Below are 72,089 nucleotides of genomic sequence, written 5' to 3' on the forward strand. Positions count from 1 at the left end.
GTCCTATCCTCACGCATCCCCATCCGCCAAACTGGTGATCTCGGACGATGAACCTTTAACCTTCGTGTAGCTGTTTGTTGCGCCATCTACCCGGAACCAAAGTCGTCAGATTCACTTGACGCAGCAGCACACACAAAAAAAAGGTTGCAGCAACCAAAAGTCGTCAGACTCACTTGACGCAGCAACAGCATCAGCAACCACTCACCCACACACGCTTGGCTCTACTCAATTGGGTACATGCGCATTAGAATCAACAGCTTAGATATCACACTCAACAGCCATATCGTTCGTCTCACCTCCGACTCACTGGAGGGAGAGTCTGTAGTGAAAGCTTATAAGCCAGTTAACAGCTACGTTACCCGGTCAATTGCTTTTATATCGTGTTCATGTTACTGGGCTGCGAACCACAAGGTCCCAGGTTCTATCCTCGCGCATCCAACTAGCCACAACTCTGTCATTGCGGAAAATTTTTAAATTGAAATGTAAGAGAAGAATAACTGGTAACCTGTTGTTGGTGTTGCTCATGGCACTTTATAAGCCCGCTGACAGATCTGTCAGCGATTTAGGTGAAGTGAGTGTCTCTTGTCTTTTCAGTAGCGCCAACTAGTAGTTCCAAGAGTACGTCTTAGCTACTTCATGCGTCACATTCGCTTGCATAACCGAAATTAAAAATTTCGGAACACTCAGTTAGCTATATTTCAATGAATAAATAGCAAGATGAATTTTTCTTAGATGAATTTAATTATGATTCGGTTCATAATTTGTTAGGACCATCCCTATTTGACCTTTGCTAAAATGATATTTAAGCTGAATTTTTATTCCATTCTCAAAAGCCATTGTAATATCGAATAGATAAATGTATTAATGTTACATCGGTATAGGCGTGTAAAGTGTTATATCGGTTAACCAGTTTGTCTATTGTATAATCGAGGCATTTCAATAGACAATTTTGCTAAGATTCTATTATAAATACTGGAATTATAGAAATGTCCTATTTTCAAAATACCATTATGTACAACAACAAATTTCAAAGTAACACTCTGTGCGACAATAAATTTCAAAGTAACACTTTGTACAACAAGTTTTAAGGTATCACTATGCGCGAAAAGTTTCAGAGTAACACAAACAAAATAATAACCATAATTAAATTCACGTTTCAATAGTATTTGAATAATTAATAACATATGAAAAGAATATACAGATTTACATAGAAATAGGTTTGAAAAAATTAATAAGAAAAAAAAATGGATACTTTAATACTGATTAAGAAAAAAAATTCTATTCTCTTAGCTTCCGATAAAAGCAAAAGCTTACTCCTTTTTAATCATCCAATTAAAAGTTTTTTGAGCTACTCTTTTTTTTTTTTTGAACTTGTAATATTTTCTTTAATCAAACATAAAATATATCATCCGAAAATATAAGAGATTGTAACGAGTGCTTCTTTAACAACCAAGAGCATAAAAAAAACTATGTGACAAATTGTAGAAAAATTGTGTTATCATCATTGAGTGATATTTTGAGTAATTACCTTAAATCACGTTCTTGAGCATAATTTTCCAAAAGGCTCATTACTCAGACAGTTTTCCATCACCTATACTATTTTATTCATCTTTCCAATAATTCCTTCTCATTTTCTTTTTATGCTTTCCTCTCTTAATGTCAGCAGATTCGTCTGCAACCCGGCTCATTTCTTCTTCTTACCAATCTCATCCGAGAGGTTAAATCACAAATTGCTTCGAAAAATGAATCTTTAATGCCGCACTACGGGTGTTTTTATTATGCATTAAAAATGAAGTTGTCTGGGACAGGCTCAGTGAAAATTAATTAGAAATCGAAGTTACCTAAGAAGAAGCGATTATATTAGTCATTTAATAATTTTTACTTCATTTATTGTTTCTTTATTTTTAAATAATATATTAAATACGCAATTTCCCAGATTGTGAAATCGAAATGTAATTTAAAAAATCTAAGGGAATGTATTCTATTAGGGTTTATTCTTAGCCAATGTAATTAAATTGTACAAACATCACTTTGGTGTAAAACAGAGCGCGAAAGGCTTGTAAATAATTGTATTAGACATGAAAGCTGATATACAAAAAAAGTGCAAATGGAATATAATTTTTATAATAAAATAATAGTAATAATAATAATAAAAGAAAGAAATGGAGACTTTATGATTCAAATGGTACAAGCAGTTCTACCAAACACAATTACATTCGGGGCTCTGAGTAGTAAACATAAAGATCAACTGTTAAGAATCTATAGTGTTGGCCCATCTGAATTCAGTTAATTTTGTCTGGGTTAGAGAATTTATTCATTTTCAATATAAGAATTATAAATCTTCTAATTAATATAAATAAAGTTTTGTTTTATATAATTGGTTTTCTATCAGTGAAATATGTAATAAGGACATTTGTTTATTTTTACGGCTTCCGGATTTACTTGGATATTTTATTACGCCAAAGACACTAACATCTATTATACAAGGGGTGTTCAAATGAAAAGGTACGAAACGACATCGTGGGTATAAACGATAACTTTAATGAAAATATACACCATAGACCTGAGCACAACGATCCCATCGATTAACGAGCTGAAGGATTCCTTGTTCCCAGAATTCTTGCGGCCATGACGAGACCCAGTTCTTCACAGCATCCTTGAGTTCGCCGTCCGAGTTGAAGCGCTTCCGTTTCAAATGTTTTTTCAGAACCATTAACTCCGACAGGTACTGTGAAACACTCCATAGACTACGCAGGTCCAACAAGAACAAAAGACGGGGCTACTTGTGGAAGGTGTGGTTCTGCTCCTTGATAACATGCGTCCACACATTTCCAGGGTCACACACGAGCGGAACTGGCCAAGTTCAAGTGGGAGCAGCTCGATCATCTGCCCTACAGCCCGGACATGTCACCCTGCGATTTTCATGTGTTTGATCCAATGAAAAAACATCTGAAAGGGAAGCTCGCGTGGTGAACTCAAGGACGCTGTGAAGGACTGGGTCTCGTCACGGCCACAGGAATTCTGGGAACAAAGAATCCTTCGGTTCGTTAATCATGGGATCGTTGTGCTCAGGTTTATGGTGTATACTTTAAATAATGTCTTCATTTATACCCACAGTGACGTTTCGGACCTTTTCATTTTAACACCCTTTGTACTTAAGATTTTAAGATTTCTCGAAGTTCCATAATACGTAAAATGCTAAACACAGCCATGTTTTGCATTCTTGCGTTACTTGCCGAATTTGAGATTACGTCAAGATCTTTATGCTCCATTATACCAAAAATGCCAAGCTGTTTGCATTCCTTAGTTTATTTGGCGATTTCCAGAATTACGCCAAGATTGTTAACTTACAGATGTCAAGATTTAGAAAATACCATAATATGCCAAAGATTTCCAAATTCAATTGATGACGGTATACATTTTTTCTGGTGATTTATAGCGGATTTTGCAAAAATAAACATTCACCGTCTGATTCGCTCTTCAGATTGCAAATAGTTGAAATTTCTGTTTGCTTTTTTTTTCTTTTTGTTATTGATTTGTTTTTTATTTCTTGATATGACGACCAAGGAAAAGCATGTCTTATTTAAATTATTCTTCTTAGCAATGAACATTTGATGATAAGCACATGGTGAAGAAAATTCAACCAACTGACTTTCCGACCCGCCACGAAGGCACACGGATTTAAACCATAAGGCTGAATGACCGGACCGCCTCAAAAGCAACACTGGCGGGAACTGTGGTTGAGTCCTAAGGGCCATCACCGGCCACGGCACAACCCTCCCCGAAGGAAGTACGTCCCGTCATCGATGGGAGGAGTCAGATCCCCCACCTATTTGTGTACCCTCCAGGGTGGCGATATCCAACCATCATGCCGGAAGCATCTCATCCTCATTTCGAGGTGCCCCTCCAGGGGTTACATGGTGAAGAAAAACAAGAGATGAAATGAAAGATATTGTGGTGAGTTATTTAATCTGCAGGCTAACGGAATTTCAGAATTCCTGCACGACAGCTACATACAACTGAAATGAAATTGTGATTGATGATTACTAATATAAATTAATTAATTTATCCTCGTAACATTAAACATGAAAGTTAGGCCTGAAATTTCATTTTAAAGTAGGTGGAGCATGTTATGAAATGTTCTTCAAAAAGTTGTGTTCTTGGCTACATTGCAGAACTAGACTGGCTGTTACTATGTGACGCCATATAATAAGAGTTGATGAGGAGGTATTCTGTAGCATAATGGAGATGATTTCATATTCCTCCACAAATACCAGTGTTACAGAAGTAAACCATTTTCTGAGTATTGTTCATTCAAATTATTGAATTGTTTATACGGTGTCCCATTTTCAAAGTAAGGCTCATTCAAATTGTTGAATTGGTTAATTGATGGCTCATTTTTACTCATTCAAATTGTTAAATTGATTGTATGGTGCCCCATTTTCAAAGTAACACTCATTCAAATTGTTGAATTGGTGGTATGGAGGCCCATTTTCAAAGTAACACTTATTCAAATTGTTGAATTGGTGGTATGGAGGCCCATTTTCAACGTAATACTCATTCAAAGTGTTGAATTTATTGTATTGTTGTTGAATTTATCGTTGATTGTATTCAAATTATTCAATATATTGTATGAAATGGTTGTATGGTGACCCATTTTGAAAGTAACACTCATTCAAATTGTTGAACTGGTTGTATGATATCACATTCTAAACGTAATACTCATTCAAATTGTTAAATTTATTGTATGGTGTCACATTGCCAAAGCAATATTTATTCAAATTTTTGAATTTATTATATAGTGACCCGTTTTCAAAGTGAAGAAATTTCAAGAAAAATTGTAGAAATCTTTTCTTTATAATGATTTAGAAAATTCAATAAATTTGCTAGAAAGACTTTTAGTTTACATCTATTAGAGATACAGAAAAGCAATAGCCAAATTTTCAAAGTGACAATATTCCGGTGAAACAATAAAAAAGTTTGAAAAACTTAACATCTTAGTTATTCTGAAAAAGTACAAAAACAAGAAAAGTATATGAAGAGATTCAGAACTAAACAATTTACAAAGCTATAATGCAGAAGGAATTAACACATTAATATTAATTGGGGGGAAATTTTAACGTCAGTTAAATTTTTTAATCATGAGTATAAACAAAAAATACTTGTTAAAAATTTTTAATCAGGTTTTATTTTTAATTCATAATTTTTACTATGATCAAACATAAAAGGATTCATAAAAAAGTGTACCAAGTTCAGCCAATTTTCAAAAAAATTAGCTTAGAATGTTACACGATAAAGAGTAGAAAATTGTGTTATCTCTAAACGGCATTTTCAAATGATTTAGTGGAGTATGCATAATTGCATTAATGCCGACTCATAAGAATCATCTTTCAAAAAGCCCATTACTTAGGGTATTTTTCATCATTTTTTCTATTTTATTCATTACTGAAATATTTCCTTTTGCTTTTCTTTTTTATTGTTTTCTTTTCTAACATCAGTTGATTCGGCTTCAAGCGATTCATTTCATTATATTGCATTTATATGCCTGAAAGATAAATTATAAATAGCTTTAAAAAATGAATGATTAACTCCATTTTGTGAGTGTTTTAATAATGCGCTAGAAAATGAAGTGGTTTTGTATTGACTCTAGCAAAATTAATTACATATCTTTTGGCAATTACACCTTGGGGAAAAGAAAAAAAATGTGCATATGAAAGAAATTAAATATTACTCTTAAAAATTAAATAGTAAATTAATTTAAAAAAAAATACTTAAACTATCTAGACTTTTTTAAAGCGTTGGAAAAAAATGAAGTTAATTTTTTAGTAATATAATTTTTCATGAGTGATTCAAAATCAAATTTTATACTTTCCGTTTAGTGAAAAATTTAAATGTCATGCAAGTTTTTTTTTTCCTTTTTACTTGTTTAAAAATTATAATTAGGAATATAAATTGTATTTGGATTATTTAAGAAACGATTCATCTGGAAAAGAAGATATGTTCAATGTAAAGAAAAAAATATTAATTATGTTGAAAATTAGAAAACATATTTCTGTGATTTCGTGATATGTGTGTATATAAATAACTATATAAGATATTTATATATAATATAATTTAAGATATATTAAAAATATATATAAATAATAATTATAATATAGGATCCTTCCTTTCAACTTATTTGTCGCCAACATGACAGCTCCGAAAAGATCTATTCTTTTAATTCGCTAATTGAAAACTTATTCTTCCTTTCAACTTATTTGTCGTCAACAGGGCAGCTTCGGAAATCACTTTTTTTTAAATCAGTAAATGAAAACTGGTCCTTCCTTTCAGTTTACTTATTACCATCAGGATAGCTTTGGAAAGTTCTGTTCATTTAGATCACTAAATGAAAACTGATCCTTCCTTTCAAATTATTAGTAGCCAGCATGACAGTTTCGCACAACTCTATTTTATTACATCACTTAATGGAAATTTGTCCTTATTTTTAATTTATTTTTCACCATCAGGACAGCTTCGGATTTAAAAGGATCTGTTCTTTTAGATTACTAAACCGAAACTGATCCTTCCTTTCAACTTATTTGTCGCCAACATAGCAGATTTGAAAGCTCTGTTCTTTTAGATCACTAAATGGAAATTGACCGTTCCTTTCAACTTAAATGTCCTCAACATGGCCACTCCGTAAAGTTCTTCTTTATTAGATCATTAAATGGAAACCAATCCTTCCTTTCAACTTGTTTGCCGCCAACAGAACAACTTCGGAAAGTTCTGTTCTTTTGTTGTGACTTATGGAACTTTACAAGCCCGCTGAATCTGTCAGGAATTTAAGCCGAGTGAGCGGTGCCTGCTGTTTTTTTAGTAGCGCCAACAAGAGCCAAGAGTACGACTTAGCCACTTCATGTGTCACATTCGCTTGCAAACCCCTTTTTACGGGGGGCCCATTCATACACCTCACAGATAGAACACAAAAGAAGAACAATCATGCCTGACCGGGACTCGAAACCCGCACGCCCATACCACGGGGAAGACGCGCTACCCCTATGCCAAGAGGCCGGTTCTGTTCTTTCAGATCACTAAATGGAAATTGTTCCTTCTTTTTAAGTTTAATTGTCACCACCATGGCATCTTTCACATCTTTCATCATCAGGACGTTTGGAAAGCTCTTTCTTTTAGATCACTAAACGGAAACTGATCTGTCCTTTCAACTTATTTGTGACCATCAGAGCAGCTTCGGGAAGTTCTGCTCTTTTAGATGCCTAAATGGAAATCGGCCCTTTCTTTAGAGTTTATTTGTTGTCGACATTGCAGCTTCGATAAGGTCTATTCTTTTAGATAACCAAATAGAAACTGGTCCTTCCTTTCAATTTATTTGTCACCATTAGAGCAGCTTCGGAAAGCTCTATGTTTTAGATCACTTGGTTAGCATACCATATGTCAGTAAAAATTCACGAATTTCATTCTAATTTAAATGGTAGTATTTATAACTCCCTTTTGAGAGTTAATTTAAATAAGGATTTGGAGATTACTATTCACTACTGGAATAATAATAAATGTTATACAGCGTTCAGGGTTAATTTCTAGCCGTCTAATCGCATTTAAGCCCAAATATAAAAATGTTAACAATAAAATTTTGTTTTTGTTTGTGTTGCATTCCAAGACTGGCTAAAAAAAACGAATTATATCCTTTTTTCCGCCATTACGAATTTGCGATTAATTTTCGAGCTAATTCGCAGAAGAAGAGAAAGCAAAGGGTTCTGGAAAAAATTAATAAGGATTGTTAATAAATTTGCAATTAGCTTGCTTTTATTTGATTATAATAAATATCAGAAGTATTATTTAAAATTCAGAAAATTCGATTTGATGGGAAAAAAATCGGCAATAAAGCTGTATGTCTAAAAACTACATTTATATTTCAATTTTATGATGAAAATACCTCTTTCCTTAACAGTCATATAAATGCATACATCCATTATTATATTCCTAGCAAACAACAGTTTTAACTTACCTTTTTAGTTCTATTCAGAATTAATAAACCGAAGCAACAATAAAAATGCATGATGCAATCATTTAAAAAAGATTAATTTGAAAAATATACGCGAGAAAAAAAAAACATCAGCTTTAAACGACATTTAGAAAATGTTTAATGAGCGTATGCGTAATTGCATTAAATCAAATTCTTAAGCATCATTGTCAAAAAGTACCATTAATCAGAACATTTTACTTCGCTTTCATTGTTTAATTCATTGCTCTTGCATTTTTCCATCTCTTTTTCAATTTTATATTTATCCCTCTTGGCGTCAGCATATTCGTCGGCAGCATGGCTCATTTCTTCGTGTTACATTGCCTCACCAGAAAGTTTAACCACAAATCACTGGAAAAAATTAATTTGTGAGCGCCGTGCTGTGGGTGTTTTAATTTTGAATTAAAAAGAAGAAGTGATTTTTCAGAGTCACTCGAGCACAATGAATTAAGAACCTAAGTTCCTTCAGAAGACATATTTATAAAGTTCATTTTTTTAATTTTTTTTTCTATTTTCACATTCTTATTAGTTATAAGGTAATTACAGCGGATTTCGGGAGCAATTTTTGAAATTGATAGGGAACTTTTTTTAATCATATTTTTATCGCAATGGAAAAAAATGATTGAATTGATATCCTGGTATATCATTCTTAAACTCCAGTTGTTAAACACACTTTTTTTAGTAATTACAATTGTAACTGATAGTTGTTATGCATTTTTTAAAACAATTTTTTAAGGCTAATGAATTTAGAATATCTTTTGCATATTGATATTAACCCTTAACTGGGGACGTGCGGTCTGTGAGGCCGCTAGCGATGGATTTTCTGTCACCCATATTCTATTTTTAGCTCAATTGAATGGATTGACCCTGGAGCTTCCTGTTTTATGACCTTGAATACACGTGCACTTTTTCAACGGATTTCAGCAGATGATTTAAAAAATAATTCAGTTATTTTTTCGAGCGCGGTCTCTAAGACCACATCTCCCTGTTAGTGTCCCAGTGATAAACAAGGCTTAGCGGATGGCGCTAAAACTTGGGCCCCGAAATATCATCCAATTTACTGATCCTATTATGAAACAGTGCTCCAGACACTTTTAAATGAAGAATAAAGTGATTTTAGTGATAATGAAAATTGTACAGAAGAGTTTTTCGATGAAAGTTCGCATTCAACTGATTTTGATATGTATGTTCAAACATAATTAATTTTTCTAGTGATAATGTATTTTAAATTTATAAAATATATTAATATACCTATAAATTCTGTATATATAAGAGATATATATACAGAATTTATTGGTTGATTTTTATATAGTTCTTAACCTGTATATTTAAAATTTCCTAGAAAACCGTGCTATGAAAGTCACACAAGCCTATAAAAAAGGGCCAATTTTACCCATTGTCATTTTTTTTAATTTTTCATATAACTGTTGAATTTTACATTATATTGTCTTCTATGTACCTTCATATACTGTAAAAATAAATACGATTTAAAAAGTAAAAAGTAATATGCTTTTTCAAGAATATTATTTATTGTAACATGTAATTTGAGAAGAAAATGTATGTTCCAACGCATTTGCTTTTTTCAATGATAACATATTTCGGAAAATTTCTAAAACATGTCTATATATTAAGAAAAATATCTGCAAAATATATTTTCAGTTTTTCATACTAATACATTCATTAGAAAATTTAATTTGAGTGAAATGAAATGCGGTCTCGTAGACCGCACCTCCCCAGTTAAGTCCTAAAATTTCACCTCCCCAGTTAAGGGTTAAAAAATATTCTATTATCCAAAGAAGAAGTATTGAAATCAATTCGAAATTTAGGAAACGTGGCCCTAAATGAATTTTCTTAAATAATACTTGATAATTTGTATTTAATATTTTACCTTTAGTAATTAGGTGGTTCTCATGGAATATCTGTTATGTTTTATTTAAATAAAATTTCTATGCGTAAATTGATGTTCATGATTCACTCAATCAAGCAGCATTGATAAACATCAAACTATGATAAATATTAAAAGTGTGTTAAGTTGATAGCCTTACATAGGTTTTGCTTGTTGCATAAATGAACCTTCCTAGTGAGGTTAAATATCATGAGATCATACTGCCAAGAAAAGCATAACTGTCCGGGTAATCTAGTATATTCTAATTCTGGGTAATTTAGTATATTACAAGTTGTCTTTCAAGTTACTGTACCTTCACATTCAAGCTGCACAGATAATAACAGAAATCTTAGCTTTCAGCAACAGAAGAAAGTCACATGATTAAATATTGGAGTAAAAATAGCAATTTCATTTCATGGCAACATTAAAATATACTGTTAAATACTGTATTACAAATTATCACATTTCAGTAAAAATTGAATTTTAATTAAATTTGCATGATTGAAAGTATATTTCTTTAAATTTTGAAATGATATAAGAATATAATTTTATTATTTAATAGTTTTGGTCGCTACTACGGAAAAGCCTCATAATCCTACTTTTAATTAACTACATTTCTAATTAAAATTTTTTTTAAAAAATCGCTCTGCTCTGTATATTTTTTACGATAAAAATTTTGTCTTTTATGTTGCATTTCATGACTGGCTCAAAGATATGAATTCGGCCCCTTTTTCAGCTATCCAGCTACTATAATTAATTTTAAAGCTAATTCGCAAAGAGGAAAAACAAATGTTTTCCTGAAGAATTAATCGTGGTTTTTGAAGACTATGCAGTTAGCTTGTTGAATAAAGGAACAATTAGCAATAATTAGAATAATTATCAGAAGTATCATTTAAAAGGTATAAATGCGGAAAAATCGTTTTGTTGGGAAAAAAATCAGCAATAAAACTGTATGTCTCAAAACTACTTTTATATTCTATTTTCATTATGAAAATTCCACTTTTCTTAACGGTTATAAAACCACATCCATTCATTATTATATTCCTAGCAAACAATTGTTTTAACTTACCTTTTTCGTTCTATTCAGAATTAACAAACCGAAGCGACAATAAAAATGCATGATGCAATCATTTAAAAAAAGATTAATTTGAAAAATATGTGAGGGAAAAAAAAAAGATTCATCAGCTTTAAACGACATTTAGAAAATGCTTAATGGGCGTATGCGTAATAGCATTAAATCAAATTCTTAAGCATCATTGTCAAAAACTACCATTAATCAGAACATTTTTCTTCATTTTCATTGTTTAATTCATTAGTCCTGCATTTTTCCATCTCTTTTCAATTTTATATTTATCCCTCTTGAGTCAGCATATTCGTCGGCTGCATGGCTCATTTCTTCGTGTTACATTGCCTCACCAGAAGGTTTAACCACAAATCACTGGAAAAAACTAATGTATGAGCGTCGTGCTGTGCGTGTTTTAATTTTGAATTAAAAAAGATGAAGTGATTTTTCCGAGTCACTCGAGCAAAATGAATTAAGAACCTAAGTTCTTTTAGAAGACATTTTTATATAATTCGTCTTCTTTTTTTAATTTTTTTTTCTATTGTCGCATTTTTTTTTAATTATAAGATAATTACAGCCGTTATTGTTTGACCACCCGGAACAATTTTTGAAGTAACTAGAGAACTTCATTTTTAATTGATTTTTTAATTCATTTTTAATTTTTATCATAACGAAGAAATAATTAAAACTGATATCTAAGTCCCGGTAGATTATTCTTAAAAATCAAGATGTTAAACTCACTTTCTTTAGTAATTACAATTGTAATTCATATTTGTCCCCCAAATTTTTTAAATTTTTTAAAATACAAATGTTTTTAGAATTCATTTTTTTTTTTGCGTATTGATGTAAAAACATGCAGTTAGCCAAAGAAAAAGTATTGAAATCAATTAAAAATTTAGGATACGTGGCTCCAAATGATTTTCATAAATTATTGTTGATAATTTGTTAATGCTATTTTTATTTCCCCTTTGGCAACTAGTTGGTCCTCATGGAATATTGGTTGTGCTTATTTCAATAACATTTTGTATGATATTAAACTTGATATTCATGATTCCCTCAATCAAGCACTTATAAACATCAAACTATGGCAAACAATAAAGTTGTGTTGTTTTAACAGCTTTACACAGGTTCTATTTATTGCATAAATAAACCTTCGTAATGAGGTCAAATTTCTTGACATCATGCTGCCGTCAGAAACATAACTGCTTGGGTAACCTAGTATATTCCAATTGCAATTCGTCTTTCGCGTTACTATGCCTGTTCATTCTCATTGCTCATGTAAGATGCGCAGATACTAAAAAGACTCGTCTTTTAGCTTTCAACAATAGAAAAAAGTAGCACGATGAAATATTTCGTGAAAAAAAGCTATTTGATTTTAGTGCAACAATGGAATAAATATACTGTTAAATGTTAAGCAAAAAAAAAAAAACACTTTTTTTTTCTCAAATTCTATTATTCCAAAAAAAGGAATATTAATTAAATCGGCATTATTGAAAAAATATTTTTTTTAAATTTTAAGATGATATAAAAATTAATTTTACACTTTTATACTTTTGGATGCTATATCGAAAAAAGCCATTATCCTACTTTTAATTAAATGTATTTCTATAAATCTCAAAATATAATCGACACCTCCATTCAAACTCCTCCAAATACATATATTCTATTTTTTTTTTAGCTATAGACCAAATTATATAACTGATAGAGCAACAACAAACATAGACATTCGCCTTTATTATTACTAGAGAATGAGAGAATTTTCTATTCCAATTTCAAAAGTTATTATAATGTTATCTATATTGGAAAAAGCAATACGTAAGTAAAATTTTCCTTTCTCATTCTTTAATGGATTGATTTTTAATCTGGAATGGATCTAAATATTTCTCAACTTTTCAGCATGCTACGAATCAAATTATGTCGAATGATTTTGTGTATTATCTTAATACTGATTGGTTGAAATTTCAGAAAATACAGAAAAAAAATTCAAATTTAGAAAATCTTGCCCTATCCAAAATAAAGTTTCATGAAAGAAGAATTGATCTAGAATGTCTTGCTTTTAAATGCATTCTCGCTGTGGCTAACTATCCGAAATAAATTTAGTGTTTGAATTAACTATCTAATGGTGAAATTTCTCGCGAATAAGATAAAAACAAATATTAAATTTAAATGGTTGCACAAACAAGACTTTGCCTTCCTTGTTGGCTTAATTACAGGTGTTTTATGTAGTTGTATATTATACCTAAATAACTATTGAAAAATTGTTTCTAACAAATTATTTGGAGGAATACATTTCATTCGAATAAAAATATGAAAATTTTCTTCCTTAAAATACAATCTCCATGTAGTTTGAGGGGCTTTGTAGCATGGTGGCAAAATCTTGATTTCGAGGGTTCCAAGCTCTAAACCAGATTCCAATGAAGAGCGGATGTTTAAGAGAGACTGACGGCCAAATTCGCCAGAACTAAATTTCTTGGTATGGTGTGAATTTTGAAGAAAAGGAGGCAAATCGTCCTCATTCAGGTTCAAAATTACAAGGTTCTTTCTAAAATAAACCTAAACATCTAAAAGGGATGTTATTGTAACTAAATTAAATTTTTCCTGACAATTAGAGGAAGTTGAACATCATACATTAAATAAATGTATTTAATGCATAAATAATTTATAAATTTGACTTACAGCTAGTTTTAGGCTAGTGTTTGTGTGTACATTATCAATGACATGAATTTAAGGCTAATTTTAAAAATAAAATATAGAAAGATGGATGAAGCTTGGAACATTATTATAATAGAATGTTTCGAATTTATTTGAATATTCTTACTTTTTAAAGAAATTATATCTTTTTTTACGATGCTAATAAGTAAAATGTATAGAAAAAATTAAAACTAGCATGGATTTCCCTTGTTTTTCCGAAGTTTCAGAATTTAATTGCACAACCCAAATAGTTTGAAAACAATTTCGGCTGTTTAATTTAATCAAAATGTGTAATTTAAACTTCCTGTCTAACATCAGCCTAAATATTCCTTTTACTTGCAGTTCCACGGTTTAATATGTTTTCGAATATAACTCTTGAAGATCAGTTTTTTAAAATGATAATCCAGCATTTTCCTAATATTAACTGAAAAGCTAATTCACACTTTATGATTGTTCTGAAAAGAAAAAAAGGTTAACAATAAATGCTTTAAACAGTATAAATGTAAAGCAGTAATAAAACTTTCATATCCAAAAAGAGAAAATATTTTTTAAATTATTGCTTCAAGTCAAATTTTCCAATCATCATAATGGACATTTAAAAATAAATATTAACGAATTAAGTATATTTTCCCCAGAACATGGATTCTGTAGCAAAAATTAAAATATTTAATCTAATTATAAAATTTGCTTATTAATCAAGTATTTTCTTATCATTCTTGTTCAATATGTAAATATGTCTTGTTCAATACTACAACAATTAATACACCAGCAATACTACACAAACTACATATAATTAATACACAAATACTTTTTTCATAAGAATTCTCGATATAAAGTGTCAAAAATTCCACTCAAGTATTGTACTTTTTTTCGTCTGCAAATTTAACCATATTGAAAATACTGGACTTTATCACATCATACCTTACTGATAATTATATTTATTTTAATATTATGACTAAAATCCTCCATTCGATAATTACCAGAGCCTCATGTAACTGTACCCGACACCTAATTAAACGTGTTTATTCAGTGCTTGGAATTCGCATTCGAAGACAATATGCTGATTGCTGCTGCTACAATTCCGCATATGGGAAGGAAGCTCATCAGTAGAGATCTTGCTCAACAGAAATTGGAACATGAATCCAGCGATCCAATCTTCAGATTTCGGAGTGAAGAATATAAAAGGAAAGAATGAGTATTTAGATTTGGTTCCTAAAAAACCATGGGATTGAAAGTAGTAGAATGTAAACAAACGAAATTGTAAATTTCAGATAACGGCTAGAGTAATGAGGTCATTGGCTATTGCTTTCTTGAAGGTCAAAATAATATATATTTCAATATTATTAAGAAAAGATAATTCTACAAATATTCTAACTATTTGAGAATTCTTCCGAGTTAAGTGGTATATGGTTCGGAAATATTTGTCAACCACTTGTAAAATAAGTTTATGGAATTATGAATTGATGTTAATTAATCACAAATTCGTTTCATAGCGCCCACTTAAGTATATTTGATTATATGTAGCTAAATAAATAATAACATTCTCTTCTCTTAGCATAGAATTAAAGTAAAATATACAGTGGCTCAAAAAATTGAGAGTACACCTTACTTTTGCTTGATAAATCAGACTTTTAATATAAATGTAGGACTGGGGGGGGGGACAAAATGCCCATTCAATCCCATTTGGATCAGTGTCTAGGGTACTGATTAAGAAACTTTTAAATAAAACAAATAATTTATTTACAGTAAACACGATTAAAAGGACATTAACAATTAGGACGGAAAAGATTATTTACATTAAAGTTATAAGTAAAATATTTAGATGGCACAAAGGGCGAAGCCTAACAAGATGTCTGCTCATAGCTAAACTATGTAACGCCTCTCAGCTCCCGAGCGGGTAATGATATGTTTGACGGAGCGCCTAGCCCCTAGGGTTGGGGCTTAATCTCCGGTAGATGATAAACTTTTTAAAGACCTGGCTTTCAGTAGTTGACGCGATCATCTTCGCAAACAAGTCCGATGAACTGGGTTACAAGTACAGACAGGAGATGAGGAGTGAGGTGTTTGACGAAACCTCTCTGCTCCCGAGCGAATGCCAACAGCTCGTTTTATATAAAATTTATGGTCACGTGACTTAGCACTTTCGTTTAGTAGAGCCCATGGTGCCATCTATTACAATATAATAAAACTAAATTGAATTGGATGTATTCAGTATAACAGTGGAATGGTAATGGCCACTAATTAAAACTCTACATAAATAACACATTACCAAGAAGAGCAAATATTCTTTTGTTTTTACACATAACAAATGGTTCAATTTAAAGTAATAATAAAGAACAACCAACGAAAAACTACTAAATTAAAAAGTTTCAGAAGCATTTTAAAAAAACATATGTAGATTTTTGACTCAAAAAATTGAGAGTACACCAATGAAATTTTTGTAATATCGCGCATAGAAAGAAAGTGTCAATATTTAGTTGCACGTCTTTTAGCTTGCAAACAGCGGTCCAAAATCACAAAATTAGAAACAAACCCCATTTAAAATAGTGTTACAAGAAGAATAGAGTAAAATATCTTCAGATACCTCCCAAAAGTTGGCCAAATCGATACCACGACTTTCAGAGGCAATTATAAAAACCAAAAGACATACAACTTAACAGTGATATTTTGTTTCTATGCGAGATATTGCAAAAATTTCATTGGTGTACTCTCAATTTTTTGAGGCAAAAATCTGGATACGTTTATTTAAAATGCTTCTGAAACTTTTCAATTTAGAAGTTCTTGGTTGATTGTGTCTTTATTTTTACTTTAACTGAACCATTTGTTATGTGTAAAAATAAAAATATGCTTGCACTTCTCGGTACTGTGATATTTATATTGAAAATCGGATTTATCAAGTAAAAGTAAGGTGTACTCTCAATTGTTTGAGCCATTGTATATAAGTCGCATTTTATTCACTGGGAATATTTCGTAGAAGAGAGAATCTTATCACTTATACTAGTTATTCTTATAATAAGATGTTAATTAATCTGATTTTTTTTTCTTCATAACGCCTATTTATATATATTCGATTATACGTAACTTAGATGATAATATTTTTTAGTGCAGAAAACCTGAAAAATGTATATGTGTCGTGTTTTATTAATCTGAAATATTTTATAAGTGTATCGTAACTCTATGCTACTCGATATTTCAAATATTTATCAGGGCTAATATCTACCTGGTGTCTGGTTTGGTTGAATGAATTCGAAATATACCGAATAAATAAGGATGTAATACATTTAATCACAACACAAACGCAACGTAACATTACATCAAAAAGTTTTTAGTAAATATACGAAAAGTGAAAACAGAACAGCTGACATCTGATTGGTTCCATTCGTGCCAATAGAATAGTGCGTCTTACTATTTATACTGAACAATTATAAAATATATCTTTGTTTTGAATCAATTAACAGATATGATTCAAGAAATAAAGTGCACAACACACATTTAGCAAAATGCAAAATCACATGAGTATAACATCACAAGTACACTAATAACGACATTAAAATTCGCGCCCAGAGTGAGATGTACATTGAAAAACAGACGCTATATCATTGAATAAACTTAAAGACATTTTTCAAAGGAATTTCCATTAAAAACAATACGTGCTCCGTACGCCACTATTCCCACAGCTGTTGTTGAGCCATTGCAAATTTGTCTTTCATCAAGCCTAAATTAATAATTTATCTGGTTACATAATTTATTAATTTATATTTTTGGTGCATTTACTAGCAATTAGCATCCTGTAGAGGATGATAATTGCCTCTTTTATGAACTGTTTTGTTACAAAAATTATTTCTCGTGTTGTGTACGATACATTCTGGAGGTTTGGATAGATGGGCTGTAGATTCTTTGTGGAGGTTTCTGTTCACCCTATGTAAACGATGCCCAGCCTAATTCTGGCCTAGCAACTTATTTCTAAAACATTAAAGATAGGTATATATTTTCAATTTGAAAAAGGTTTTGGTTAAAATAAAATATATTTTTATAATATTTTAGCAAAGAAATGTAGTTTGGAAAAAATTGCTGATTCTAATTTCTTCTAATTCTAATTTCTAATTTAGTCTCCGGTTTCATTAGTTATAATTCGTAAAACACCCACGACGCTTTGAGATTTTAAACAAAAAAAAAAATGCTTCGTCCTTTTTCCACCAAAATTGACTAAGTTATGAAGCTTTAATTTGCCTTCATTTCTATTATTTTCGTTCAATCAGTGATCATCTTAACACAGAGCAGCTCTAGGAGGATCTTCCACGAAAAAGCCATTGAAATGGTCAAAAATAGTGCTATTCAAAGTTTTATGAATCTGTAAGTTTTAGTAAAAAAAAAGGAACATTTTTGGCTTTAAATAATAGAATGTCAAAACTATTTTAATAGTTATGATTAACAGAAGTTAAAAACATAAAATATGATTCCCTTTTTCTAACTGGAAGTATGAACCGTTTAAGAATGAGTTAATATACTACTATTAGAGTAGACATACTATATATCAATTTTCTAAGTAGTAAAAACGCGTAATAAATTAACTATTTAAAAAAATAAATCGAAAAAAATTAATATATAATAAAAAATAATAATACACTACCAACACTAAACGACCTTTCAGAATGATCTAAATCATGTTATTACCCATCATCTTCCAAAAGGCCCATTACTCATTGGAATTTTTCCCGCTTTCATTCTTTTATTCATTTTCTCAATATTTCCACCTTTTTTCCCCTTTTATCATACGTTAGCAAATTTGTCTTCGGTATGGTTCGCTTCTTCATATTACATCTCACCAAGGCTCACTTCTTCATATTACTCCATTGAAAGATGTAGTCACAAAATATTCCAAAAAAAATGAATTATTAATCCCCTACTACGGGTTTTCAATTATGAATTACGATATAAAAATGTTTTCGGAAACGACCAACTAAGACAAATAAGAAATCAAAGCTTTAGTAATCGAAAAAGAAAAAAAAGGGCTGAAGTATTTATTATCATTATTCAGATATTTTGTCTCTCAAGTTAATAATTAGCACAAGATAATAAGAAACTTGTTTGCAGAATAGATTAATTATGAAACATTTTGAAAGAATGTAGAAAATTCCTTTCATGTTTTAATACAATTCTCACGAAACTGAATTACTGGAATAAAATAAAATTTATATCTAATCGAATGTAAATATATCAAGAGTTTAAATAATAGTTTGATTCAGTCTTTTAATTTACATCTTTACAATATTTTTAAAACATAAGTAAATGATTTAATTGAATTAATATAATTATGCCTTTTCAAATATTTAAACACTTTAATGAATTGTGCCGTATTAAATTGGAAGAGCATCCAATGGAATTCAATTAAACAAATAAAGTATTTTTTTAAAAATGTGAATTTTCTTGATTTAATCAAAGACTGGGACAAATATTAGATTCTTTCTATGCATTTACTATTAATCTACATATATAATGAGTCCTTATTTGTATCTTTGAGAGAAATCTGCATTCTTCTATGATTTTGATGTAATCTGGAACATACGCTCTTAAGAAACAAAATAAGTCTCCAAACTTTTCAAAGTTTCAAGTGACCAAAAGTTAAAAAAATTGTTAATTAAACATGAAGCAAGATTTTTTAAAATTTTCAGCTATATTTTCCGTAGCTTTTATTTCAAAAAGTATTGGTGCGAATTTGTGTTCTTTCTCAGTGATATTGGTTCCATCGGTTTTCAGACAGCTCTGATAGATGCCAAACGGATGCCGGATCAATGAATCCTGATCGATCTTAGCCACAAACCCGGTGACTATTTTGAGACTTGCCTTGAAATTTGGCTACTTTGCTGATAAAATAAAATCTTCTTAAAATTTACAGATTTGGCGATATGACCCATCTTCATTAGGAAATTATGACTATCTTTCTCGAAACTCCTTTGCCCTGTCCCGTACACTATAAAAGGCTAAGAGAACGAGTGATTAGTTGGGTCAAGTATCAAGGTAGCATTGAGCTGTATGCTGAATAATCAGCCAGCTTTGAGTCGAGCTTTGCCCGAGGTGACAATCTAGTTTAGTTCAAGCAAGTAGATAGTGGAGAACAGCAGACGTATGAGAGGCATGAAAAGTTGTGTCACTTCAGCAGAGTTCTCTCTGTACGTTTTGTGCTGTTATGTTTGTTTGCATCCGATGTGATGCTTGTATTTTCCTATCTGTTGAAAATGCTATTAATGTGTATATCTCGGTTGTGTTTTGTTGACTGTGTGTCAGTCTCTTCGTTTTGAATAAACGTCAAGCGTTTAAACGTTGAATAAACCTGAACCAGTTGGGATGTTTCATCGTACACTCACTAAACTAGATCCCGAAATATCAGAATGCAAAAATTTTATTTATTAACCTCAAATTTAGCTCATTTCTTTTATGATAAATAATTCCTTAATTCCAATATACTTCTAATCTAAGTTTCTAAATCAAGGTAAATAACTTTATTTATCATTTTTTCATCACGTTTCTTTCCTTTGATCCTAATATCTAAAAAATGCTATCTAAAATTTAGGATTTCAATTATTTTAAGTTATGATTATTTGTAATAGGGAAACTTCCTAAACGGAATAGACCTAAAATGATGTTCTCTTTTAATTTAGGTATGTTATTTAAATAACCTTTATCTTCAACGGCTACAGTTAAACATTGGAAATTCCAAATGATTTTAAAAGAATTATAAAATTGAAAATGTATTTGTTTTTGAAATTGTTATGTTAATAAAATTTAAAATATTTTCCTTGAAGTATCATTTTTAAGCTTAATAAATTCTTTTAAATTTCGATGTTCCCTAAATAAATGAGAGAAAATAAATTTTTGAAAAAAAAATCACAAATTAAAAACTGACAGCTTAACTTACATTTAATATTTATTCATTTTTAATTGAAATTTAAACACATAGAAAGTTCAAAACATCTTCATTCCCTAAAAAATTAATTCTCTACTAAGAAGGAGAAGCACTCTAAGAAAACTCTACTATAAAAATAGATAATTACAAATGCTCCAGAAATCGGCAAATAATTTATAGAATAATTGTGCCAACAGAAATTAAAAAAAAGTTCTAAAATTTCATCGAACGAATATTTTTGGTATGGAAATTTAACCCTTGTTTTTAATAGAAGAAAAAATATTGATGACTTTTATTCAGAAATCACACCCACTTTAAAATTTTTAAAATTTCAAAAACTTTGAATTTTTAGGCTTTTTTTTTATTTTTATCATTTTAAATAGAAATAAAAAAAGGGAATCTTTCCTAGGACAACGAATTGCTCTAAGTTCATTTAGAAATAGTTTTTCTTTGTGCAGAAATAAAAAATAGCAACACTGTTTTTAAACTATTTGGCTATTAACAATGAAAATTCTACTTCATTCTGTACATTACCTCTACATTGTCAGTCTTGTTTCTTTCGTTTCAAAAATTAGTTTACACAAGTCTCTTCTTTTTTTTTCTTCAGACATTAGACTTTATAGCTATTGCACGTTGATGTTACATCACACAACTTCAGCTGCTACGAATAGTTTTATGTTAAACATGTAATTTAACAAATCATGTCATTTTCCAAATGACCACATTTGAAATGCTTCAATAATCCCTCAAAATCCAGTCTTAAGTTAAATATTTCTGAGATGCTGCGTCAAACGTAGCGATAAGAATAATAATGAATGAAAAAAATAAAAAAAAAAATTAGAATTTCATATCAATAATTTCAGATGAAGAAAATAATTTCATTCTAAATAGCAAAATACATATAATTGAGTAAATTTAGAGCCTTTGTTAAATTATCTTTTAAAAAAGTTAAATCGTATTTTTTTTTCAATAAATAAATTATTGAAATGAAAAACAACTAATAAAATACGATTCATATAAAATTATTTATAATTTTTGGTAACTTCATTTTTTGAAATCGACTAATTAATTATAAAATATTTATATTATTTTTATAATATATTTCAAAAATAAAACTATGTATTTTAGCGTTTTTTTATATTGATGTCATTCATTTCACTTATTTAACGACTCCTCCTTTACTTGTGAAACATAATAAGTTAATCCTGATATGCATTTACTGATTTAGCAACATGGTATTACTGAATTGTAAAAGAATTTTTTGCAAGCTGGTAAAAGAACCAGCGGAGTGGTATTAATAAAACTTTTTCAAATACTCTCTAATAAACTTATCAGGTAAAAGAACGCCTTGCATGGCACTGGCATACCGTAATTACGAAATATTTTTTGGCTTGAATTTAGCATTTTTACTCAATCTATTGCGTTAAACGTTGGCGAGATTTTGAGTGATTAATCCCTGGCATAAGTTAACAGTATCCAAAAATCGAATTTGTGCTTTAGACATGTTTTTCTCAACCGACTGAAACAAAAATTTGACATAAAATTGCATTTGTCGTTGAAAAATTCCATACCAAACTTTTTTATGTATTTGAACATATTTCAATATGCATGCGTTTATTTTTAGATCATGTCGGATTATACATCAATATAAAAAATGACGTATAAATAATTTTCTCTTCAACCATCGGTAGGGGTAAGCCAGCCATTTGACTCTCCGGCCCGCCACGAAGGAACACGGATTTAAACAATAAAACTGAATGACCAGACCGCCACAACAGCAACACTGGCGGGAACTGTGGTTGAGTCCTAAGGGACATCACACACTAAGGACCTGCCACGGTACAACCCCCCCCCCGAAGGAAGTACGTCCCGTCATCGATAGGAGGAGTCATATCTCCCACCTATTTGTGTACCCTCCAGGGTGGCGAAATCCAACCACCATACTGGAAGCATCTCATCCTCATTTCGAGGTGCCCCCGGGGGGTTCTCGGTCGGGGTAAAATCGTTCTCGCATATTCTCTAATAAAGAGTTATTCTTCTCCTATCTTCAGAATCCCACATATCAGAATTCTATGCTTCACCGAGAATTGGTTTTTGTCTATTAATTGCATATCAATAGCAACGAAGTGTCGATTTTTGTTATAAATCAAGTATTTTTACTGCATCTAGCAGGTGGGTGATTTTTTTTTTTTTTTGTGGTTAATCACTGAAAAATATCAGACAATCGATTGTGTACTTTGTAAGACTTTTTTCCCCCTACCGACTGAAGTCAAAATTTGATAAAGAACTTCAAATATAGACATGAGGTCACATACCAAATTTCATTTTTTTAAATCATTGAGCTTTGGAGCTATTGCGTTTACATAAATAATTAAATACAAATCAACAATAGATCTAAACTTGGGAAATATTTGGTTCGAAATTTGTGAGCAATCTGCACTTCAAATGTTAAAATTATGAACCAAATTTCGTTTACCTTGGCTGTTACATTTTTAAATTATCATGTTTGCATGCATTTAAAAGTATGTATCGACAAATGATCAATTATGAAGGATTCGGTTATAAATATGATACAGATCTACATTTGAGATGCTAAATTGTATTCTGTTTAGCTTTTACATTCTGTATTATCATATTCACTTGCTCTCGAACAGCCAAACTGAATGAATTTCATTGAAAATTAAATGTAAAGTCCATATATAAAATTTCATTTTGATAGCTAAAAGTGTTTTTGAATTATCGCGCTCACAGATAGACAGACAGAAATAATTTTGAATTTTTTTTCGGACTCATGGCGGTCTAAAATATGGAGATTCGCTTGTGGTGAAAGCTTATAAGCCAGTTAATGGCTACGCTACCCGAGCAGTTGCTTTTGTATTGTGGTTACGTTTCTCGGAAGCGAATCACAATGTCCCAGTTCTATCCTCACTCATCGCAATTCGCTAGATTAGTGACCCGGACGTGATCTACGGTGAAAGCTTATAAGCCACTTAACAGCTACGCTACCCAAGCAATTGCTTTTGTATTGTGGTTATGTTATTCGGCTGCGAACCACAAGATCCCAGATCCTATCCTCGCTTATCAAAATTCGCTACACGCTGAAATCTCAAGTTCGATTTTTTTGATGATTAAAATACCTTCTCTTAGTGCGCTTCGTGTACCAGAAAATAAAAAGTAAACGATTTTTTTTTTTCTTTTGCATTTACTTTGATTGTATCCCATCAAATATCTATCTCACAAACTATATACCCACATTTTACTGGTCCCACACATTACCCGAGAATAGTGATTAAAATATAGAATTTTTAAGAGAGAGTATTTTAAACCAACTGGAGTTGACCAATCAATTGTACTTGAATTGAGATAAAATTATCTTTGAATTAGAAAACTATATCTTATATTTAAACTGCCTTAATTATGAGCTAAATGGGGGGGGGGGGGGTATATCACTTCGCATCATTATATGTTGTACAAGTCAAATATATTAGAGCTTTGTTTAAAATAGTTCTCTAGATTACCCGATGGTAAATATTTATACATTTCTATAAATTATAATATACTATATTAAATTTTTCAGTTCAAATTTATTTGTTTGTTTGCTTGGATGATGAAATATTCAAACAGTCAAATACAATTCACGACTCCAATTTCGATTTCAAACCATATATTAAATATTCAACTTTCATCCATTTCAACCAACACTTATCGGGAACAATATTATCTAAAATCCTCTGTCCTCCGATCACAGCACACCCCCTCAGATTTCAATGCTACTCGTCAGCACTCTAGACAGTTCAAATGGTTATTAAATAAGTTTACTCAACATTTGGGAACTCACTTTCTAACTCAATATCCGGATTATTGCTACTGGTATTCTAAATCTAGGAAGCTTTCGGATATAAGCCGCTCACTAGAATATAGCTACCAGAAATTGGAAAATGAGTCTAGAGACCTTTCAGGTATTTTAATGGGAAAGTAAACGAAGGTACTCAAGATAATTAGAACGAATTCGAAAAGAGGAATATGAGGGAGAATCGAACCTGAATGGGACTTTCGCTATCCTGAACTTACAGGTTGGTTATCAACATTTTCGGGAATAATTGAAGCAGTAAGAATCACTTATGCACATAAGTGTGTGTGCGTGTACGTGTGCGTATTTGTATATGTATATGTAAATATTTGAAAATTTGAACGAAATCCAATCAGAGAAAGTATGCTTGTCCAGCTGTCCCAATGACGATAAGATAAATACAACAAGATAAATACAAAACGCCGAGTGCTGTATGAATGAAATTTGTATATAGATTCCAAAGAATTCGGTATAAATCCGTGAAGGAATTGACCGTTTTTGATCTGCCCTTTTGCAAAAATGTAAAGGGGTTAACTGAAAATATAGTGAAAAGACAATGAAACAAAATTGAGTATTTAAATATATGCAACTTGGCCTTTTTGATTTTGTGACTGACTATAATTTCAGTTTTGTGTCATATTTTCGTTTCAATCTGTTCGTAAAAAATGAATCCAAAATACATATTCGGTATTCTGGTATTTGTGTATTATTCGCATCACAGTGACTAATCTCCGAAAAAATTCCTCAAAAAATGCATTCTAATAAGGTTTTTCGTAATTAGTTTTCAGCAATAACATGCAATTAATATTAAATAAAAAACTTATTAGGTATTATGCGAAAAACTTTCGGAAATCACTCTTTAAAAGTCGACCATTAAATCAAACGCATCTATCCGAAATCGTGTAGAAAACAAACGTGAGTCTGATGCGACTGATTATAATTTTCTACATTCAGTAAAGCAAGTTAAGTTCACTAAAGCCACTGATGCGACGTATTATAATTTTCTGCTTTCAGTAAAGCAAGTTATCTGACAATAGCATCTCCTTCAAGAGAACTTAATTGCAATTGTATGATTGATTACACAATAGAGAAATGGGTGGCAAATATGTTTAATAGCATTTAAAGATATGCACATGCTAGTGTGCATGTGTTTATTACGCATTCTATAGAAAGAATTAATGTTTTCCGCGCAGCATCACATGAAGTTACCACCGAGTCATTGCATTGTAAAAAAGAAAAATGCGATCGTCTAAACAGAATCACTAAATAAAACTGATCAGAAGTTGTCGGTATGCACATGCATGAAGAAAACTGAGCTAATACATTGACAAGTTTATAATTGTCGAAAATAAAGTTAGAAAGATGATGAAATATTGTAGTTGTTTCTTAAGGCCCTTGCCATGGACAAACTCGCTGTTACGAAGACAGCGATTTTAGGCAGCTGGGGGAGCGCCTCTTGTTTTTTCAGTAGCGCCAAATAGGGCCAAGAGCACGACTTTGCTACTCACGCATCACTCATTCGCTTGCACAACCCCATTTTACGGGAGGGCACATTCACACGTCTCACAGAATAGCGGAAGAGCATCCATGCCCAAACCGAGACTCGAACCCAGGACGCCCAGATCACGGAAAAGACGTGCTACACCTATACCACGACGCCGGCTGAAGATGAAATAAAGTGTAGATGTAAAAACAGGAAATCTATAAAAGTAGTAAAGTGAAAAAAAATGTAATTAATATTGGTGAAAAAAAAATTTCGTCGGTATGTTTTGAATTAAAAAAAATTATATTCTACTTATATAAAAGCATAAAAACTGTAATTCCATCCATTTGCATACGTATATATTGAAATGAATGAAAGTGTATTTTAATGGACGACTGTTTAATTCACTTTCTGAATTTTGCAAAAACTAAAATTTCTATACTTCCTACAAAAATAAAAGAAAGAAAGAATAGAAAGATGCCTTCTTAAAATAACTAACTAAAACTTCATAAGGCACTAAGAACAAAACAAATGCATCATCATCTTTGAACGGCATTTTATAATAGCCTAATGAGCATCAGCGTAACTGCATTAAATCACGCTCTTAAGAGCCGTTTCTCCGAAAGTTCCATTATCCAGAGTTTTTCCTTCGCTTTCACTATTTTATTCATTGCAATAATATTCCACCATTTTTTTTCCTTTTGTAGATTCTTTCCCTAGCGTCTACAGATTCTTTTCTGCCATTATTCTTTTCTTGATGTAACATCCTGCTGCCAAAAGATTAAACTACAAATCATTAGGAAAGAATGAATTACGGACTTTTTAATTATAATAAATTAAAATTTTTACTGTATAATTAATTAATTATAAAGTAAAAGTGGCTTTTGACTCTACTTTGACAAAATAAATAGGAAATTAAACCTTTCTGTGACTATTGTTTTTTTTAGTCTTCTTGCTTCATTTTATTTTCGAGAGAAGAATCTTCTCATAGCATGATTAATTATTACCCAATGAGAACCTTTGTTACTGAGCTAAATGAATGCAGTAGTTTAAGAAGCGTATGAAAGGATACTTAAGCAATTTAATTAAATGTTCAATACTTTGGCAATTTAATTAAACCTATCCAAAACGAACGAAGCTGATATCAAAGCAATAACAAATTATCTTTGAAGTTTAAATGATGAACTGAATTTTTAGAATTCTTCGTGGATTTTTATTATTAAAAAATTTGCAAGGAATTTTTAAAAACAATGAAATTTAATGCTATGTCGTTTGGCTGATGATTTGAAAACTTTGAATACATTTTGTAATTATTTGGCCCTTGACTTTTAGAAATTAATAAAATACATAATGTGTTTTGAATGACATTTTTATCGTTTGGTGTTATTCAAAAATGAAAACTTCAAAATAATATCATTTCTCGTCTTTATTATTTTGATTTCCGAAAATTTATTGTTTTATTTGGTTATTGCTTTTATATTAATTTGCTTGTGCATCTATAAAATTTGAAATAATTTCGAATACTTTCCAACTGTGTTCCAAATTTTTCTAAAATTTAAATACTGTTAATAATATAATAGCAATTGACACTGATATAATAACCTAGAAATTGCCTAAAAATAAAGACTTCTTGTTTTTCCTCAATTGTTTCTCGAATTTTTGAAGAATCTTCTGCCTTTTGAAAACACATTGAAAAGACAAAATTTTCAGATTTTGAATTCAATGTAAGAAAAAAGAAATGAAGACAAAAAAAATCATGAAAAACGAATACATTTTCCTTAAATATTCCAACAATATTTTTTTACAAACTAAAATGACGGTAATTGTACAAATTAAATGTTTTATGACTGAGAAATTTCAGAACGAAATCCATTTTTTTAAAACTTTATATTCTCGAATGTTTTACAAAGGAGATAATTTAGTAGAAAAATCAAAGTAATATAATACGAGACCTTTAGAATTGAAAAAAAAAATATTAAGCTTGATGAATTCATTTTGTGAAAAGGTCTTTGTATTTTCAGAATTTGTGAGATGAAAGCCTAATATTTTTTTTTCCAATTCAAATTGAATAAAGTTTTCTTCAAAATAAAAATATTCGCCTTTGAAATTTTATTTAGTACATCAGTGAATTTAATCTTTTATTCAGTGATACTTTTTTGTCAGACTGTCATTTTGAAAAGTTTTCTATGAAACAGGAATTAATATTACATTGCCAAAAGGACAAGAAAAAGTCATTTATAGCTTTTATAATCATTATACTTTATTTATATTCAGAGTTTTTTTTCTTTTTGAAGTTTTAGGATTATGATAGATCACTTTTTAGATAAAGAATATGGCAATGATTTATATAATTTTTTAAATATTCTTTTTTTGGGAAGTATCTCTTGTAATTTGATCTCAATTCTTTAATTCTCCATTTATATCAAGTATATATATATTAGTAAATCAGTCACAAACATGATCCATAGGATTTTATCTTTAAAGTTCATTCAAATCTTTTAAAATTACTTTTTAATTAGATAAAAAGTCAGTAATACATCCTCAAGCTCGAAATCCTTTTATTTAAACACAAAACTAGTAGGGTGTGGTACATCAATCACAATACAAATCACATGATCAGCATTAATAACTTTAACTGTGAATCAATTACAAAAAGTTCAATTTTTTTCACTTAAATATCCATTTTTAAAATTTCAAATTTCAAAAAACTAATTGAATTTAAAAAAATTAACTTACCATCACATAAAGCAAAAGTTTTCTTTCAATTAACATAAAACATTAATGCCAATACATTTTATTTCTACAGTAATTTCCTGACTTTGTAGAAAAAAAACATCGCTATTAAATAATTTTAATTAATTTTCAATCCAATCCAAAACTAATTTCAATGATATGGATAGGTTTTAAATAGAAATTAATACTTTATTAGTATTCAACTAAATATCTACATACGAATGAGCTTTAAACGATCGGAAGTTATATAAAATTGTAATGCAGAGATCATTTAATATTGTAATAATTTTCGTACGGTTAAAAAAAGCAAATATGAAGCATTCGATATTATTACTACTTTATTTCGTATTATATTTCCATTATTTTATTTCTCAGATGTAAAGGTTTGTATTATTTTATAATTTACTTATGTGATGAACAAAAAAAAATCCTTAAAACATAAATTCTTCTTCTCAAAACTATATAAACAATACTTATAAATTAAAATTTCTGCGTTGAAATAAACAAAAAATAATAGAAGACAAATAAAATAATAAAATTTTGTCTCTTGAATTTAACAAAACAAAAAGAAATATCCGTTAATTAAAAAAATAACAATAGTACAGAATAATGTTCTTGTCAATGTCTTCTAAAGTGTTTTCATTCTTTAACAAAACAACTGCCCTATCAGAAGAAGAACAGTATCTTTTCAAAATTATAAATCAAAACTTTCATGTTTTTAATTAGATAGATCTTCTATACCTGTCTGCCTTTTATTTGTACTGTAATCTTATTTACTTTTTTGCATGATCCATTTTATATTTATTTATTTTTTATTTATTCCATGTCTTTATCATTATTATTTTATATATATATATATATATTTATTTTAGTTACTATTTACATTTTTAAATCTTGAAATCTTACTATTACTTTCAAATTTCAAGAACTTTATATTTAATAAATTATGTTTAATATTAGATTTCATACTTTCCAAGTTCTCATTTCTTGTATATATTTATATTTTATTGACACTGTTAGAAATTATAAAATAGAATGAATCTAAAAGCCTCTGCTCTATCAGTTTGAATTATTTTTTTAGTGGACTTTCGTTCGAATATATGAACACTAACCGAATACTCATTTTGGATTGAATCAGTTCCACTAATTTGGAAATTCATCTGTATAATATCATTATAAGCCTCTAAAATTGCTTCCCAGCATTCCATTTGAATCACTGGAAAGACCGTTTTACGACAAGCCATGTGGGTGCTGATAGGGAGCCGTGTCAGTGATCTCAGAGCTTGGCGACTTCGGCGACAAAATAGATATTGCTGGAAACTTTGAGAATTTTGATGATACATCCAGTAGGAACCAAGATACGCCCTTATTGGTCCCGAACCTTCTAGGCCCGCCACCCGGGAACTATAAAAGGCCGGCAGTCTGAAGCCGAAATCAAATGTAGTCGGAGTTGGAATTGTGAAAAGAGTCGTCGAGAGGATACCGAAGTAGCGGCGGAATGGTTCAGCATTGTGTGGAACTCAAGCGAGTGTTGCACTGAGCTGTTTACCGAGTCCTTGTGTTTATTGTGGGAGCAACATCCAGTCCTAAGAGGAGTAGTGAGTCGGCAGTTGAATACAGCTGAAGTGAGGGAACAGTGGAGAATTTCAGCCGTTTGGAGAAACTGTAGAGCGAAGATCCCCTTCCTTGCTGAATTCTGGTAGTTTTGTGTGCTGGGGTTGATTACTACTTATGGGCTACTGTTTGCTGTAGTGTGTTGTCCTGTGTTCGCCTCGGCTTTGTATTTGTCTTCTTTGTATTAGTGTCTTCGTGTTAAATAAACTTCGTTGTTGTTTTCTACTGAGCCCTGCTGATTGTTTTTACACCATACACCCGCTCCAAGTGAACCCTGTGATTTTTCGGACTAGTGTAGTAGTGGAATCCGTAACAGTATACATTTCTCTTCCCTCTTTGCATTTTCCTCATTGAAAAGGAGCAATGTAATTTCTCTTCAGTTGTTACACATCGTTTTGAATTAAATAAGAACTTGACGACTCTATTTTTTTTTATCTTTTCTCATTTTCTTCAACTTGATTTACTTGTTTATTATTTTTTAATTTTTTATTCTTGTTTTTTGCCTCAGTTTATTTTATTATTTAAGAATATTATTTCCTTCTGGTAGCTTTACTACCTTTTAAAATTGTCAATTATCCTCTTGTCTGAATATTATTATCGACTGTCGACTCTTGAATTTACTCTTTCAGGAAAAGTCTCTAAAACAATATTTCATTCTTTATTCCTTGAGGTGAAAACACTCCATCGAATGCGTGTATATGTGTGTGCATGTCTACAAACAGTATCGAACAATTAAATAAAAATTTATATAAAATATACCTTTATAATATATAAAGTATACTTTTAAATATATCAAATATACTTTTAAATATATCAAATATACTTTTAAATATATAAAATACAACATATGAAAACATATTTATTATAAATCAAAAAATTCTGAGTTGGTTAAGAAATGTTGATTCAATATCATAAAAACCATGATATAAAAAAGGATATAAAACCATGATATATTTTTTAATATATCGAGGTTAAGCATTATTCTCGAAAGTATAACTCTTAGGAAATATTATTGAAAGAACTCAAAGATATCTTATTGATAAAGATACCCAAATACATATTTCTGGAACAGAGGTAAACAAAATTAAAAATAATGAGAATTTCCGTCTTAAAATCAAAAAGACATTTTTGATTCAGTATAACGAAAGACAAGTTCCCATAAATAAAGAAAAGTTTCAAACTCTTTTTAGAAAAGCTCTTTCACCGTAACTAGTCATGGAAGATTCTTTATGCTTTGCTTTCATGTAAGAAACCTTGTTTTTCTGATACCACAGATTTTGGTAAACACGATTATCCTTTTTCTTCGACACGATATCTCATCGCTAGTGGATATTGATGTCGTTATAGCAGCAAAGAGCGTCAGCTGTTGGAAACATTTTTCTGTTATGAATGCAGTCCATCGAAGCATGTCCAGGTCAAAAATGGACAAATTTGTTTCGTTAGATTTAATTCATTGCAATTCTAGCTTGAACTAAAAAAATTTCTCTGATATTGCAGATGATGTTAGAAGAAGTAAGTACCAAAGAAAATGTTCTAAGGAGAGAATAAATTTCTTCAGGATTTTAATAAAAATTAACTTTACTGGAAATTTAATATTGCACAAAATGTAGTCGCACCTATTTTGTTTTGGGCGAAAAGATTAAGAATTTAATTACCGATGGTACTTTAAATTCCGTTTCAATACGGCTGATATCTTCAGAATATGACTATTTTTTCTAACAGAAGAAAAGAAAATGAAGAAAACAAATAGAAGATGAAGAACATGAAGAACGTATTTCCAAACGAAAGCAGTATATATCAATTAAAAATAACATTAAAAATCTTTTATTATTAATTTAATTAATTGAATGGTTTTAATTAATTAAAAGGTCTTTTTTTTTTTCTTCTTCCTGGGTTTATTCTGCACCAAAACTTAACTAATGGCTCACAAATAAATTTGAAAAATTAATGAAAAATAATTTGATAAGTAAAGGGTTAACATGATGTCTATATGTCTGTTAAAAATGTTTTCGCTTCTGTAATTATTGCAGATCTTTAAGATATTTTCATGTATAGTACATTTTACAAAATGGTTTTTAAATTAAACACGGATCATTCAGGTACGCAGTTAAAGTTAGGACTTGTACAAATGAAATATAGGTTTACTAAAAATTATTGCACCGATTATAATTGGACATAATCTCTTTTTTAAACCATAACGGCCGAAAAACATTTTGAACACAAAACAAAAAGAAGTTCAATTTTTTGTTTTCACATGTAATAATTTCACTTTGTGATCATATGTTTGAATATTCATTTTACTTTCATCTACATTTCTGGAATTAAAAATGTTTCAAAAATTTGCTCAGCAGTCTTACATGATATTCCTTTAACGATAGAAATATTTATATGACTACCAAAAACAGTTAAACTTAACAACTTTATTTGACAGCTGCCTTTTATTTATTCAGCTTGCTTCCCGTTGATGATCCTTTTATAATGATTTTCAAATTTCAGCCGCAGTTTAACAATAAAAACATCAAATTGTCATTGCTTAATAATAGTGGCTGTCACGAGACGAGGTGGCCGAGTGGTTAAGGCGATGGACTGCTAATCCATTGGGCTCTGCCCGCGTGGGTTCGAATCCCATCCTCGTCGATTGTTCTTATTTTCCCCAAAATGACAATACAGAGCTTCTTTCATGAATGTGGCGTAGATTGAAGCAAGGAAAAGACTTTACAATTTCTCTTCATATGAAATATATTATCTCGCAGGTGGAAATGTGAAACGTGACGAGGTGGCCGAGTGGTTAAGGCGATGGACTGCTAATCCATTGGGCTATGCCCGAGTGGGTTCGAATCCCATCCTCGTCGATTGTTCTTACTTTTCCCTAAAATGACAATACAGAGCTTTTTTCATGAATGTGGCGTAGATTGAAGCAAGGAAAAGGCTTTACAATTTCTCTTCATATGAAATATATTATCACGCAGGTGAACATGAGAAACGTGACGAGGTGGCCGAGTGGTTAAGGCGATGGACTGCTAATCCATTGGGCTATGCTCGCGTGGGTTCGAATCCCATCCTCGTCGATTGCTCCTATTTTTCCCAAAATTGTCCGTATAGATGTTCTTTCACAAATGCGCAGTTTCCTGAAACATAGAAAAGACTTTTAAATTTCTTTTTTCATGTGTTCATATCAAATATATTTGGAAAAACGCCAAAACGTGACGAGGTGGCGGAGTTGTTAAAGCTGCTAATCGGACATTCAACATTCAATATAAGGTACTGACGGTTATTTGTCGGATAAGAAGATTTATCATCTATAAATACTCCGTCGTTAATCTATTGCATTTAATGACGCATTTTATTCACCAGATTAATCATTCTAATTTTATGACTGGGGTCATATAAAAAAGTGTTTTGCCAAAATGATTACCAATTTAACCACGAAACTGATATCGCTGCTATGATTTCTACAATTAAAAAAAGTAATACTTAAATCAGTACCTGACAATAAGGTTGAGATATTATTCTTATCTTCGAAGGCTCTTATTTTAAAACTATGCTTCATTTAACTGTCTTTTCATGCTGTTTTCAATAAAAGAAAAAAAAATCACTTCGATCTGCTACTCTGAAAAATTTATTTCAGTTGAAAGTAATAATTGAACTTCTTATCGAATCAGGCTTTAAAATTCAAAATCGCTTGTAAAATTTATTTGAATTTTATAAATAAAAAATTGTAAAATCAAATAAAGGAATGTCATTTATTCCTAAAATATGGGGAAATGGACATATTCATGCCTACTGAGTTATACTCCTCATGGAATCCAAAATTGTGGTGGCCTTGTAGAGTCTTGCGTTAGGGCGGAAGTGTTGCAGATTCATTTTTGAGTAATATTAGACAGACAGATTTAACTGAAAGAAACTTATTCGGAAGTTAATCAAAATCTAAATGTCGAATTCATTGACACTTGCAGTACTGCTTCAGTTATAGTTCACTTGACGCCGCAAGTTTTTGCCAACAGTGCCGTGAATTGTAAACAGTGTTCTGAGTGGCAAATATACGTCAAGAATGGATAAATATTATTGGAAGAACTTTCAATACGATTCATAGAATGCACAATGAGAGGCTTCTAGAAATATCAATTTATTTTAACAGTGGACTTTCAAAATGTATTCTAGAAATGCCAGAATTTATTAGAAATATCATGTGCGATGTTTGAAAATTACTCCTAGAGCAATTAGGTATCTCCCCAGATAAATCAAGTAGTTTCTTGAGAACAGTGCTAGTCTCAAAGCTTTTCGATACCCTTTTCTAGAATCTGACAATAACATAACAATGGGCCGTGCTGCCCTGGTGGTATGGTCTCGGCCTCGGAACTGGAGGGTTTCAGGTTCTAGACCCGATTCCAACGATGAATCATAGTGCAAGGGGATCTGGTGAGCGTTAAGTCTGCTGGGACCAAACGTCCTCCCGCTGGTATTGAGTGGAAGTTTGGAGAGGGCGGTGCCAGCTCAGATGTCGTCCTTGTCATCTGACAGCGGCTCAAAATTACTATGTCAGTCCCAAAATAGGCCTAGTGATGCTTTAAAGTGGGACGTTATTACAACGAAACGAATAACGTAACAATGAAAAGCGTTGTCTTGTCTGATATAATCTAATTGCTAAAAGACTTACATCCTTTTATATCCATATGTAATCAAGTCTCTATTAAACGAAATCTCATCATTTCACTTAAACGCTTCTTAATAAAGAATAATCGTTAAATAGAAAATTGAACGACGGCAACTAAGCCATAAATTTAACTCTTTACGTTTATGAGTTACTGCGATTGCATGCATGAGTAAGTACAGACCGACAGACGCTCATCCTTTGACTAGATTTAGTTACGAATTTGGTATGTACATATCTACATTTTAATGGTTAAATCTATGTATCGAATTTCATCCATCTAGCTCTCTAGATTTTATAATTATTGTATAAAATTATATTTCAATATCTAAACAGTTAATCTCTGAGTTTGTCCAAAATTTGAAAAAAAAAAAAAAAAAAAAAAAATCTGCAAATTTGGCATAAAAACCATATAGCGAATTTCATGTTTCTAGCTCAAAGCGTTTTTGAATCATATATATTGTTAAATCATACAAATAGACAGACATAATGCTGAAAATGTGTTTCTCAGACTCAGAGAGGTCTGAAATTGGAAGATTTAGTAATTCGAATTTTGAAGATTACAATACTTTTTCTATACCTCATATACGAGAATATAAATGATCTTGGAACAGTATTTAGATCATAAAAAACTCTTTTAACATTATCAAAAAAGGTGTATGTAAGCCAACATTTATTACATTTATTATTCAAATAGAAAACAAAAGATACAATTTTTTAAAATTTGCATTTATCATTTGAAATTTACTTTGCTATATTTCAAAAACAACACAGCAGCTGTATTGGCTGCAAATACTTTCAAGAATCTGTTTAAATTAAAAATTTTTAAGTAAAACTATTTTCTTCCCATTCGAGTAGACTCCTTGATTCTAGTTATTAGTACCGACTCTATCTTCAGAAATTTGAGTCGTTCCAGTTTATTTTACTCTGCAATGTTTAGGTAAAGAATATTACAAATTTATTCCTATTTCTTCTCTCAGAAGACAACACAAATAAATTTTTATACTTTTTTCCATTAACGTGTTATACAAGACGATAGGTAAAGTTCTTTAAGTTCAAAACGGTGTCTTGTATAACAAGAAAAATAACGTGTATGTAAAATGATTTTCAGGAATTTTTTTGTGAATAATTACAGAGACTTTAGCAACCAAAAAAATAAAGTTACAAAAAATAAAAGAAATTGGCCAAAAGTGCCAAAATCAGAAAAATGTACGCTATACATAATAAAAACACAGATAATAGTTTAATGGTGTTATCTGTAAAACTTCCGCTGATATTTGCGATTAAAATTATGATCAATCCGTTACTGAAATCGAATTTCTTAAATTGAAAAATATGTTCTCTGGTACTATCATATAATTTTTTCACGTTCAACTATTTCAAAGTGAAATTTAATTACCAAAGAAATAAAGAAAAATAATAAAAAAAAGGTTAAAAAATTCATTGGAATATACAAATGTATTCTCCGGGAATACCGGAGAATACATTTTTCGATTTTTGGACGAACTCTATTTAAAATCACGATTTATTGCAAAATCACAACTTTAATCGCAAATATCCCCACTAATTTTACAAATAACTCGATGAAATTTGTTCCTGTGTTTTTATTAAGGTATAGCGCACATTTTTTAATCGGACTTTGATCTGTTTTATTTGTCTAGCTATTTTTTGTAACTTGTTTATTTCATCACTAGGGGACTCTGTAACCAGTATCAATAAATTCAACATAGTCTCTTTACTATAGATACATGTTATATCTGCAGCTATACGAGACATCGTCTTGAATTTTAAAGGGATTAAGGTATTGTCTAAGTTTAAAAGGCAGTTTTTGGTTAAAATTCGCAATTTTTTTTATTGTTTTATTTTAAAACCTATTTATTTGGGTTTCCAAACGGTGTTTGTTTTAATTCTACGATAAATAGAAACCGCGATATGTAATTTTTTATTAATCATTGTAACTGGAAAGAAACCGGAAGTACCAAGCGGAAGCTGAATGATTTTCAACGTTTTATCAAATAAACTCTCTCTGCATTATAATTTATTTTATAATATATTCTATTAGAATACATTTTGAGTCATTTTTATGCCGAAAGGATTGGCAATTATGTCTTCATTTGAACATTGTTAATGTTTATAAAGCATTTTTAGTAAAAGACAAATGAAAACTTTAAATAAATTTTTTGGAAACTTAGATTTTGTAATAAATTCCATACATAAAACATGATATCTTAAAAATTTATTAATATATTATCTTGAAATTTTGCATATATGTTACTTTAAATGTTCCAAAGGCAACGAAAGAGGGATATAACTTTGAACTGAATAGTTTTTGTTTTAGAGCTTTTAATGTAATTTTCAACAACACATTTTGGGAAATTTTCAATACAGAAATACTCGATTAGCTATAACCTCTTTTCAAAATGCATATATTTCTTAGATTCTAGTTCATTCTCTTCACCACATCAATAAGTATGTTGTGTATAAAAATAATTCGAATATGAGCAATAGAATTTGTTGTAGATTGTTTTGCTTTTTGTTGCAATTTTTACTATTTTTTTTTATTGAAATTGACACCATTTCACAGAAACTCAATTGACACAGAATTTCCTGATCAATATTTTCACTATTTACAATCACACTGATTCAGAAAATGAACACAAATGGCTCATTGGAGGGATTTTTCAAAAATTTGACTCCGTAGGTTGACAGATACCTTAAACGGATACCAATGACTATGCATATGTGTTATGCTAATTCTCATTTATATCCTTGGATGTTATAATATTTAATCAAAGATTATTCACTTCAATGGAACTTCTCCTTCGCTTTCAAACCATATTTGAAATATTCAACATCCATCTCACCCAGCGCTTATCGGAAATAGTTTTGCCTAATATGTTCTACCTTTCGATTACAAGACAACCTCCTTCTAGTCCATTCCTCATGTTTTAACATTACTCATATGTTATTAAATATGTCTACTGAATAATTGGAAACTCGCTTTCTAACTCGATATGCTGATTGCTGCTGATGGTATTCAGAATCTATTAAGTTATTGGTCACAAGACTTTCAATGGAATCTATCCCACAGAAATTGGAAAATGGACTCAAGAGTCTTTCAGATATGTTATGGAATAATAAGTAAGGCAGATGAAGATGTTTAGAAGGATATAAAGTCGAAACATACTGACTCTCGAAGCTAGAAGTTATGTAGTCTGAAATTTAAGGAGGAATCGAAGCTCAGTGAATTACCTTGAATTACGCTTCTCCGATCTATAATGCTTCGTGGATGCACTAGATGATTGGTTTGTTATATAGAAAACGATTTTCAAAGAATATTGAAATTTTGCAGTGCGCAATGGAGAATAGTTAAATGAAAATCAAGCACAATTTTATATCTATTTTTTCAATAAATTTATTGATGATTTCTATTGAAATGCTTTTAATTCATTTTTTTTTGCACTCTATTAAAAGTTGTTCATTAAATCATCATTTAAAACCAACTGCCATTGCATTTTCCTATAAATATTTTAGAGAAACCACTTTTTTAATCAAGTCTTTATCACTTCATGATATGAAAATATCATTCTGCTGTTTATATTTGATACTCATAAAAATTAATTTATCTCATTAAAAATATGATCCTTGTAGTAGAATTTCGACAAATTGTTAAAAAGGGTTAGGTACATTACTGACATACAATACATGATAACGCACAAGACATACAAAACATAGAAAAAAATCCGAGTAATTCCTCACTGATGCGATTGTTCATAGGTTTATAAGGTCTTCCGGAATTTTGAATTGTATAACTATAGAGTCATTAGGGGAGAAATAATTTTGCATTATTTCTACCATCACGCAATGGTGAAATATCAAAAGCAAGTAACGAGATGCGTCTGACATTATTTAGATGTATGCATGCTTTCAGTATCTTCAATATCTCTTTTCTCTTTTGTAAAAGAAAGAATTATCTGCAAGTAGTGCTTGAAAAGTTATTGATTCATTGACTTCTAAAAATAATAATAATAGTCCCTAAATCCCTTAAACAGGATATTTAAGTATAATTGATGAAAAATTACCTTTGTTGCAAACTAAAATCCAGTACGATTATAATAAACTAATCCAGTACGATTATAATTATCTGAACAAAAAATTAAAGTCATATTGGTGCAATAAGGCCTATATATAAAAACACTCCACTTAAAAAAACGTAAAAAAAGTTTGTAAAAAATTAATATTGATACAAGATATCTTTCCTATCAATAAGTTTCGAAAAACAAAATGTTCCATTCTTCTTTAAGAATGTACACTTTATAATCTGCACATATAATTCCTAAATCGAATCAGGAGGTACCTTAAATTATGGCTTTTTAAACACATCTTATAAATTCTGTCAAATCATATAAAATTTTCATACTAATCCAAAAAATTACTAAATGATGTCCTCAAAAAAAAAAACTAACTAAAAATTAATGTACCACAGAGGACAAAAAAAAAATGCAACATCATCTTTTAACGACAATTCAAAATGACCTAATGAGCGTAAACTTAATTGCCTTATATCACGTTCTTAAGCATTTTCATCCGAGAGACCCATTATTCCGGGCATTTTTCTCCGCTTTCACTATTTTATTCATTGCCGTCATATTTCTCTTCGTTTTTTTTCCTTTTTGTATTTATCCCTCCTGGCTTCAGCATATTCTTCGGCAAGGCTCATTTCTTGACATAACATCCGACCACCAAAAGGTTAAACCATAAATCACTGCAAAAAAAGAATTACGAATAGTACGCTGTGAGTGTTTTAATTTATGAATTAAAATGTGGTTTCGAAACAGCCCGAGTAGAATGAATTAGAAATCAAAGAGCTTTCTTAGATGACGCTTTTTCTTTCTTTTTTTTCTTTCTGTTTTCTTTTTTTTTAATGGTGTTCGAAGCATGATTAATTATTAAATAATGATGTCCATTTTCGCTTGACTGAATGAACACACTAAGTTTAGCATCATACCAACATATATCTTAGCGGTATGATGCTAAACGTCATAATACAGCAGGCACTTCCGCATTTTAATTAAATTTTTCAGTGAGTTAAATCGATGGTAAAAGAATTAAATTCATATCAAGAGAATACTAAATCGTTCTTGAAGTAAAAATGATGAATTTTTTTAGAATCCCAAATGGAATTTTATTATTTAAAAAATTAGATAGTAATTATTTAAAAGTAATAAAATTTTAATGCAATTTCGTTTATTTGATTATTTGAAAAGTTGGATAAGGTTTTCAATTTCAATTGTAGTTAATTGGAGTTTCAGCTTGTAGAAACTAATTAAAGATTCAAATTAAAAATTCTGATTAAATTTCAAGTGAGATTTTTATTATTTGATCTCAATGAGGAATGAAAATTTCAAAATAAAATCATTTCTTATCTTTGTCACTTTGATGTTCAAAATTTTCTTTCTATGACGATACTATTCTGTTTGGTTTTTTCTTTTACATTTATATTTTTGACTCTTCTGCAAAATGTTCAGTAGGTTTTCATATTTTTCCTAATTCAATGACAACTGGAAATTTAAATTAAAGTCTATAGTATTAAAGTCTATAGTATATAATGGCAACTTCTCTAAAAGTTGCATTATCCACACATCCGCGCTAATGCAATGGTGTATATAGAAATGTAGTAAGGTTCCCTGATAGGATTAGGAAAAATCGATCTTCAAATGTCCCTGGGCTAAAAGTGTAGAAAAAACAAAAATGAAATTGTGTTTCAATTGTACCTGTTGAAAAAAAAGCAGAAAGGGCAAAGATAAAATCGTTTTTTAATTTCCATGGGCTAAACACCACACAAAAAGCAAATACCGATGAAACCGTCAAGAAAAGGAAGTTTGTGATAACATTCATAAGAACTCGATATAATATCCACATTTTTCCCCTACGAGCTGAAAGTACAAAACAGTATGTTCCACAACAGGTCGGAATGGTTCAGTGGTAATATGTGAATGTATTGCGTAATTCGTGTTTTCAATTAATCTAAATTCGTAACCGGACTCCTGTACACAACAACTTTTTGGTATCCCCACAGCCAAAAATCTCAAGGGTTTAAGTCAAATTATCGTGATAGTTAAACTGTTCAGAAATGGCGGGTGATACTTTTATCGTTTCCAAAATGTAGATTCAACAAATGCTTCACCGATGTTGCAATATGTTGAGTAATGGCAACTTGTATAAAAGTTGCATTATCCACGCATCCGTGCTAATGCAGTGCTGAAATGGGCTAGTTAAGCAAAAGATATTCGTAACGTGTTCAACAACAGGATATATTATTCTAAGGGTCAAACTTTTCGAAAAAGGAACGACTAACGACAAATAGTGTCTTTAACTACGCTACATAGTGAGCTTTTCAAAAAGAAAAGGCGATGTTTGCATTTGAAACAGATCCTCTCTTGCCCATATTCTGCAATTTTGAGCATTAATGCAAACAATAAGATAGAAACGGGTTTCGTCTGACCACAAAATATTCAATGGCCATGGATTGTCTACTTCCATTCGAAAAAGAAATTGTTTTGGAAAACTTCTCACTTTGGCGGGTCAGCAGAAGCAACTACTGAACATGAATCATTTTGAATATATAGCATTGCAGGATATTTCGTAAAATTTTATTAACCTTTCTGAAAGACATATATAAAATTGGGGAAATTCCCCGTGAATTGGATATTCTCAAAGCAACGGTTGAGGCTTTCTGCAATGCTATAGTCATATCCTCCACTGACATCGAAGGAGTTAGAACACATGCAAAGCGATTACACAAAATGCTGCAATTCAAGAAACGGTAAAAAAAATAAACTGTAAATCAATGTTAAAACTGAAACAGATTGAGAAATTTGTAATAAATGCAACATTTTTCTCCTTAGAGGATGAAATCAAATGGGATTGCATAAGGGAATATAGCATTTTCTGCAGACAGTATAGGACAATTAACTGAAATAACACTGTTTACTCTCAAATGCTATATTAGACAAATGCTGTCGAGATGATAAAGCGACATACAAAATGCTACTGAAAATAAATAATAATATAAATTAAAAGACCATTGTAACAAATATAAATAAAGAATGGAATTAAAAATATTAAATAATAAAGAAAAAAGACTTATTGAATACTTGAATTGGGAGGAGGTTTGCGATGTGTCAGAATTGATATATATATATGATTTTTAAACAAATAAACTTCAAATTTGTTAGCAAAAAACAAACGCAATTATAACATAAAATATAAAGAATTTTCATTTTAATAAATGAAAGAATGTAAATTACAGAATAAAAAACTCAGAATGAGTAAAGAAATATTTCTTCAGTTTTATAAAAATTGTAATCTAAATCATTTGAATACATACTCATCAAACATCAAAACCAAGAAAATAATCGTGACAAAATATTTAATATATCGGCATAAAGTATATTTGAATATTTGAAATAAAAACATAATTTGAGAATTATCTTGAATAATCTTTTTATTATAGCTATTATATATTATATACTAACTATTATTAATATATAATTTTTTATTATATATAATATTCTCGTGTTTGAGAATATATCGATATAAAACATTATTTTAGAACTCAGATCGCATATTGTGCATTTAAAATAATTCAAAAATAAAGATGACCCAATTTTTATTGAAGGGGGAAAAAAAGATATGCAATCCAAACTCTTCATCTTTACATAAAAGAGAGATTTTGGCTTAAGCTGAAAGAAAGCAAAACAACAAAAATCAAAATTCCAAAATACTATTCGAGAACATATTTCACTATTGCTGGCAAAGATAGATTATCGTTATACTGCCTTTTAGCAGAAACTGCTGATGTTCCTGATAACAAGAATTTAGGTGACCACGATTGCCCTTTTTTTCCTTGGATTCGGCATCTCATAGATGCTGGTTATTGATGTTAATATGGCAGTAAACAGCGTCATCTGCGAAAACGTTTTTCTGTTATGAATGCAGTCATCCGAATGACATCCAGATGAAATAACCCAGTTTGATACGATTGACTTAAATCATTGCTCTTTCGGCTATATCTACCATAATTTTGCGATTATTTCCTGGAAATGGAAGAGTTAGTGTGGAAATAATTAAAATAAACTTTCCAATATTGTTTTGTATACTAAAGAGAGGGAAAGAAATCTTTGAAGGTTTTGAAAAAAATTATCTTAATTGAAAGGTAATAAAATCAAAATTATATTTATTTTATTTCCTGCGGAAAGATTAGCCTCATTTGCTTTGATGTTTTTATGAGTGTTAAAACATTGCATTTCATCTATTTTCAATAATAGTGCTTTTCACATTCTTCTTAAATAAAAAGTGTGTTCATTTTCCAAGTGAGTCGTAGAATTTGCCTAGATAAAATATTAGCTTACCTAATATTTTTTCCCTGATTACATAGGGGAGTAGTTTGTAGCATAATTTCAGTTGGATTCAATTTTTGATCCATTTTAGAGGTAAAAAGGCATGCTGATTTTAAAAACTATAGTTATTCTTTTTTTTTTAACTTTACCTTATATGAATGTGGCAACACTTCGTGGGATCAAGTGAGAATCATAAGATGTACTTTTGCTCTCCTACTCACTAACATAAACCTTCTCCAATTGATATGAATGTGAAAAATCTCCGCAGGATCAAGCGTGGATCATAGGAATATGACAAATATAGACTGACATAAACTATCTCCAGCAGACGTCGGGTAAATTATGCCATAGGAGACCAGCAACAAACGCCTGCTTGTCTAGACTAGCTCAGTTACGTTTGAAATATTAATAGTAAGATGTATGTCTGTCTGATATAGCATTCTGACGTGGAATCAGAGTTATTTCTATACAAGGTTTGCAGTGCTTATTTTTTATTTGTATATGTTTTTCCTTATGTCTCTCTTTACTAGTTCTCGCCGTATGTACTTAAACAACTTCAGTTCATTTTGTTATGTATGTGACATTTTTATTATTCTTAATCAAAAGAGAAGTCTCAGTACATTTGTTAGACAAACCTTTTTTTTATTTATTTTTAAATGAAAATGGGTGATTAAGGTAAATCGGCCTCTCAAAAATTTTCGAATGCCGTTGTATGGAGCACGTGAGGCAGAAATTACAATCATATAAAAATATATAATTAACTGTAGGTATTTATTATAATTTTCTGCTTTGTTAATGGATAGAAAGTATATCTTTAGTAATAATAAATCGGGAAATACTATGAATTTCAAAAAAATCCATATTCCAGCACTTATTGCATTTTTCATGATCTCAGGGTAACTTAAAATACAAGCTGGAATCAAATAGTTTCGATGCTCCTTAGTAATTCAACAGATAGCACATAGAATATTCGCTTCGATTGACATACTAAATATATGCCAAATGACAATGACACACAAGTTACAATCGGTAAATGTGCAGTTTGTGCTTTTATGACTGCATGAGTTGTTACCTCTGTGACAATTTTATCTCTTGAACAATAACAAACATGAATTCATGGGAAACTCGTAAATTCTAATGAAGAGACTATTCGCATGATATTGTAAGTTTACGTCAATTATACCATAAATTGTTTAAATTGTTCTGAGTGGTAATCATGCTTCAAGAATGGAAAATTATTCTGTAAATCAAGGTCAACCAATTTTAAAGCCAAGATCACCCAAAATGCATTCTAAAAGTGACAAGAATGTCATAAAAGCTATATTGTCGATGCTACAAAACATTAAAAGCAGTTATGTGTTTATAATTAATTATCTTAATAGATTCCGCTTAATAGACAGTAACGTAAACACTGCCTTAATTTTATTACATATACTTGCTACATTGCTTATATAAAATGACATAGAAATTTTTATGCAGAATATTTGGATTTGTTCATCTCCTTGTACAGTCGAGCCTCAGCCTAAAGAATCTTATCGCTCAGCATGAAAACTGTGTTAGAAAGAGATTCTTTCCAAAGAAATTTGAAAATTAAGTGAAGAAAAGTTAAGGAAAACTTATCCTACAAATTTATCCACTTTAATACATATCCTAAGCTATAAAAATATTGTTAATTCTACTAAATAAGCTTATTGTGAAGAACATTTTTTCTGAAAAAAAATTTTATGTTGAAGATTGAAAATTATCCAGGTCATCTATAATTCCTGAAGTATTGTTTCAAATGACGTAATTCTTTTTCGGTAGATTTTTTTTAATAATCATTTCGTTATCACCTTCGTCTTTCACGCACTGTCTTGTTGCAACATGTTACAATATGTTATAGGTCTTAGGTTATTAAGTCTAAAATACATCGTAAAGCCTTTTTTGCAACACATTTTTATTTCCATTTATAAATTTCACACGATTGTTCCAAAGTACAACAATGAGTCTTTGGAAACCGTTTATAAATGCTTTTTGATCAACGTTATAGAAAAAACCGATATATGGCAAACGCGGTAGTAGAATTAGATTAAAACTGGAAACTTGGAAAAAATACCACGATGACTGTTATATGAATTATCCTAACATTAAAAATACTATCATATATTTTCCTGCATTGTAAAAGATATATTGGTAAAAAGGGACTTTTATTTTTATTGCAGAATTGTTATAATATGATTTGTGTCATTGGGATATTCTTTAATTCATAATTGGGATATCCTTAGTAGCTATTTTGCACATCTTAATTTTTTTTTTAAATTTCCCGGAAAAAATGAAATTTTTTTTAATAATTTCCCCAAATTTTATTCAAGTAACTAAAACACGTAATTTTTTAATAAAAAATAAAACTCATGCATTCTAGCTTTAAAAATCAAAATATTTTCATAAAAAGGTAGAAAATTATTAATTCTTTACCTTCTTCAATATCTACCATTTCTTTAAAATTTTTCCAATTTTAAAGGCAGCCGTTTATGTTGATTTTGTTGAATCATCGATAAATGAGATGTCTAAAATTGTTGCATAGAAATAAGAACTTGCAAAAAGAATTGGAATAAAATCTATTATGTGGAAATTATCTTTCTTTATATGGTAAATAAATAGCATGTAAACGTCGTTCAAAGACAATGTTCTATAGAAAATTTCATTAAATCGAAAAATTCAAAAAACTTATTAATTGGAAATATGTCTCTCTATGATAAATGACTTGGAAAGAAATATGTGGATGCGGCATAAGAAATCCATATATGCCTCCGGGCATTTGGGAATTGACAAGAAATTCAATATTTCAGAGACATGCTTCGTATTCCAGCCCTTTATTTAGTCAGGCCAGCTCATGTTTTTCGAGCCCAGAACTAAATCAAGCGTAATCCACTCTTTCAATGGATAAAACACGCAAAGATGAAGTTCCTTAAGTTGGAACGGACAAGTCTGAGAAAATCGTGAAGTTGAATAGAAGTTTATTCTGAAACTTCAATCCTCAGTTCGAACGAAAAGGAGGGCAAAATTGCTGGGATGTTGCTTGTTTGTGCAACTTGGAAAAGAATTTGTTTGAAATGAAATGTGAAAAGAAGCTTATTCAGTTCAAAATATCCTAGATATTCTTAAAAACGTTTTATAAGTTATATTTGACTAATGGTTTTACGAACTTGGATTAAAACTTAAGAGATGACTAAGCTATTTTGATAATTTACATCGATATAAGAATATGCTATTCCAAACAAATGATATGGTAAGGAATATATAATCTTTTGGAATAAAATTTGAAACAATGTTTGATAGAGATGCAGTAGAATGTAAAATAAAGAACAGAATAAAAATTATTATCAAATAAATAAACAAATATAATCTTATTCCAAAATTAGGTATATATTTAGGTGAGGTATATATATATATAGGTGCTGTAAATATATGAAAAGTGTATAGGTGAGGTATATATCCGAAATGAAGTATATATATATCAATGAGGTATACATCTGAAATTAGGCTTATGTATAGGTGAGTATATATTCGAAATTAGATATAATGAGGTATATGTATAGGTGAAGTATATATCCGAAATGAGGTATAATGAGGTTTATATAAGTAAGGTATATATCCGAAATGAGGTATAATGAGGTTTATATAAGTAAGGTATATATCCGAAATGAGGTATAATGAGGCATTCCGAAATAAGATAATGTTAGCCAGCGAAAATGCTCTTTCTTCGATTTTTTCGTGTATTTACATAATAATGAATTTTTTGTATTTAACTTCGGAGCACAAGTTTTGGACTTCTTTCATTCAACTGATTGTGTCTCAATTTCAATGCGACAATCTCTGTGTCAAGATTGTGTACGAAATTTTTTTTACCCTTTTTAATGCTCTTTTGTTTTATAGCTTTCACAAGTATACAAGTCGACAGACTGACATGTAATCAGTCTGGTAAAGGATTTAGTTCCAAATTCGATAAAGGTTTATAAAAGATGTGATATGAGCAAAATTTAATAACACTCTATTGATTCCTCAGTTATTGTGCTTATATCCATAATATATACAAGCAAATTTCTGTTTAACTGAATTCATTCAAATTTTTCGCAGATTTACAGTTTTGTAATTCTAGATTTTATACAGAATTCTATTTATTCCTTTCATTCATAACTCGTCATCTTTTTACTTTCTTGTATGTGGAAGAAATATTGTAAATCATAAAAAAATTCGAATTTCAAATTTTGACGTATCTCCACATTTTCAAATTGCCTTGAATCTGAAAAACATATCTATTTGCATTATATATGTCTGTCTGTATGTGAACTCGACAACTCTAAAATGCTACAAGTAAGAATGGAATGAATTACAACCAAATCTGTAAATTTATACGAAATTTTGAACGAAAGCCATTCGCAGAAAGTCTTTCTGTCTGGCTGTATAGCAGAAGTGAACTCTATAACTATAAAACGCAATATGTTATGTAGATATAATTTGATACACAAGCTTAACATTTAAAATATCGAATCTTATCAGATTTTAAACCATCTCTCTCAAATTATCTTGCGACTATAATTATACAATACATTAAAAACGACTATTCATTAAAAATTAATGGCTTATATATACCACCGTCATTTACAAATAAAAAAAAATAAGGAAATAGATTTTGCAATTACGTTTACTAAATTTAAATTTATTTAGAGATCTTTCTGTAACGAAACAGTAGCTTTCCTGGTTCCAGATACTTCCAAGAATTACTGAGACGGCCTCCTGGCATAGGGCTAGCTCGTCTTCCCCGTGATCTGGGCGTCATGGGTTCGAGTCCCGATTTGGTCATAGTTGTTCTTCCTTGTTCTATCTGTGAGATGCGTGAATGTGCCCTCCTGTAAAAAGGGGTTGTGCAACCGAATGAGTGATGCGTGAGTAGCAAAGTCGTACTCTTGGCCCTAGTTGGCACTACTATGAAAACAAGATACGCTCCCCACACCGGCTTAAATTGCTGCCTTCATAACAGCGGGCTTGTCCATGGCAAGTACCATAAGAAACAACAAACACCAACAAGAATAACTGATGATTAAGGAATTATTTCTCTCAGAGTAGAATTTATTTGTAGACTCCAGTTGTGGGAAATGGCCTCATTTTTGAAGTAGAAAATGTTTAATATTAAAATAACCTAAATTGCGAGTAAGAGGAGAAGGGAGATTTTTTGGAGTTCAGAGATACCAAATTGCCTCATACATATTATTATTTTGTTAAAATCTTTCCTTTAGAAAATAATGTAAAACAAATTTATACATTTCTATGCATGATAATGTTATTTATATACTACTTCATCTCCAAACTATTGATTTGTGAGCTTGAAGATTCCAATACTAAATTGCAGAATTACAAAACATTTCTCTTTATTCGATAATAAAATGATAGTTCAAATCTTCAACATCTATCTTAACAAGAGTTTATAGGAAATAATTTTATCTAAAATCTTTCATCCGCGATCGCAGACCACGGCATCTGTCTAGTCTACCTCTCATATTTTAGCGCCGCCCATCAGTAATCGAGACAGTTCAAATGACAGTTAAACAAGTTTACTCAACATTTGTTAACTCGCTTTCAAATTCAATATTCCGATTGCTTCTGCGGGGATTCAAAATCTGAGAAGTTTGTGGGCACAAAGCTTTCATTGGAATCTAACTACCAAAAACTTTAGGGGCTTTTCAGATATCTGAAGAGTGCTGTTGATATTTAGAATTAATTCATTAAGATGAACATGAGATCGAAGAAGTATAAATCACCTCTATTTATAGATGCAAGTTTTGATACTCTATAAGAGTTCGATGATGGTTGAACCGAATGGGTTGCTTTGTAATTAGAAAAGAGTTTTGCAAAGTTTCTAAACAGATATAATGTGAAACTGCTTATTGCTTAAATAATTAAGAACAACTAGCTATAAATCCATACAGCTACATTTTATTCCTCTCTTTCCTATAAATTTATTGATGGATTATGAGGATTTTATACTAATTTATGTATATTCTATCAAGTTACTATTTACAGACAATTTATAATATTAATCTTTTTTTATATTTATAAAAAAAAGTCTTTTACAAACGGAAATATTTCAATTTCTTCACCTTGTGGTGGTAACTTCATAAGCCAGATAACAACCTCAGGAAAGGGGTGTACACTTTTGTCTAGTGGCTTTGTTACTCGGCTATGAACACTAACGTAGCGAGTTTGAACCTCAAACTTGCACATCACATTGGTAACCCTGGTTCTGAACAACCGCATCCTTCGTTCAGCTGTAGGGACTCCATCTACCGGCAGCAATCACTCACACACGCTCGCCGTCACCTGCCATATCGCTTGGCGTGATAACAACGTTTGTCGCTCGCCATAACGCCTGGCGCGATAATCACGTTCGGCACTCGCCATAACATAACTGGCGCGATAAACTCCACCGACTCACTGGTGGGGGAGTATTGTGGTGGTAACATCATAAGTTAGATAACAACCTCCGCAAATGAGTGTACACTTTTGTCTAGTGGCTTTGTTATTCGGCTATGAACCCTAACGTTGCGAGTTCGAACCTTAAGACACTCATTTCCTGAGGTTGTTATCTGGCTTATGATGTTACCACCACAATCTAAAGATATTAAAACTTAATTTTTCTGCTGATATTTGCTTAAAAGGAAATTAATTGATCATATAAAAATAAAAGTAAATTAAAACCATTATTGTAACATAATCTGTACAAATTGTTACAACTTAATCAAAGAAAATTCTAACCTGTCAATAATATAATACTCCTGGGAAACACTTTAAAAATGTAAATGATCGTGATTTTTTTAAATTTGTCTTGTGACCTACTAAGATATTAAACAGGATACTTCATCTTTAAATTTCTTCAAAGGATAAAAGTCATACGATCAGATCATCGGAAGGATTATACCGTGACAGGTGACGGCACTTAGGATTCAACCCTACTTCCCGTCAGTGCTGTCCGGTCATTCAACTTTATCCCGATTGTTTTAATTAGGCGAGGAGGAGGAGTCAGTATGATTCCCCCTTAACAACGCATCATTCTTCGCTGAAGTAGTTTTTAAAATATATATTAATTTGAATATTTTAAAGGAATTAAGGAAATAAATAATTGTGAATTATTTCTGAGTTCACTATTATTTTTGTAAATTCATGAAAGAAGAATGATGAAATATTTCTTGTGACATTACATTTGAATATTTTCTCAAAAAATACATTTGAAAATAATTAAATAAATCGTTGCAATACTCTTTATCTGAAAGCCAAGCTATCAAAAGTAAAGAAAACTCTGAATTCAAATGAACATGCAGAACTTTCCAATTGTTGCCCAAACTATGAATGACTTTTACTAGATCCTTACTAATGGAATAATAATTCTTGTTCCATAGAAAACTTTTCAAAAGACGCCACTTAATAAAATGACAGTCGAACAAAAAATATTGCTGAATATAAAGCTAAATTACTCATGTAATGAATAGGATCTCAAAAGAGAATATTTCTGTTTTGAAGAGATCTTTATTCAATTTCAATCGGAAAAAAATATTTAATTCTCCTCTCACCATTTGTGCGAATTCAAAAGCCTTTTCACAAAATGGATTCATTAGCATTGCATTCATTTCTTCAATTTTTATGATCTCACATTATTCTGCTTTGAATTTAATATCGAATTATCTCTTTTGTGAGACATTTGATATAAAATTTGAAAAGCAATAATGATTTCGCTCTGAAATCTCTCTATTATATTTCACTTTATGTGATTGCTGCCATTCCAGTTTTTAAAGAAAAATGTCAGAAAATCGTTTGCGAAATTGTACTCATTTGAAATGAATGATTTTGTTTTCGATTGTTTTACCTTGTTTCTTGCAATAGATTCGAAATACGAAAATAATTTAATATTATTCTACTGTTTCGTTTTAAACGGTGGAAAATTCTCCCAAAAAAAAAAGTACTTTACTTTTAAAAGAAGATATCACTTTGAAAAATTTCTTTATAAATTCTTTTTTCTTTATATTTTATTATATTTGAATTTACAATGCCTGGGAATTAAAGAAAAAATTAAAGACTATTAAAATTTTTACAGGAACAACATGCAGATAAATGTAAAAGTAATAATCAAATGAAAAAAAATCAAAATGTTAAAGAAAAGAAATGGTTTCATTTCGAAGTTTTAATTTCTTAATAAGACCTAACGATAAAAATATCATTTGATACATATTACACAGGAAAACTTTATATCAAGAATTGAAGTAAACTATATCATAAATGGAAAGAATAGATTGAATAAAACAGATTTTAAAAATATAAAATTTTATTTTTAGAAAGAGATTTAAACAATTTATTTTTAATAGACAATAGTAGAAAGAAACACATACTGAAAACAATTACCCTGGATGGTGAAAAATTCAAAATTTTATTTTCTACATTTAGATAATTTGATAAAATTGGTGCTGTTGGCATGTTCATGAAAAAACGGCCAATGATGTTGTAGGCTTACGGATAACCACGTCTCAGAGTAAACAATTTACATATGGTACGGAAAATTTGTAAAAATGCACTTTATATGATTGTTGCCATTCTAATTTTCAATGAAAAAATGCTTGGAAATAATTTACGAAATTGTACTCTTTTATAATGAATGACTTTGTTTTCTATTGTTTTTCCTTCTTTTCATTGGATTCGAAATAGGAAAATAATTTTAATATTTTCCACCTTTTCGGTTTAAACAGTGGGAAATTATAAAAGAACACATTTAAACAGGAAGATATAACTTTGAACATCTTCTTTACTATTATTTTTTCCTTTTATTTCAAATTATTTGAATTTCAGAATGTGTGGATATTACTGAAAATGTTACAATTTATTTAAAACTTTATATTAATAACATGCAGATAAATGTAAAAGTAATATCCAAATGAAAGAATAATTTAAAAATCAAAATGGAAAAGACAAGAAATAGTTTTATTTTGAAGTTTTAATATCTATATCGTAAATGGAAAGAAGAGATTTGAAAAAGACAAATTTTAAGAATATAATTTTTTATTTAAATTACGAAAAGAGATTTTAAAAATTTATTTTTAATAGATGATAGTAGAAAGAAATACGTACTATATTACACTGGATAGAAAAAAATTCAAAATTTTATCTTCTACATTCAGATAATTCCGATAAAATTGGCGCTGTTGAATGTTTACGAAAAAATGGCCAGTGATGTTGTATGCTTATGAATAACGACATTTCAACGTAAAATATTTACATATGGTACGAAAAATTCTTAGAAATGCACTTTATTTCATTGTTGCCATTCTAATTTTGAACGAAAAATTTTTGGAAATCATTTATAGAATCGTACTCGTTTGTAATGAATGACATTGTTTTCTATTGTTTTTTCTTCCTTTCAATGGAGTCGAAATACATAAATAATTTTAGTATTTTTTACTATTTTGCTTTAAATGGTGGGAAATTCCCTCAAAATAAGAGTACTTTACTTTAAAAGAAAGATATCACTTTGAAAATTTTCTTTATTATAATTTTATTCTTTATATTTCAATATATTTGAATTAACAATGCCTGAGAATTACGAATACAAAGACGACAACTATATACAGCCGAGACTTACACACAGCAGCGCACTACAGCAGACAGTAGCCCACAAGTAGTAATTCGGCATAAATAACGACCACAGCACACAAAACGGCCAGACAGAATCTTCGGAGCTTCGCTCTACGGTTACTCCAAACCGCTGAAATTCTCCACTGTCTCCAACTGCCGACTTACTACTACATGACTGGCTACTCCATACACGACACGACGCTGCTTCTACGACTCGACAAAATAGCAGTTCAGCACTCGATTGAGCTCCACGCAACACTGGACTAATCTGCCGTTTCTTCGTTATCCACTCAACGACTCGTTATTTGCCAACGACTCCGACTACTATTCACTGTAGTTTGACTACGATTATCAGGCCTTTTATAGTTTCCGGGAGTCGGGCCGAGAAGGTTCTGGGGAAATCAGACCAATCAGTTCCTATTGGTTGCATCACTAAAATTCTCGAAGTTTCCTTTAATATCTATTTTGTCACCCAATTCGTCGCCAAGCTCTAAGATCACTGACGCGGTACCCGATCATCACCCATAGGGCTGATCGTAAAATGGTCTTTCCAATTATTTTACTAAGCCTACTGGGAAGCAACTTTACAGGTTTGTAACAATATTAAAGGTTATTAAAAATTTTACAGGAATAGCATGCATATAAATGTAAAAGTAATAACCAAAAGTAAATGTAAAAGTTTTAATATCTTAATAAGACCAAAAGATAAAAATCTCATTTGAAACATATTATTCAGAAAAACTTTATATCAAGCATTGAAACACATAATAGTTTATTTCCGATTATTCTCTGTGTTTATTTCTTTTGTATGGCAACAGAAAGAAACATATACTGTGCATCATTGAATAAAGAAAAATTCAAAGTTTTATTTTATACATTCAGAATTTTAATGACAAAAACATGAAATTGCTTTTTTTTAAAGTTTTAATATCTTAATAAGATCAAACGATAAAAATCTTATCTGAAATAGATTATAAAGGAAAACTTTATATCGCAAATTGAAACATATTATATTACAAATGGAAAGAAGATATTTAAATAAAATAATTCTAATGGACGTTAGTAAAAATTTACACATTTTATATTACAATGCATAAAGAGAAATTCAAAATTTTATTTTCTACATTCAGATAATTCAGGTAAAATCAATGCTATTGCATGTTTACGACAAAATGGACAGATCTCTTGTATGTTGCCAATAATGAAATCTCAGGTCTCGGATGGTATGAACAGCGTAACAGAGAACTGAATAAAAAAACGACATCTGTCAAATAAATATAGTAATTTCAATTCTTATTATCATCAGATATCTGCTTTTCTATCTTGATAAAGAATGTCAGTAAAAGCAATTGACTAAAACATTTTTAAAAAATTTGAAAGCAAACGGCTAACCGAAAAGTACTAAAAATGCTTTGAGTTAGGCGGTTTAAATTTGGAATACAGTCTTTACAAAAAATATGCAGATTTCTACAAAATTTTCAGTAATATCTGTTCAGATGAAATCCATCTGCCCGGCTGTTCAAGTATAACACGATAAATACAAAACAAAGATAGTTAGATTGATGAAATTCGGTATTCAGATTTAGCATCCATAATTCAGACAGATTTACAGAGGGTGCAAAAAATTCTTAGAAAATGGTTGGACAGCCAAAAAGAAGGGTACAGGACATAAGTCAGGTGAAACTATTGAGTGTATCTGAGCTGCTTTCAAATGTAGGCATATTTGTGAAGATATATAAAAGATAGCTATATTCACTACCTAAGCCTGCTACTCTTTTAGATATTCGGGATCGCGTTTTTAGAACAATGGTTGGGTGAACCGGAGTTTAACCCCCTTCTTCGCCAAGTTGCAATAACGCGCCAAAGCTGGCAATTTTTATTATGCACTAGGATTGGACATCTGCTCCCTTGCTTTTGAACATTTCGAAAGATCGTTGTTGGCGATTTTTGAAAATTCCGCCAAGCAGGGGGTTAAACTCCGGTCGTACTCAATGGTTCAGTGATCAAGAATCAATTAAGCATTGTGTGGCAAGAAAGTGAATTTCTGATTCATTGTTTCTGGTATAACAAATGGAGCTTATGTTAAATTCACAAAATAAAATTATGATCTTCCCTATACCCATCTATTCAATGTAAGCTCTCGATCTATTATTAAAGTTTTATTAAAGTCTTTTCATTAATTCCTTAACAATTTTTTAAATAAAAAAATGTATTTAAAATTCTTAAAAAATCATTCCAGTCTTTAAAATTTAAAAAAATATGTTAAGCTTTAATATCGATTTTATGATGATATTCAATTTGTTGTTACGTTTAAAAAAGTATTTTAAAATTTCTTATCTATCTATTGTTTTGTTTAGAAAAAATATTTTGAAACTTCTATCTGAATAAACCCTATATATTTCCTTATTTCAAAAATATTCTAACCAATTACAACTGAAATTGACAACGAACTTTTCAAACAAATGAAACAGCAGTGATTTTTTTTATTTCCTTTCAATAATTCCTTACCATTTTTTTAAATCACAAAATGCATTTGAAACATTCTTAAAAAATCAGTTCAACATTTAAAATTTTTAAAATATAATATTGCTTTAATATCAATTTTAGGATGATATTCAATTTAATGTTATGTTCGAAAAAAAGTATTTTAAACTTCGTCTCCATCAATTGTTATGTTTAGAAAAAATCCTTTTAAAACTTTTCGATTTGAATAAATCCTATATACTTCATTATTTCTAAAAGAAAATATTCTAACCAATTATAATTGAAATTGGCAACGAACTTTTCAAACAATTAAACAAACGAAATACCAGATATTTTTTTATAGTTTTTCACTAATTCCCTATTAATTTTTTAAATTAAAAAAAGGCATTTGAAATTCTTAAAAAAAATCAGTTCAACATTAAAATTTTTAAAAATATATTATTGCTTTAATATCAATTTTAATATCAATTTATTTTTATGTTTAGAAAAAAGTATTTTAAAACTTCGTCTCTATTGTTATGTTTAGAAATCAAATAAAACATCTTTCTGAATAAACCCTATATGTTTCATTATTTCTAAAAGAAGATATTCTAACAAATTACATTTGAAGTTGACAACGAACTCTTCAAATAGCAAACGGAATTGCAGTGATTTTTTTATTACCTTTAAATAATTCCGTACCAATTTTTTAAAACAAAAAAAAAACATTTGAAAGTCTTAAGAAATCAGTTAAATATTTAAAATTTAAAAATATATATTATAGTTTTGATATCAATTTTATGATTATATTCGATTTAGTATTATATTTAGAATAAAGTGTTTTAAAATTTCGTCTCTATCTATTATATTGTTTAGAAATAGATATTTTAAAACTTCTTCTTTCTGATAACCCCTATATATTTCATTATTTCTAAAAGATGATATTCTAACCAATTACAACTAAAATTGACAAAAAAAAAATATTCAGATAGTCAAACAGACGAAATTGAACGACTTCTTAAAATTAGAATTAGAATTTAGGAAAAGAATTAATACTTTTCAATACTTATTTGCCATTTTTTTAAATAAGAATATTCTATTTCGAATTCTTAAACAAACCAGTTTTGCCTTAAAATATTTATTATAGCTTCAATTTCAGTTTTATTTGGCTTAAAATTTAATTAAAATACTGAAGTGCTTTTTAATACAATTCTATACGCTCATAATATATTATAAGCAAAAATAATTAGGTATCAATTTTATTTAATGAACCATTCTGTTCAGATGATTGCCTTTATTTAACCTTACAAAAACTATTCTTATTAGTTAATAATTAATTTTATTTCGATAATACTTAACCCCTCAGTTTAGACGATATTCTAATCAATTAGAACTGAAATTGATAAAGAACTTTTCAAATAATCAAACAAACGGAAATGCAATGATTTTTTATTACCTTTCAATAATTCCTTGCCAGTTTTTTTTAATTAAAAATATTCCATCGTGATTTCTTTTTAAAAAAATCAGTTTACCATTAAAATTTAAACAAAAAATTCTTATTACTTTAATAGTAATTTTATTCTTTTCTCATATGAGTAAATTTAATTAAATTGCTAAAATGTCTTCTCATACAATTTTAATGCTCATACTATATTGTGAGCAAAGATAATTTGGGATCAATTTCATTAAATTAAACAGAAATTAAATTCATTCAGCCTTGCAAAAACGTTCCTCATTAGTTAATCATTAACTATACTTCAAGAAGACTCTACCTCCTTTAAAATAAAATAAAATGGTAGCAACAAAACTATAAAAAACCATGACCACATTTTAGAAAACTTTAGTTTAAAATTTATTTTACCCAAGCAGAATCTAAAGCCACTTTATCTTTTAATTCATAATAACATGGCATTACGTTAATAATTCATTATTTTTTGCAGCAATCGGTGGTTTAACCTTTCGATGGCGCTGTGTAATTCCAAGAAATGAGCCGTGTAGAAAGCGAATCTGCTGAGCCAGGATGGAAAAGTATGGGGGAAAAAAAGAGGGGAAATATGAAAGAGGCAATGGATAAAATAGTGAAAGCGACGGTAAAGGCTCAGTGTAATAGGTCTCTCGGATAATAATGCTTATAAAAGAGATTTATGCAATTATGTTTCTGCTCATTAGGTCATTTTAAAATGTTATTCAAACTTGATGATACAATTATTTTGTTCTTTGCGATGGTTTAACGTTTAGTTAGTTATTTTAAGATGGTATAATTCAATACGTTTTTGAAGTTAATATCAAAAATTTATATGCTTTGAAAGAACTGGGAAGAGGAGATAGAAAGTCCTCCGATAAAATATATTTTTATTCTATTCATGGCATGCATCCAAAAAGAGGTGAGTAAAAAGGCCATTTAATTTTTTTTTTATTTAGGCAGAGCATAATTTTTTTGCCAAATTTATTAATTAGAAATTTTTTTATTAATACTAATTATTAGATTTCTTAAATACTTTTTCAATATTTTTTTAATTTTAACCCTTAACTGGGGACGTGCGGTCTGTGAGACCGCTAGAGAGGGATTTTCGGTCAGCCCTATTCTATTTTTAGCTCAATTGAATATATTGACCCTGTAGCTTCTCATTTTGTGACCTTCAGTACACGTGCACTTTTTCAACCGATTTCAGCGGATGCTTTTTAAAATAATTCAGTTATTTCTTTCAGCGCGGTCTCTAAGACCTCACTCCCTGTTAGTGTCCCAGTGATAAACGAGGCTTAGGAGATGGCACTAAAACCTGGGCCCCGAAATATCATCCAATTTACTGATCCTATTATTAAGTAGGGCTCCAGACACTTTTAAATGAAGCAGAAAGTGATTTTAGTGATAAGGATAACTGTACAGAAGAGTTTTTCGGTGAAAGTTCGCATTCAACTGATTCTGATATGTATGTTCAAACATAATTAATTTTTCTAGTGATAATGTATTTTGAAAAATTTAAAAAATATATTAATATACTAAAAGATATATATACAGACTTTATAGGTTGATTTTTATACTAGTTCTTAACCTGTGTGTTTAAAATGCCTTAGAAAACCGTGCTGAGAAAGTCACATAAGACGATAAAAAAAAAGGGCCAATTTTACCCATTGTAATTTTTTTTTTATTTTTCATATGATTGTTGAATTTTAAATTATATGGTCTTCTATACACCTTCATATACTGTAAAAATAAACATGATTTCAAATGTAAAATATAATATGTTTTTTTAAGAATATTATTTATTCTAACATGTAATTTGAGAAGAAAATGTATGTTCCAACGCATTTACTTTTTTCAATGATAATATATTTTGAAAAATATCTAAAACATATCTATATATCAAGAAAAATATCTGCAAAATATATTGGTAGTTTTTCATACTAATACATTCATTAGAAAATTTAATTTGAGTGTAAATGAAATGCGGTCTTGCAGACCGCACCTCCCCACTTAAGTCCTAAAATTTCTCCTCCCCAGTAAAGGGTTAAGATTCAGTGTTTTTATATTATTCCTATTGTATCAATATTCTAACATTTTATTTCATAATAAAGACACCCACAATAGAAAGAAAAGTACATCAGTACAATAAAAATTCATAAACTTGTTATTGCCCTGGATTACATTATCATACCTGGGAATAAAGACATATGGATTGATTTCATTTAATGAACAATACTGTTCAGACGATTCGACGTCTATTCTTTCTAACAATAGAAGACACAATGGAATAAAATACATGCATACCAAGAATGTGCTTATTTGTATACATTGCCAAACATACTTTTCACTCATTTATATTATACTGTTACCTAATCAAGGAAACAACTGCAAAGAAATTCTTCTGAATCAGATTTATTATTAGACAACTCAAATCGACAGAAAGATTAACAGAGTGATTTCAACAGTGTAATTATAGTGTTTCAGCGTGATTTATTGTTATATAGAAACTTGGGTGTGATTTAACGGCTTACTTTTAAATTATTGTTTAGTGTAACAAAATGAAAAATGTTTTCGTTGCCATTAAATTGCATCAAATAATGAATAAAATAATATTTTTTTAAATATATCATTTTTTCTTAAAATATTGATTTTTGTTGTTCGAATTCTATTTAGACTCATCATTTTCTCTAAAATGTTTTTAGGTCTTATTTTATATTACATTATGTTTATAATAATGTCGAATATGTGTGTGTATTGGCCTCTACTGGCCAAACTGCTTGCCTACATCTATTAAATATGGGACATAAATGTCTTGGAGGATGAGAATGTGCATCTCAGGGCAATTGTTTAAAAAGTTTTTAATTAACTAAAAATTAAGGTGAATTTTAGCATTTTCAAACGATAACTTTTCAAAATATTATCGCAAAAAAGTGAATTTTATACCGATTTAAATCTTAACAAATTTTTTTTTTCATGACACCAATTTAATCGTTGTGCGAATTTTTTGCAAAATTTTGCCAATTATTAAAATAAATTTTTTACTAATTTCCAACAATAGATTGAATTGTTGCTTTAATATTCAAAAAATTTTCATTGTTTCATCACCTACCACGTCCCATTATCGAAAGGAGGTAGCCACCATTTCTTTCCCCACTAGTATGACGAGAACCAACCATCATACCGGAAGCTCCTCATCCTCATTTCTGAAATGACCACCGGTGGCTCCATTCTTGAAGTGGATCACAATTAATTAATTAATTACAGTGCTAAATTTATATACCTTATAAAATTATATGTAGAAATTTAAAAAACAATCTTTAAAATTTTAGGCCATTTTGTTTGCTTTGTACTATTATGTATGCCAATTCGGGAAGGCATCCTTCAATGAATAAGATATTTCCCATACAATTTAAATAAATACAATTTAATTCAATAATAAATACAATAATACAATATAATTCAAAATAAATAAATACAATATAATTTAAATTATAAATACAATACAATAAATATAAATAAATTCCCATACAATTTAAATAAATACAATTTAATTCAATAATAAATACAATAATACAATATAATTCAAAATAAATAAATACAATATAATTTAAATTATAAATACAATACAATAAATATAAATAAATTCCCATACAATTTAAATAAATTGTATTGTTATTCACTGTCTTTTCACAACAATAAAATGCATTAGGCAGCGAATTTTGGAACAATCAGTAATTAAAAATCAAAATAATTTTGTAAAAATCTAGTAAATGCATTAATTGCTTTAATATTAATAAGATTAAATTGATTATTAATTTCATTACATATTATTAAGCAGCTACTTTCCATAAAATTGCATTGCTTATTAAATGAAATTAATAAGCAATTATTTTGAAGTAAAGATTATATATGTAAAACTTTTGACTATACTTCATGAATGCGCAGAATTTAAACATAAAAATTTTAGCAAAGTTTCAGAGAATTTATATAATTAAAAGATGAATTATCTTAAATATCATTTTAATATATAAAACAATAAAAAATACACAATAAAAAAAATTTCTAAACAAGCAGAAAAGAAAGGTTTCTTCAGCTTCATAAAAATTATAACATAGATCACTCTTTAATCGAATATAATAAGATTAAACAATATTCAATAATGTATAACTCTGAGAAAGTGCATTTAAAGCATTTAAAAGACAAATTACTGATACACAATTATTTAATTCGATACCATACAAAAAGATTTTTAAAAAATTTAAAACTTTTATCTTCGGAACAAAGAATCATTCTTGTTTCTCTAAACAAAATGGTAGTTGCCATATAAAATTCTAAATGTTGTTGGACAAAATATCTGACGGAACATTCTTAAAACATTCTGCCTGTACGTAGTTGCCTTGTTTTTCTGATACCACAGAGATAGGTTAGAACCATTATCTTTTTCTTGGATTCGATATCTCATCGCTGTTGGATGTTGTTTGCTATTGCAACAAACACCGTCAGCTGTTGGAAACGGTCTTCTGTTATGGATGTAATCCACTGAACCGCGACTAGTCGAAATGACCGAATTTGGTACGCTTGATTCAATTCATTGTGCTCCAGACTTGGGATAAACATTTTTGCGAAAGATGGTTGGTAACAGAAGAAGCAATGTGGGAATTAATTATTCTGCTTACTTAGATAAATAATCTTGAGAAAAAAAAATCTTTCAAAATTCCTAATGAATTCGATTTTGTAAAAATTACAAAAATTAAAGTCATAACTAAATATTTTGCTTTCAGTGGAAAGATTAACAATATTAGCCTCTGAAGTCAAAAAAATTTAGCCTCTGAAGTCATTACAAGTGCATATAAGTTGTACTGATTCATAGTGCTTCTTGCAAAAAAAGTTAGAGAACGGATTCAGGTTCTGAGTTAGTCGAAGAACTTTTCTGTTATGAAAGTGCAAGTTTACTCAAAATTATTATACCGATTACAGAAGGTCATAATATATATATATATATATTACATTCTCTTATACGTAATATAAAATATAGTAATCCTCAAGAAATTCAAACTCGAGATTTTGTGAAATCTCCACATTTTAGGCCTGCCTGAATTTAAAAACACATTTTTGGAAAACGTCCGCCGGTTTGTCTTTGACAAAAATAACTCATAAACGATTTGAGCTAGACGGTTGAAATTTGGTATGCGGTATTTACATGAAATTTGCAGATTTCTATCAAAATGTGTGTAAAATCTATTCAGAAGAAGTCCGGCATTTCATTTGATAGAATATAATTTAACGCGATGATTACAAAATGAAGACAGCTAGGTAGATAAGATTTGGTATACAGATTTAACATTTATAGTACAGACACATGCCTAATTTCAAGTCAGATTCAACTAAGGGTTTCTGTCGGTCTGTATTTTCAGAAATAGCTAAACATAATAAAACCCGTAAATACTTAACTATATCAAATTTGATATGAGAATTTATGGCTACAAGTGCAATTCGATGCCACATTTTTGTTTCAATTGGTTGAGAAAAAACATGTCTAAATCCCAAATTAGTTTTTTTGGATATTATTAAAGCATGCCAGGCATCAATCTCCAAGTATCACACGATACATTCAGTATAAATGCTAAATTCATGCCAAAAGTTAATATTTCGTGCCTATTGTACACCAGTGCCATGTAAGGCGTTCTCTGGTATGACAAATCTATTAGAGAGTATGCGAGAAAGATTCGGGAAAACCACTCCGACTGTGATTCCATGTTTAAAAACTTTTTTTTCATCCATGTTTCTTGCATTAAAACTATAAAAAATATTTTGGCCAATTGCCAAATTTCAAAATAGAGAAACAGATATCTGACGACAGAGAACAATTGAAATTGCTATATTTATCTTGCAACTGTCTTTTGTTTATACAGCTCGCTGCTACCAAGTTGATAAGAATCATTTTATCACGATTTTCATATTTCAGCTGCAGTTTAACAATAAAATCTTCAAATTGCCATTGTTGAATAACGCTATTGTGAGACGAGGTGGCCGAGTGGTTAAGGCGATGGACTGCTAATCCATTGGGCTCTGCCCGCGTGGGTTCGAATCCCATCCTCGTCGAGCAAAAAGTCTTTTTTTTTTTTCTCAGATAAGTTGAAAACCAGACTGCTTTAGTTTATTTTCTTTAATCTGGGCTCGACTTCAATATGAAAAGAAAAAACCCGGAGTTCCTTTTAAAATCAAAATGGTAATCGATGTATCCTAGATTCAAGTTTTCGTCTAATAGTTCAATATCTATATTTATAAAATATGATGCTTAGCTCAATTTTGATATAAATTGTGAATATACCCATTTATGATGTAATTATGATTTATGATTATATCTATTAATGTAATGTTTTATTTGACCTACAATTGTTGACTAAAATAACTTCCTAATGACTAATAAGTTGTCATTACGAATGTGCAAAATGAGAAAAGGTATAAAAGAAATTGTTTGAGAGTTTTGTTATTTTCTAAATTTGTTTCAATTCGTTGTATTCAATTAAAAATCGCATTTTTATTGTTGAAAATGTGCGTCTGCTTGATTAAATTGTTATTTTAGTTAAACTAAGATTTAGTTCAATTAGTATTCAACAATCAATTTAAGGCAATAACATTAATTTGAAACTAGAACTGAAGAGTGCCCAAATCGTTTCTTTATCTTTAGGAAATGCATGCGGCACCTTATTCAATTGATATCAATTCATGTGTTTTATATCTTTGCTGTTGGGTATATAACAGATTTCTGTTACAAAAAAAAAAAAAAAAACGCAAACAGCAGCCAACTTTGTCTAGATGTAATATCTGAGGTCGTATCTTTATAATCATACTTTTATATCTTATTTTACTAAACGAAAAAAACAAACAAATCAAAGTGAAAAGAATTAAATTAAAGGAAAAATAATTTTTTTATTAATTCCAAAATGCCATAAAAGCACGTTTTCAAGACTGAAAAAAAAAATACTTGAAATAGTATTCGGCATTTTTTCTTTCATTAGAGTGATATGCATTACATTCAAAGGTTCTTAGTGGAACAAAGATTCTCAGTTCAATATCTTTGGAAGAATTTTATTAAATATTTTTCATGCTATTTTCTATTTTTTAAGAAAAATGTTTCTCTTTTTAACTGCTACTTATGAAGGCTTATTTTAGCTGAAAATTATAGACTAATTTAAACTTGCACTATACCACGCTCTAATATTTAGAACTTTCATTAATTTATTGAATTTTGTTAAAAATGGTAGAAGCATTAAAGCAATTAAATTTAATACTTACCATTAATTAAATTTAATAGTAAGCATTAAAGAAAATTAGTTACTCCTGAAATAGGGGTTGGGAATTAATCATTTCATGGCTGCTAATTGATAAGTCTCAGGAATTCCAAAATGCTGGTGGCTTGATGCAAGACATTATTCCTAAGAAGAGCCCTACAGGTTTACTTTTGAATTATTCTAGATATTTGATATAATTGAAAATAATATTCTGTTTGGAAATTGATGACAAGTTAAAGACAAATTGGTTGATGACGGCAATGCTTTTTTATTTGTATACAAGTAACTATTAATTATATAATGCCAATATCTTAAATACGGGGTAATAGGGTGATAGCAGAGCTTCGGTATTATTTCTGTAACAGAACAAAGTAGAACGAGCACATTTACTAAGAACACTAACGCGCATGCAGTGGCCAAAGGCATCTTACTGTCTACATCGATTGTTGTGAAACTTTTAATTTTGTAACTACATTATCGTAACTTTATTATCGCTTTTCCGATCCTAAATTGAACAAAGAATTTGCTTGAAATTCTATAAAACTGCTGGAAAGGTGTTTCAATTGATGATTCTAACTACCGTTGGTGCCAGGAATTGATGCCACAGTTTTGAGAATGTAACAGACACAATCCAAGGATCCAACACAAATTGCAGAAATGGTGAAATAGACTTCTAAGATGTATTCTAATAGCGGGCATTCAAGGTATATTCTAAACATGGTAAAAGTGCGCCATATTGCATAGATAGGGAGTGAGTATTATTTTTATGGAACTAAGACCAAATATAGATTGCTCTGTGCCCATCTTAAAGTTGTAATTACAAGCGAATAGTGCAATTTAAAATATCATCAAATATGAAATACAAAAATACAAAGTTAAAAAATAATAAATGGTAATTTTCGGTTCAAGCGGAAGTTTGCCAAGTAATTTAGACCTGCACCAAAAAAAGTCACCAAGACCTGCTCCATAATTACTTGGCGATTTTTTACTTGCACCGGCTGACCGAAAAGTGTCTAATAATTAAATACTTTTTAACACTATAATAAAATAAATACTAAAGAAGGACAAAGGATAAGTTTCGTTACATTAAAATAAAATAGTAAAAGCCAATGCTACCAATACAGCAGACTACTTTGAAGGAAATTTGTATGTCCACGTGTAAAAATAATATAAATTCTTAACAACAGAGCTTATCTCAAAACTTATCAATAATCTCTTGTAAACTGTCGTTAGCTTGTCAGTAGTATCCGTTAACGTCCTATTAACTTATCGTCGTGTCGTTAACGTCTTTTGTGAACTGTCGTTAAAAATTTCCAGTAAATTGATGACATTAAGCCTCGTAGCCTTTCATTAACGAAATAGTTAGAACTTATCTTAAACTTAATTTCATTTTAAATACTTATATATTTTGAAAGTATAAAAAGGCATAGAAATTTTTAGACGCAATATCTGGATCTCATCACGTGTTTATATCGTCGAGTTTGTATTTAAAAAAGGCTCTTTGTCCTTCCTACGCAAAAATTTAGTTGTAAAGTAAATTCGTTAAATATAAATTTGAAAACTGGACAAAAGTATATCTGAAATTTATCCGATCAATTTATTGATATTAACACATCAATTATAAAACTATCTATATTTTACAATAAAATAATATCTTTTCTCAAAGCAATTTAACGTTTTATAGATTATTAGAAAAACATTATTTATACAGTTTTAGATAAATTACAATCTTTCCAGTGTTTTATCAAAGGCTGTACAAATTATCAATACAAACCAAATATCATAGTACAATATCAAAGACTCTATAAGATTGTTTTTACGACCTCTTGATTATCACTTCATCACTCACATTAGATTTCAGAAAAGATCTAGATAGATTAGATCTAGAAAAGAATTATGTTTAGATTTTCTAACTAAATGTAGAAAATAAGTTAGCTGCGTTCACCTTTTAAGAGATGTCATGTGTTTTTTTTTAGAATCTGCCGTTTTTAGGGCAACCAATATGGTTGATTTTATTAGAACTGCACAAACCCAGAAATCGTAAATTTTTTTTTATAAAAATGGAAAAAAATCTGAAAAAGTAGTGAAAAAAATGTATACATAAAAATTATTATTGATAATAAGAATATTAACCAACAAAAGTGGCCTCCTAAAACTTTCTCTAATAAAGATGTTATCCCACAGAACGCCCTACATAGCAATGGCGCACAATAGTTACGAAATATTAATCTTTGGCGTGAATTTAGCATTTTTACCGAAGCTATCGCGCCATTCTTGGCGAGTTATTTATCTATTAATCCCTGGCATTAATAATATCCGATAATCGAAATTGTGCTCTAGATGCCTTCTTTTCAAACAACTGAAATAAAAATTTGACACAAAATTAAACATGAAGTCACAAAATCATCTACTAAATTTGATATATTTAAGTCATTGTGACTTTAAGTTATCTCTTTTATATATTTCTAAATATACAGATCAACAGGTGATCACATTCCTTGTTGGATGTGTCTAAAAGTTTGATGGACGTCTAGCCTATGGATGTTAATGCTGTGTATCGAATGTTATATATCAAGCTCTTTTCATTATGTATTTATTATGTTAAATTATATTCTAACAGAAGCTTATACAGACTTTCTCTTAGCTGATTTTGGTCAAACTTTGATAGAAATCTACAAATTTGGTTAAAAAAACCATATACCAAATTTCACTCATCTAGATCAAAGAGTTTTATCTTTCTCACAAATAGAGACACAGACGGAGATTTTCCAAACATATGTTTTTCAAAATCAGGGAGGACTAAAATGTGGAGATTCATCTATGTATCGGGTTCTATTTTTTTAATGATAATTATACTTCGTATTTACTACATATACGAGAAAGTAAAAAGCATAAAAATATCGTTTCAAAGTTTATTATCTGCAGAAATTTTCATTAAAAAATCCATTCTTTGAATAAGTGTACTTTTACAAAAGCAAGTGACTTGGGTAGAAGCACATAGATACGGCACAAAGAAACATATACGTGTCACCGAAGAATCTGGGAAATACTTAGAAACTTAATATTTCTGAAACATACCTCATTTTGTATTTATTTATTTAGTCAGACCGGTTCATGTTTTACGAGACCAAAATTAAATGAGGCGTAGACTACTCTTTTCAAAGGATAAAAAACGCATAGGTGAAGTTTCTTGACATAAGGGGAGACGGATGGGTCTAGGAGAAGAAGTGAAGTGGAGTAGAAGTTTTTTCTGACGCCTCGATGCCGGTGGAATTCTTGATTCGAATGAGGTGGAGGAATCGGAGGGATGCTGCTTGTTTATGGAGTCACGAAAGACTTCACTAGAAATGAATTGTAAAAGGGGTTTCAGTCAAACATACCTTAAAGATTTTTTTAAAGAAATTTCATCTCATTTGCTGTTTTCTTTATTTGCATGCAATAAAAGATCAAGAGTTTAATTGGCGGTATATGATAGCTCGTCATCCGTATTTGACTATGCTACAGCAAACAAACGGTAAAATAAAACCACCTGGAATGGTCACCCCAAAACTTTCTCGCATACCCTATAATAAATTTGAAGAGCCAGAGAACGCTTTACATGGCATTGGCGTACAATAGTTACGAAATTTTTGACGTGAATTTAGCATTTTTACTGAATCTATCGTGTATCCTTGGCGAGTTATTTGATGATTTATCCCTGGCATACGTTAATAGTATCCAAATATCTAATTCGTATTTTACACTCCTTTCTCACAATTGATTGAAGCAAAATATTAACACAAAACTGCGCTTGCAGCCATGAAACCCCATACGAAATTTAATTCATTTAAACTATTGCGTTTTTGAATTATTGCATTTACATGTTTCTGATAGTACAGACCGACAGACTGTCAATCCGTAGTTGGATTTGGAACAAAATTTGACAGGTACACTACAGATGTTAAATCTGTGTACCGAATTTTATCTATCTAGCTCTCTTCGTTTTGTAATTAAGCTTAAATTCCGACAACCTAGACAGATAGACTTTAAATAGATTTTACTCAAAATTGGATAGAAATTAGCAAATTTGGTGTACAGACGGTATGCTAAATTCAAACCATGTAGATCAAAGCATTGAGTTATTTTTGTCACAGACAGAGTGACAGACTTAAATAAAAGCTCAGTTTAGTTTAGTTTCAGTCATATTAACGCCCCGTTTTAAAGCAACACTAGAGCTATTTTGGGACGGACCTCGTCATTTTGAACCGCGGTCAGATGACGAGGACGACACCTGAGCTGGCATCCCCCTCTTCACACCACGCCACGCCACACCAGCGGGAGGACGTTTGGCCAGGACGTTTAAAGAGCACCAGACCCGCTTACACGACGGTTCTTTGGTGGAATCGGGTCTTGAACCTGAAACCCTCCGGTTCCGAGGCCAAGACCTTACCACCAGGCCACAGCAGCCCAAACGAAACGTGGTGTTTCGTCAAAGTCTCGAACTCAATTTTTCACTATTACTATATTTTCTCTATACAAATTATATGAGGAAATAAAGAACAATTACAAAATCATTTTAAATAAAATATGCAACAAAGTTGTATGAATTTTCTGCACAAGTTTATGATCAAGATTTTTTTTTATATGAAACAAGACATATATATCTAAAGCCCCCAAAAAATAATAAATAAGCATCTCTCTTCATCTCTCTAGTCTAATTACAATGCAAATAATAATAAGTATTTGTCCTTAAATTTTAAGTCTTGTATCTTTCCCATTCGATTGACAGTCTGAATTTTTGTTGAAATCTTCAGCTTCATCCTCAAACGCACATACTAATTTTAGTTATCTGGTTTGTTTAATCACGTTTTCAAACATAGGAATAGATGGATCGAACAGACATTCAAATTGTAGATAGATTTAGTTCATATTTGATATAGATTTGCAAATGATGTAATAAACCAGTAAATAACTAACATGAATAACTTCCTTGAAACTTTCTCGTATACTCCACAATAAAGGTGCTATCCCATTCCTCTTGCATATAAAATTATGGAACTTGGGAAAGACTGTTAACATAAGAAGTGCTCAGATTTTTATTTTCAGACTTACACGTATAAATTATATGTAATTTATAATAAAATAATAAAAACTGGTACCTGTGTATTACAAGACACAGGACAGCAATAATTACGTTATATAATTCTTTGGCCAGAATCTCAGGTGTGATCTCTGGTAACATTTTCTTTATTTTTTTTGGGGGGGGGGGGGGAGTAATCATTATCTTGCAATTAATACACAAATAAAAAGGAAATATAATACCTACACATTTTCCCGGTCGATTGAAACCAAAATTTTCTATAGAACTACTATTGTAGATCATATATCATATTTGATATATTTAAATCATTGCGTTTTTTGAGTTTGTTTTCTATAGAACTACTATAGTAGATCATATATCATATTCGATATATTTAAATCATTTGCGTTTTTGAGTTAATTTTCTATAGAACTATTATTGTAGATCATATATCATATTTGATATATTTAAATTATTGCGTTTTTGAGTTAATTTTCTATAGAACTACTATTATAGATCATATATCATATTTGATATATTTAAATCATTGCGTTTTTGAGTTAATTTTCTATAGAACTATTATTGTAGATAATATATCATATTTGATATATTTAAATCATTGTATTTTTGAGTTAATTTTCTATAGAACTACTATTGTAGATCATATATCATATTTCATACATTTAAATCATTGCGTTTTTGAGTTATCAAATTTGCTTGCATTGGCAAGCACAGCTCGACATAACATAACGCCATCCTGTGCCCCCGGTGCCTATAACACTAAGTTATCTAACCAGTTGGATGAGCACAAGATGGAAGGAAAAAAAAGAAAGAAAGAAAGAACGAAAATGTTGGTAGAAAGAAAGAGACGACAGACAATCCAGGGTTCTCCAGAGAGAATCCCAAGGGTGTCAAATCCTACACGACTGTATTTAATTTTTTGGTGACGTAATAACCGAATAGAGGGGGACAAGGATACTTAAACAAATGGTCACTATAGATTCAACTTACAGGGAAACGAGATTACTAACTGAAAAATTGATAATTTACATTGAGAACATCTGTATGATATGTATAAGCATATAAATAATCACTGAAAAGTCTGAAATCTGTAACGTCCTTCTGAGTCCTGTGGTTTTGATTTCCTTTGTCAGAACTGCACTTTTGAAGTTATAATTTCGGCTGATTTTGATAAGTGGCATTTTGTTCTCAGCTATTGTGTAGTTTTGAAGAGGTCTTGGTATTTATGAATATGGTTTACTATGGAGTGGATCTTGCCGCGTGAAAGGGTATTCGATGCAACTCTCCTGTACCATTCTTCCTTGAGACTTGTTTCTGGCTTCCTCATGTGCCCTGAGAGAGTCAGTAGGCATTCGCTGGCATAGTGAATTGGGGATCCTATCTCCCCACAGCTACAATAAGGAGAGTTGGCCAGGTGGAATCTGTGTAGGTATGTCGGGAATGGGCCGTGTCCAGTGAAGAAAAGGACATCCGCTCTGTTCCAGTTGGTCGCGGAGAGAGAAACTTTCGGTATTATGTTGAATGTGGAGCGGCCTGTTTCGCCTTCTTCCCATTCCTTTTGCCATCTTGTCATCATATCGGTTTGGAGGATGTTCTTCAGATGACATCTTGGAAGCTTCACTACATTCCGATCTTGATTAGCATTAGCCGCTGTTTTGGCTAGTTTGTCCGCCGCTTCATTCCCTTCATAGCCTACATGTGCCTTGATCCATGAAATTTTAATGTGAGGATTTGCAAGAAGAAGGGTGAATGTATCTCTTGCTAATTGGCTATTAGATTTTGGTGAACTTGAGGCTTGTATACTTGCTTTATTGTCGACGTAAATTGTGATGGGATCTGATGTAGGAAGAGAGGTTGCGTATTTGACTGCTGTATTGAGTGCTAGTAATTCAGCTTGGAAGACCGTGTTTTCTTTCAATAGGCTGGTTGACCATTGGTGGATAGTCACTGCGTCCTGCACAACACAAAATGCAGCCCCAACTCCTGCTGAGGTCTTTGATCCATCGGTATAGATCCCGAGTACTAAATTCTGAGATCCACCATCCTCCAACGAAATTTGATGTACTTGGAGATGTTTGGAAGGATGTGACGACCATCCCGTAGCTCTGTGTTCATACTCGTATGGGCTGATGTGTGGCATATCATTTACGATTCCACGAAGTCTATACAGTTCAGTCATTCTTGCCATCATCTGAAGCTGCAGATGAAGTGGTGGCAAGCCAAGGATAACCTGAAGTGCTGCGGTAGGCGTGGTCTTGTATGCTCCCGTAATTGCTAGCAGAAAGCCTCTTTGGATGGAAGAGAGCTTTCTTGCTAATCTAACCGTTGGGTGGAGGCACCAAACTCCTGCTCCGTGTGCAAGCATCCTTTCAATGACTGTCTTGTACAAAAATTTTCTGTGTCGAAGTGTTATTCCCCAGGATTTGCCAGCTATTTTGAGAAAATTGAATTGTTGTTGTTGCGCTTTCAATGCTAAATGCTTGAGGTGGGTGTTCCAATTCAATTTATCATCAATATGGACACCTAGGTATTTAATGGCGTGTGTCTGCTTTATTCTTTCTCCCTGCCAATAGATTCTGGGTCCTGCTACCCATTTACTAAACAGAATAAAGTTGGATTTCTCCGTGGACACTTCTAGATTATTTATGTCAGCCCAGGATACGAATTGTGCTATTGATTCTTGAGTATTTTGTCTTAGATTTTCTTTTGTTTTGGCTTTAATGACCAGAACAAAATCATCGGCGAATGCTTGGATAGTTGTATGGGCAGGCCAGATTTTACTAAACAGATCGTTCGCCACCAAGTTCCACAGAGCTGGACCACTGCACGATCCTTGGGG

General features: G+C 30.3%; 4 non-coding genes across 4 annotated transcripts; all 4 read left to right on the forward strand.

Moving 5' to 3' along the window:
* The first annotated feature begins 32,795 nt into the window (after positions 1–32,795).
* On the forward strand, positions 32,796–32,877 carry Trnas-gcu (transfer RNA serine (anticodon GCU)). Its single transcript has one exon. It is a non-coding gene; the product is annotated as a tRNA-Ser (tRNA).
* Positions 32,878–33,010: 133 nt separating this feature from the next.
* Positions 33,011–33,092, forward strand: Trnas-gcu (transfer RNA serine (anticodon GCU)). The gene has a single exon. It is a non-coding gene; the product is annotated as a tRNA-Ser (tRNA).
* Positions 33,093–33,226: 134 nt separating this feature from the next.
* Positions 33,227–33,308, forward strand: Trnas-gcu (transfer RNA serine (anticodon GCU)). The gene has a single exon. It is a non-coding gene; the product is annotated as a tRNA-Ser (tRNA).
* A 29,587-nt stretch (positions 33,309–62,895) lies between these two features.
* Positions 62,896–62,977, forward strand: Trnas-gcu (transfer RNA serine (anticodon GCU)). The gene has a single exon. It is a non-coding gene; the product is annotated as a tRNA-Ser (tRNA).
* The last annotated feature ends 9,112 nt before the right edge of the window (positions 62,978–72,089 follow it).

The sequence above is a fragment of the Argiope bruennichi genome, chromosome 10 (assembly GCF_947563725.1).
Source record: "Argiope bruennichi chromosome 10, qqArgBrue1.1, whole genome shotgun sequence".
Classification (NCBI taxonomy): domain Eukaryota; kingdom Metazoa; phylum Arthropoda; class Arachnida; order Araneae; family Araneidae; genus Argiope; species Argiope bruennichi.